This window comes from Brachycentrus maculatus, unplaced genomic scaffold, assembly GCF_059751285.1.
Source record: "Brachycentrus maculatus isolate JH-2025_06_01 unplaced genomic scaffold, ASM5975128v1 h1tg000509l, whole genome shotgun sequence".
Lineage (NCBI taxonomy): Eukaryota > Metazoa > Arthropoda > Insecta > Trichoptera > Brachycentridae > Brachycentrus > Brachycentrus maculatus.
The window spans coordinates 610,501-682,589 of NW_028281255.1; the positions used below are offsets into that span (position 1 = coordinate 610,501).

General features: G+C 33.3%; 4 protein-coding genes across 5 annotated transcripts in view; 1 reads left to right on the forward strand and 3 right to left on the reverse strand.

Annotated features, from left to right (window-relative positions):
• Positions 1-10,333: 10,333 nt before the first annotated feature.
• glu (structural maintenance of chromosomes 4-like protein gluon) lies at positions 10,334-33,033 on the forward strand. 2 transcript variants are annotated; one of them, XM_088272570.1, is made up of 21 exons: positions 10,334-10,507; positions 10,587-10,912; positions 13,026-13,217; positions 14,030-14,209; positions 14,744-14,848; positions 15,995-16,182; positions 17,175-17,315; positions 17,790-17,958; positions 18,898-19,010; positions 19,917-20,129; positions 21,943-22,183; positions 22,934-23,321; positions 24,767-25,035; positions 25,131-25,259; positions 25,711-25,868; positions 27,199-27,337; positions 28,018-28,197; positions 29,864-30,037; positions 30,719-30,966; positions 31,279-31,462; positions 32,283-33,033. In XM_088272570.1, the coding sequence occupies exons 2-21, from the start codon at positions 10,604-10,606 to the stop codon at positions 32,451-32,453; spliced, it is 3,891 nt and encodes a 1,296-aa protein (XP_088128696.1). In that variant the 5' UTR covers positions 10,334-10,507; positions 10,587-10,603; the 3' UTR covers positions 32,454-33,033. The 2 variants fall into 2 exon arrangements, with proteins under 2 accessions (XP_088128696.1, XP_088128697.1); XM_088272571.1 differs by having other exon boundaries at positions 10,593-10,912.
• Positions 33,034-37,776: 4,743 nt separating this feature from the next.
• Positions 37,777-49,443, reverse strand: Gint3 (GDI interacting protein 3). The gene is made up of 9 exons (XM_088272572.1): positions 49,302-49,443; positions 47,260-47,630; positions 45,626-45,753; positions 44,085-44,226; positions 43,015-43,109; positions 41,232-41,385; positions 40,449-40,606; positions 39,515-39,644; positions 37,777-39,216 (listed from the first exon to the last, which is right to left on the reverse strand). Exons 2-9 carry the CDS (start codon positions 47,512-47,514, stop codon positions 38,941-38,943), a joined length of 1,338 nt encoding a protein of 445 aa, XP_088128698.1. The 5' UTR covers positions 47,515-47,630; positions 49,302-49,443; the 3' UTR covers positions 37,777-38,940.
• Positions 49,444-51,276: 1,833 nt separating this feature from the next.
• LOC148301883 (uncharacterized) lies at positions 51,277-56,087 on the reverse strand. Its single transcript, XM_088272561.1, has 3 exons — positions 55,834-56,087; positions 54,914-55,627; positions 51,277-53,794 (listed from the first exon to the last, which is right to left on the reverse strand). Exons 1-3 carry the CDS (start codon positions 55,975-55,977, stop codon positions 53,477-53,479), a joined length of 1,176 nt encoding a protein of 391 aa, XP_088128687.1. The 5' UTR covers positions 55,978-56,087; the 3' UTR covers positions 51,277-53,476.
• Positions 56,088-71,306: 15,219 nt separating this feature from the next.
• Positions 71,307-72,089, reverse strand: part of LOC148301884 (glucose dehydrogenase [FAD, quinone]-like) — a 52,314-nt gene continuing 51,531 nt past the window's right edge. Inside the window, exon 4 of the mRNA XM_088272566.1 lies at positions 71,307-72,089. This exon is cut by the window's right edge and continues 2,904 nt beyond it. The gene's annotated coding sequence lies outside the window, so the exon portion shown is untranslated.

Here is a 72,089-nt window from a genome sequence, read left to right on the forward strand (position 1 = left end):
TTCTCCATTTGAAAAATATTTAGTATATTTAAAAAAAACAATCAAACGATACATTTTCTTCAAAACGCAAAAACAATATTTTCTGCCCTGTAGCGGGTAAATATTAAGTTAAAAATATGCCCCTTTTGCTGGGATCAAAAAACTTGATTTTAAAGTTTAAAAAACATTTTCTGGGCATTTTGAAAACATGCACAACTGAAAATTGAAGATTTTTGATTTATGACGTTCTTGAAAGGAGTGAGCGATATATTAAGCAATGCCTAAGAATCAGGGAATATGAGTTATGTTTAAGGAATGATTATTTTTTTGAGTTCCCTAACCATTTAATAAATAACAATTTTATTATATTTTTTTATTGAAATTATTTTGTTTTACAAAATACATATTTAAATATACAAAATATTTCAAATATATCGTCTACCTCTCTAATAAAGTAGTTACTTGTGTTAAGAGAGGGAGTTCGTTTTACATTTATTAATTTTTATAAACAAAGTAAATAAAAAATAAAACAATATTATTTTGTATGGAGTTTAGGTTGGGGTGAGTCTTATATGTTTTTTTTATTTAGTTTTAAAGGTTAGATATTTTTTTTTAAATTTTAAGTTTTCCGGAAGTTTATTAAAGTTGTTTTCACCCACGTACGTATAATGATTTAACGCTGCTGTTGTTTTACATCTGTGCAGTATTAAATTATTATGAAATCTACATCTAAATTACATAACAACAATAACTAACAAATCCTTAAAATTGTTATTACAAAAAGCCCTAAACTGAAACATCTTGAAACAATATAAATTTATACAAATTAAATAACAATTATCCCAAATTTAACAGTATGATATGACTTAACCCTCCGCCCTATTGTCCATGTTCTACTGATAAAAAATAATAAACTTCAACATTCAACGCCCTAACTCTAAAATTTAGACTTAGTTTCACATATCGCTCACTCCTTTCAACAACGTCGAATATCAAAAATATTCGTCAATTTTCAGCTGTGCGTGTTTTCAGAATGCCCAGAAAATGTACTATATCCCAGAAAAAGCAGCATATTTTTAACTTAATATTCACACGCTACAGGGCTGAAATTAGTTATTTTTTAAAATATACTAAATATTTTTCAAATGGAGAAAAAACCTTCAGGTTTTACCTAAAATATCTGTTGCACAGTAAAAAGTTCAATAAGTGGCTTGGTATTTAATTTCAATATGTTTTATCATATTCTTAAACTTTAAAAACGATCTATTAAAAAATCGAGTTTTTTTTTATTTATGACATTGTTGAAAGGAGTGAGCGACATGTCACGATAGATTTTAAGAATAAGTGGTAAATACCAAGTGACATTGAAAATTAATAAATATTAGCACGAAAGACTGCCGAATCAATTAATGAAAATTGATTGAAGAGTTTTGGAACCTACATTATACCCGTTGTTGAGTTGTCATAGTTTAAAAGTGAGAGTGCGATTCGTTTGATTAGGATTTTTTAAAAAAGATAATAAATTAAAATGTCTTTTGCGAAAATATAATAATAGTAGATATCTAAATAAAACGCCTTTCAGTCACGAAAAAATACAATCGGAATGAAAACTTTACTATGGTAATATTTTAATAACAACAAACCCCGTTTTGAATAACAATGGTTTAAGCTACCGTATAAACAGCTTAACGTTTGACCATAGAAATTGTCATATTTTAGACCGCTCATTTTCATCTTAATGGATATATTTGCATAACTATGAAAATACGCGGGAAACGGATTTAATTCGTAACGTATTTGAAGAATTCTATACATTTTTTAATCTACTTGTCGATGGAGGCCCCCAAAAAATGTCAACTGTCAATTTATCAACAAATTTATATTATATCGACCAAAAAATATAAATTTTACATTATAATATAACAATTATCTTAAATCTTATTAAAATAAACGTTACTTTTGGAGAGAAAATTTATTTTAATACTTTTAACTGAAAATTTAAAAAAAAACTTTTTATTTTGTATTAAATGTAATGCCAATCAATTAATTGCTTACAAATCAAAGTGGTCTTTGAAGACCTAATATAGGATGCTCCTGTTTCTATTTTGGAGTCAGACATATAATATGTATAATATTATTTGTATGTATAAACACAATACTTAAGGGTTGTTATTGCCAAAGAGCCGGCTATTTTTTTTATTTATCTTTTAGTATAATTGTCCTAGTGAGATGTCGGAAAAATGTGGCAACCCTATAGTACAAACATAATATTTTTATTTAAAAAAAATACATTTTTATTTTTACTGTTCTTAGTTATTTTTGTAGTATTATAACGAATCAAAGCTATTTTTAAATGCTAAGATCTTGTCCAATCCCTGTTGTATAATGAGACTTATCTTACGAAAAATATAAAGTCCTTTTCTTTGATTTCTAGGTTTGGTTTCAATGGCTTTTTTTATAATCTGAAAGCAGTCTTTTCTTTCTAAATTTAAAGTATTTTCTACAGCATTTTTTTTCATATCAAGTATATAATTAATTACTATTCATTTCTCATTTTTAAAGTACAATATTGTATTCCGCATCATTAACGAACCCGTATGATAATATCGATAACGACAAAGCCCGGTCACTGGTAAATAAAAGAAACGTGGAAAAAAACGAATAGTTTTTGTCTTATTATTATACATAAAATGCAGTTTCACCAAGAAATGTCAGCACAAAACTGAAAACTGCATTATACGTTTACTAACAATATATAAATTTGACTCATGTATTAACCGTTTCATTAGTATATCAATAATGACACTCTAAAAACCATCACCACCTATTATTAGCATTATCGATAAAATTGAGAAAGCTGTGTTGAGATGGTTTGGACATGTAGAACGAATGAGTGAAGAAAGACCTGTAAAACAAATTTATCAGGCGAATGTAATTGGAAAAAGGAGCAGAAGAAGACCGAGAAAAATATGGCACGATCAGGTATGCCAAATACTTGAAAGTGGCCAGGTTAGGAGTCGTAATAATCGGCTGGTCGTAATAATGAGAAGATGCATTAACGTGGAGGAGGCGAATAATGTTTGCAAAGACAGAGTGATGTGGCATTCTATTCTCTCTGCCTACCCCTGCGGGGAAGCGGCGTGATGGTTAGTTAGTTATCTAAGATTCTCCTCTTAGAGTTAGAGGACTGTTCCTGTACTGCAAAGGTTATCCTGAAATGTTAATATAATAAATTGTTATTCTGATTTATTCATTTAACCTATTGAACCTGGATGATACAGGTTTTTCACTTATTATAAATAAGAGTGAATTCCTGCTCACATATTTTATTCATCAGCCTAGCAAGTGCATTACTCGTGAAATTTGCAAGCCTGCGCGGCGCGCTGTCATAGTCTGTGCGCGCGATGCGTACTTAAGTTTTTAGACAAGATTTTCAATACTACTTCGAATCATAAGTAATCCTTTGAATATATTTTAAAATGCTCTAACATTTTTATAAAATACAATATAATGTTTTATTAGTTTTATAAGGCATCCAATTTGTAAACGTCAATTTCGAAGTGAAATACCTGTACTAAGCCATATCCTTTATTTCGCGTCCTAGATACCCTTTATTTCATAAGACTTCTAGCTTTATTTATATTCAAACCATTATTTTTACTGCTATACATAATATTTATAATCCCCAGGCTACGCTTATACGAGTATAAGAATTTAAAGTTTCCAGGTAGCATAAATGTATTCTCATAATTATGGTATTTTTTCGTACGAATACGGTTTTTTTTGCATAAATTTGATACGGGGATACAGTATTCATGCCGAATAGTAGTATAAAAGGCTTACCCTGATATTCATAAGGCCGGTAATATAAATTACGTGAATCCACTTGGTGCGGAATCTCGGATTTCCCGCGCCATCCCTAAACATTTTATTTTTATTAATGCTTCAATATTTTACCAAAATGGCCGCGCACGTTTTAATTACCAATCTTACATTACAAAATGACGGAGGACTTGATTCCGAAAAAATACAAGGTCCTAATTTTAATCACAATAAAATCAACCTCATTTCCGATATTTTACTAACGTCAGTGCCCTATGCACCATTGAAAAAAGATAAGAGTCACTAGTTATGTGACTCAAAATGAATGTTAATAATTCTGAAGAAAAAAATATATATCATGTAATTTTGAATATTTTTAAAATCATTTCATTAATTGATTCGGCAGTCACTTTGAGGTAATATCTATTCATTTTTAATTTAAGTTTTACCAATTAAATACCACTTTTTCTAAAATCTATTGTGACATGTGTTTCGATGCATTCCGCATCATACAGTGTTTAAAAATGATGCGGAATGCATCGAGATACGGGTCACAATAAAAAATTTTAAAAGTAGTATTTACTAAGTGAAACTTAAATTTTAGTCCGCCTCCGTGGTGTAATGGTTAGCGTGTTTAGCTACCGTGCAGGAGGTCCTGGGTTCGATTCCCAGGGGGGGGAATAAATATTTATAATTTTACAAACTAATATTTATTTAATATCACCCTGGACTGGTCACTTAAGCACAAAAGTGATCACCTTGGCTTCGTGTAAGTAACGATCAAGATAACACTGCGTCGATACAATGCAGTGCCCTATGCACCATTGAGTGCAGATAAGGTTTAAAAATCATTAATTATTTAATTTTTTCTATTTTAAAACTGTTAATAATATAAAAAATCTTTTTATTTTATCGACACATATTGATTAATATATTTACGAATTCCACATTTATTGACCGAAACCAATGAATTACTCAACTAAACTGACCTTAATTATACGTTTTCGGTTGAATTCAATTTAATTTGCATTTACGCAGTGATTGGAGAATTCAATTCTAGCGGGCGTATTTGTTTAAATTTGTATAAAACTGCCAGCGAAGTTTAAAACGAAATTTCGTAATTATTTCCAACGCATAATGAATGTGTGCAAAATACATTAAAGTTTTTTATGCTACTCTGGCGATTCGACACCACACATCCGAGCTAAGCAGAAATGCCGTGTCTGTGTGTAAACAGAGAACAGCTACCCAGAACGCCATTTTGGTTTTAAAATTATTCATTTCTGTTTTTAAATTGTCTACCTTTCGTGAGTCTTAAAGAATTCTCAATTTAAATTTTACTTGGTTATTACACCATTATTTTTTTAAACCCTTATCCGCACCCCAATGATGCATAGGGCACTGCGTCATATAAACGCAGTGTTATCTTGATCGTTTACACATGAAGGAAAGGTGATCAGCCATCCACTTCAGGTACCAGTCCAGGGTAATAATATTGAATAAATATTACAGTGAAAAATTCACTTATATTTATTTTACTCCCCTTGGGAATCGAACCCGGGACCTCCAGAACGGTAGCCGAGCGTGCTGACCATTACACTACGGAGGCGGACACCATTATTTACTAAAGTCTATTGAGACACGCGCTTCGATGCATTCCGTACCAATGAGTGCGGAACGCATCGAAACACGTGTCACAAATGTCACAATACATTTGAAGAAAAAGTGGTAAATTTAAATCAAAAACTTTTTTAGGAACGAAATCCATTAGTTTTCATCATGAAACTCACCTTACTCGGCCGGTTTAAGAAAAATCAACTGTTTGCAAAATTGGTTTATTATCGACTGTCAAATGTGTGTAAAGTTGTCATTTAACCAGCCTATGATAGGTCCTAATCACTATAAATACCAAGTTTTCCATATTCTTCTTCATTTATGTTAAGATATCAAAAAATTATGTATGTTTTTCATTAATTGATTCGGCAGTCACTTTGTGGTAAAATCTATCTATTTTTCGTTGTGAAATGATGCGAAATGCATCGAAACAGGTGTCACAATAGATTTTAAGAAATACATAGTGGTATTCTCTAAGTAAAATTTAAATTAAAAATGAATAAACTTTTAATAAAAAATAAAATACAAAATGATTAGCTTTCCTTGGACGAATCGAGAGGGAAACACAGGGATTGGATTGCTGATCGAAATAAGAAATAAAATAATCGGAATTCTTATGTCGATTATTTTAAATAAAATTTATTTTCTGTCATATGGCAGATTTTTAGTGAAATTCCTACCGAATTCACCGACAAGTAATATAAACGCGATTTCAATTACTGATACAGCCTCCTAGGATAAATTGGGTTCGGAACGCAGCCTGACACCTGACATTCTACCATACTATACTAAAATTTAACCCAAACATCGTTCGGGAACTATCAATGTTTTAAAAAAATCCTCTGCCTTTAAATAAAACGTAAAACGTAAAAATATGCATATTTTTTTTGAGATCTCATCAAAGATGATGAAAAATATGGAAGTCTGGACATTTACGGGGCTGACGACCGTCATATGCTGGTTTAAGTGATCACTTTACACACGTGTAACATTCACCAATTTTACCCATTATTGATAACCACACTACTCAAATTCTTGAAAGTTCTATATATATGAACCAATTTTGAAACATTATACTTGAATCACTAGAACTTCACTTAAGACATCTATTGGTGAGAAGAAAAGAAGATTTTTATTGAGCAGAAACTTTTATATTAAATGTTGTAAAAAATATTGTTGAAAATGTTGTAAAAATATATAAACCAAATGTCATATTTCTTTCTATTGTAAACTGTTATGTACTAAGTGGAAAATGATTAGTTATTAATAACCAGGCTTTTTTAAAACTAAAAAGGTCCTGGAACTCACTTCATGTCAAGCTTTTTACTTTTTATTTTATTCAAATGTCATTTAAATATTCATATTTTATCATTTTGATGAATTATTAAAATATGGATTGGAATTACGTCAGCACAAACATTGTTTCGTCTATTATCATTATTCAATTTTTTTTATCTTATAATATTTTTATTTAAAAAGGAATAACCCGCAAAGCCTCTAGAGGCTTGTCTGTAGGTAGGATAGTAAGGATAGGGAAAGTTAATGTGAAAAATGCATCACAAACACCCAGACCAATTGAAAATTAATGTTTCCTGAATTTATTTTGCTCTTGGCGAGAATTGAACCCGCGACGCCAGTTTCGCAGTCAAGCGAAGCGCAGTCTACCCAACTGCGCCACGGCGCCACATGTAATAAATCACTAAATTAGTTTTATTTTTATTATACATGACTTGATTCGAAAACTTACAAATGTTTTCATCTACGTATGAAAATTAAAACTAACGAGCAAAAACTATTAAGGGGTATATATAGAGGTTGATAGGGTGATAAATATAAAAATATATCGGCCACACTGCGAGGAGCCTTAAAATTAGAATAGGAAAACATCGCCGTGGACAAACAAGTAATTATTTTTCGGAATTTGCAAATCATATCATGGAAACCGCTCATTTGACTCTCATACACTTAAATTATTACTCTCTGTTTTAAACCAAGGTCAAGTCATGAATAATTTAGAAAATTAAGAAATACATAATGATTGAAATTCAGATAAAACGTTTATTAATAATATACTGTTTCAAAATACGTCACCTTTATTATCAATGTTTCCTTTTACAAAAAATCCAGTTCCTAAACCCCCCCCCCCTCCCCTATATTTATTACCCTATCAACCTCTGTATAAACCCCTAAATATTTTTTTGCTCGTTAGATTTAATTTTCACCTACAAATGAAAACATAAAATGTTATTGTCAATCATGGGTAGATTAGGGAATATTGCACGTGTGTAAAGTGATCACTTAACCAACCAATGACAGGTCATAAACCCAGTAAACACCCAGGCTTCCATATTCTTCTTCATCTGTGTTGAGATGTCAAAAAATGTAAGAAAAAACTCCTTAGTGGAGAATCCCAGATTTGTGAACAAATATTTGGACACACTCAAAATGTCGCAAAATGTAATATTTTTAGTAAAATGGCTCATAGTTTTTCAATAAAATATTTTTTTACCAAAAACTTAAACGTTTCAACAGTAACTCAGCTAGCAATATTTTGTACCTATAAATTATATTTTTTCACAAAGAAATATTCGTATAATATATGTACAAGGACTTACGAGAAACTATATTTTGTTTTAGGGGTGTACAGGATAGCACAAAATTAATCACGCTATCGGAAGATGCTATAATATTTGCAAATTGCGTCGTACGTCAATCATATTTATTTATTTATTCACACAAACGCCCCAGAGGGCGTTTGTGTGAATAAATAAATAAATAAATAAATATTTCCAGGTTCAATATTTTGAAAAAATATAGTTGTTTTTGTTATATGACAAGAACATTCAGATACATAAAATAACAATAAAGTATGATCTACATTACAAAAATTACATGAGTAGTCTAGCTGACTTAAAACTATTGCGTAATGCCTGTTTATATGCAGATAGGGAGTTGGAAAAAATGTCTGCAGCTTCACTAAAAGTGTTACCAAGATTCTTGATTCTTGGTAATACATTTGTGAACTAAACACCTCCAATATACAGTCTGATAAAACGGGCATAAATGTGTACCAACACTGACGACAACCACTTGACAGATATTATGTTTAATCTTTTCCACTTAACAGAAAAAAATAAAGGTTCTCAAATAAAGATTTTTATCATTCAAAATCCTTTATTTTTATTTAGTAAAAAAGCTTTTTGAAAAACAATATTCGATTATTAATTTTGTGCCATTATAAATTTGCTTATATACTGCAGCTGTCTACTTCACAAATGTCAAATATGATTGACATAGGTAAGACGCCATTTGCAAAAATTATAAATACATCTTCCGATAGGGTGAATAATTTCGTGTCACCCTGTATAAATATTGTATTAACAATGGTTCAGTATATCCGGAGAATGTTATTTTCGAAATAAACCTTTAAGAAAAGCAATTTTCTTCCTTTACACGCGCCGAGTCATTAATCATCCCTTGACTTTTTCGTAATTTATTGATAGGGTTGTTATGTACGTAGCGCTAAAAATTCGGAATGTATGTAATAAAAATCCTATTGGATAAACACGTGTCGTAATTCCCACGATGTTATTTAATTTGATACACCCGTTGAACGTAATTTACATGAATTTAATGTGAAATTAATTGATTTTACGTGCGTAATTATACCACTTTCAATTATGATCGCAAATAAAATAAGAACGCTTTCCTCAGGTATTTAATATTAGTAACAACAACACCAACAGTGCTTTCTGAATATAAATTATATAAATTAGGCACACTTTACTTACTTTAACTACACTACTTAAAAGTAAGTCTTTCACGTGTTTTTTTGGTGTTGTTTTTTTTAAAGTAAAAACCCACAAAGCTTCTATTTTAGAGGCTTTTCTGCAGGTAGGATAGTAAGGACAGGGAAGGTAGATGTGAAAAGATACATCACAAATACCCAGACCAATCCTTCTTGAATTCATATTCAAATTGAACCCACAACACAAGTTTCGCAGTCTAGCGTCTACCCAACTACGCCACAGCACCTGTAGTTATTATTGTGTTATACTTACAAACAACGAGTATAGGAGGATGTTCCCTTAGTATCAGATTTAAGGGGGAACTCGCAAACATCCAACTCATTAGCGATCGGCCGCGCGAGGGGCTTAACATGTTTCCACGTACATTTAAAAAATATTAATAAATTGAAATTCAATTTTTTTATACGTAGAATGTATATTGTAAAGATATTTTAGAATTTTCTTAACTCCTTACCTTTAAAAAACTCTTATCTTTTCTAAAACATATATGTATGTATTTATGTTGACAAAAACTTCAATACAAAAAGGGTGTTTTAACCAAAAAATTATGTTAAGTGTTACTTGGGTTTAAGGATGCCCTAAAAAAATAATAAAATTTAAAATTCCCTTTAGATTTATCGTATATTGGGCCTTAATGGCGAGGATATGAAATACAATAAAAATTTTGATTTAAAAAGCTTAAAAAATTATTTAATTTTTTTAGGGAGAATTATATATTTTTAATTTAAGTTTTACTAAGCAAATACCGTTATTTCTTAAAATTTATTGTATCACGTGTTCCGATACATTCTCATGCATCATTTTTTCAGAGTGGGCTTGAACCGATAAACTAACCGCCGGACCATAACCCGACACATATTTATGTGTTTTTTTTTTAATTCTTTGTAAATTGGATCATTATTTAAACGGCTTTTAAAACGTATTTAATATAAGTAATAAAAAATTAAAACATGTTGAATGAGTTCCAGATAAGTTTTTGTAGCCAGTTTCGACCAAATATATGGAATATGAATAACGGAATCGGTACTTTTATATGTCATATTCTTGGTATGTATTTATTGTTCATGGTTGATTTTCATCGTTCGGTTTGCTGTAATTTGTCTATGCTTGTAACCGTCAAATTTTGCACAGCGTCAAATTGAAATGTCAAATTTCCTTCTAAAATCCCGCCAAGCCTGTTTACGCGTATATCAACAAACGTATAAACTGTTAGATTTTGGTATTGGCAAATTCCATCGAAGGTGTATATAATTTTTTCGTCAATACGGATCGCGCGACTCCAGGTAATTTGGTTTTGCAGCCTATTATGTGTTTACGTTCCAATATGTCATTTGAAAAGTTCCTGATTTGTTTTGTTGTTAGTTTTAGGGTAATTAAGGATGGAGGAAAGAAATGATACCGAGGAACCTATGGAAGTCGACGTTCCTGTTACGAATGGTGTTGTAAATGACGGGCAAGTGGCAGGTCCATCATCAGCTAACTGCAATGGAGACTTTGAAGACGATGGAATGGACCACATATCAGATGACGAGGAAGGGGGAATTAGGATCGGTGATATTTATATTCCACCAGCACCTAAACCAGCTCTATCCATGAATACCACAGGGCCAAGGCTAATAATTACAGAAATTGTTAATGAAAACTTCAAGAGTTATGCCGGCATTGAAAGACTGGGACCATTTCATAAGGTTTGTAACATTCTAAAGATTAGAGGCGTTTTAGTAATAATCAAAGATTAGCATAAATTAGAACAGTTCTTTATTTATTTCTCAAAAGACATCTTCATTACAAAAGTACACTATAGTAATAACAACCAAACCACATCAACAGATTTCGGATGGGTGTTTTTTATGCCTGTGGACCGCTGGCGACAGGAATTGATAATTACGTACATATAGTTAATACCTTAACAAAGAAATTTGTAGATAATATTCATATTAAAACATTAAACATGTAATTCCTTCTTTTCTGACTTCGAAATGAGGCCGGCGCAGAAGGTGAAAATATCCTTTCCGTCCTTAAGCATCAATCGACTAAACACTCTTTGTTTTTCTATTACCATACCACAAAATTAATAATACTTTTAACATACGAAAAAAAAAAAAAAAACCCTTATCCGCACCCGGATGGTGCATAGGGCACTGTGTCATATAAAAGCAGTGTTATCTTGATCGTTTTTACACATGAAGAAAAGGTGATCAGCCCTCCACTTCAGGTACCAGTCCATGGTAATATTGAATAAATATTACAGTGAAAAAATCACTTATATTTATTTTACTTCCCTTGGGAATCGAACCCGGGACCTCCAGAAAGGTAGCCGAGCGTGCTGACCATTACACTACGTAAGCGGACAGATGAAAAAAGGATTAAATCTCATCAAAAGGTGAAAGTACAATGTTTTTATTTTCACCTGTTGATGAGAACATCTGAAGTTCTCGAAACTAGGCGTGTTTACATTATTTTTATGATTAAATGACCTAACTATTATGTCTCAGTTGTGGCTGTTCTTCTTTCTGTGGTCTCAATCCTGTGGATTGGTCTGCAGCAACAAATGATACCTTCGCCATTCCGGTCTATTCAGCTCCGCACATGTTGAACGGCCAAAATCCTCGTATAAGTCGCAAAGATATTCGCGGAGAGGACGTCCTCTGGCATTTGTTCCCTCGATCGTTCCATCTATTATCATATGTGACAGTAACTGAGAGCAAATTCTAATGGTTTTCCTGTACCCATCATCAAGATGTTTGAGTGATCTGATATATCGTTCACTCCTTTCAACAATGTCGTATATAAAAAAAACTGGATTTTTCAGGAGATCGTTTTTAAAGTATAAAAATATTATAAAATGTATTAAAAATAAATATCAAGCCACTTATTGAACTTTTTACTGTGCAACAGATCTTTTTAGGTAAAACCTGAATGTTTTTTCTCCATTTAAAAAATATTTAAAAATAATTAAAGAATACCTTTTCTTCAAAAAGTCCGCCTCCGTAGTGTAATGGTCAGCACGCTCGGCTACCATTCTGGAGGTCCCGGGTTCGATTCCCAAGGGGGGTAAAATAAATATTAGTGATATTTTCACTGTCATATTTATTCAATATTACCCTGGACTGCTACCTGAAGCGGAGGGCTGATCACCTTTCCTTCATGTGTAAACGATCAAGATAATACTGCGTTTATATGACGCAGTGCCCTATGCACCATTGGGGTGCGGATAAGGATTTTATTATTATATTATTATTTCTTCAAAATGCAAAAAAACACTTTCTGCTCTGTAGCGGGTAAATATTAAGTTTAAAATATGCCGCTTTTGCTGGGATAAAGTACATTTTCTGGACATTCCGAAAATATGTAAAACTGAAAATTGACAATTTTTGATTTATGACGTTCTTGAAAGGAGTGAGCGATATATGACATTTCAAACAACTTAGTGTATTTTGCCAGTTTAAAGAATGTTGAAAACATTACAATACGCATCATTAAATCAAAATAGCATATTTTCGAGTTAACTTTTTTTCCCAGTATACCCATGATATGTACCATATTTATTGGTAAAACAGTAAAAGTTATAACTTTATGAGACAGTTTATTTTTATGACTCGGTTGTATTTGAACGCCTGTGGCACTTGAAAAGTATGAGTCATGTTAAAAATAAAAGTGTAAAAACTATACATACTTATAGTTGTTGTTTTTCAAGCAATTGAAAATTGTAAATTTTTGATATATGACGTTGTTGAAAGGAGTGAGCAATATGTATATGTTAAAACGCTCAATTGAAAATACAATCTTCTTTACTTTCAGAGTTTTACCGCCATCATCGGACCCAACGGAAGCGGGAAAAGTAACGTGATCGATTCCATGTTGTTTGTGTTTGGATATCGAGCTGCTAAAATCAGATCCAAAAAGATATCAGTGTTACTTCACTCTTCGAAGAAATTTCCCAATATTACCAGTGCTACAGTGTCTGTGCATTTTGTTCAAATTATTGACCAGGTAAGATTGAGATATATGATAGATGTCCCAATAGACAAAGTAACTTTTATGAGAAGGGAATATAGAAGTCTGTGAACATAGTTTAGAAGTTCTATATACATATTGTTCTATATACATTGAAAAATATATAAAAAAGACTATTATACCATTTATTATATAAAGCATTAAACCATGAGTGTAAGTCCATCTCCAAGCACAAGAGCTCAGTCTCTTTTTTGGAGAGGCACAGCGAATCTAAAACTAAAAGTTTGCCATATTTATAAATGTTTAGAAAATGTATTATGTTGTACTTAAAAATGTAACTTTATTAAATAAAATAAAATAAATATATAGCTGTATACCTCTGTAATGTTAGTATGTTTAGCTACCGTGCCGGGTTCGATTCCCAGGGGGGTCAAAATAAATAATTATTATTTTGCACTCTAATATTCCTACTTACTATACCTGTTTATTGTATTATTTTATATTTTGCGCTGTGTTAGTTTTGTTTATTTTTTATCTCTTTTTTTTAAATTTTCTTATCCAGAGCATTGCGTCGCAACGTAACGTTGTAAAGTCGCTCGCGGCGAGCGCTCCGACTATGGATGCGACCATAGGCTATGAAACTTATAAAGTTGAAGTCTGAGTAGGGACATGATAAACGGTGTTGCATAAGCTGTAGCTAGACTTCAGAGTCACTTGGACGTTAGGTAATTCAAAAAAAAAATAGTACCAACCATTGGCTCATGAGTAATTTTTGGTTGATCAGTATAGGAAAGGTTTATTGATGTTTCGATGGCATTATCTTTTATGTGTTTTTTTTTTATTTACAGGAAGGTGAAGATAATTTCACCATTGTTCCTAATACAGAACTGGTAGTTTCCCGGACAGCCTTCAAGGACAGTTCGTCCTACTACACCCTAAATGGGAAGAGAGTCCAATTCAAAGAAGTTTCTAGAGTCTTAAAGTCTCACGGAATTGATTTGAATCACAACAGATTCTTGATCCTTCAGGTATTATATTGCTCACTCCTTTCAAGAACGTCATAAATCAAAAATCGTCAATTTTCAGTTGTGCATGTTTTCAAAATGCCCAGAAAATGTACTACTATCCCAGCAAAAGAGGCATATTTTTAACTTAATATTTACCCGCTACAGGGCAGAAAATATTGTTTTTGCGTTTTGAAGAAAAGGTATCGTTTGATTGTTTTTTAAATATACTAAATATTTTTCAAATGGAGAAAAAAACTTCAGGTTTTACCTAAAAAAACCTGTTGCACAGTAAAAATTTGAATAATTGGCTTAGTATTTATTTTTAATACATTGTGTTTTATTTTTAAACTTTAAAAACGTTCTGAAAAATCAAGTTTTTTGGTGTAAGACGTCCTTGAAAGGAGTGAGCGATATATAATATTAAACCTGTTTTTATATTACGGACTTTCGGCTTTAACGGCCACCCCCAATCAGTCCACGATATTGAAGTTTTACCGTATGCATATAACCAGTTTAATGGGAAATTTTTAATAATTTGACGTTCTTCCTTTTCAGGGTGAGGTTGAACAGATAGCCATGATGAAGCCGAAAGGGCCAAACGAACATGAAACGGGGATGTTGGAGTATCTTGAGGATATCATCGGGACTGCAAGATTCAAAGTGAATATTATTTTATACATATCTGTTTTTTTTGTTATTGCTGTACATAGATAAGCATAAATTTGAACTCTAAACACATATAGTAAAAGCTCAATAATTCAGAAATTGAAGATACTAAAATTTTAATAATTTTTCAAATAATAGATTAGCAAATTCAAATCAAATAAAAATATTCTTGGATAATATATCCTAAATAAAACACGTTTTTTGTTGGATTGAATTCTTCATTTATTTATGTATATTTTAATACGTGACGCGTTTCGTCTTCTTAGGACATTATCAAACACTTATTATGTGTTTGACAATGTCCTAAGAAGACGAAACGCATCACATATTAAAATATACATAAATAAATGTAGAATTCAATCCAACAAAAACCGTGTTTTATTTTGGATATATTACCCAACAATTCAATATAGAATTCTACCAACTCTGCAGTTACAATAAACAAATAAAAATACTTTTTAAATTTTCAAAGCAATTTGTATTTTTTGATGACAAATTTACAAAAGCAGCGAGTTCACTGCTTTTGTTAACCTTTTCCACTCTGACCATTTTTTCTCATAACTGATCAGCTACTCTGATCAAAAAAATGTGACATTTTTCTACCATTAAAATAAATATTTTGGTTCCCTTATTTTGGGACACTGGCAATTCGTATGACCATTCGTTTTTATAACTGAACTTGAAAGTGTAACTTTCATCGTTTTCATGGCGGATTAACCATAAAATATTTATTATGAACACATAAAATGCAATTTCTGTTATTTTAACTACCAGCACTAATATCACAAAATTTTGAAATATAATAGCTCCACAAAATGAAAAAATATGTTTACAAAAAACTTTTAGCCTGTATAAAATACCCACTATTAAACTTAAAGTATTTAACACATATTTATGACATTTCAAACTACTTAGTGTATTTTGGCAGTTTATAGAACATTAAAAACATTATTATATGCATCATTCAGTCAAAATTTCATATTTTCGAATTAACGTTTTTTGCCAGTATACCCACAATATGAACTATTCACGGACGGAGTTGTGGCGTAAACCGCGCCTGATATGCGAATGTAAAATATTCTTAGCTGCCAAGATATGGTGGCCGGTATGCCGATGGGTTAAACATGTTTGGTGTTTCAGGAGCCCATTGATAAGTTGGCCGTCCGCGCGGAAGAGTTATCCGACGCCCGTAAGGAGAAATTAAACAGGGTGAGGGTTGTTGAAGCTGAGAAACAAAAATTGGAAGGTCCCATGAAGGAAGCAATCACGCAGATCAATATCCTGAATCTCCTCACTAGAGCCAAGAATAACTTGCTGCAAAAAAACATGTATGTATTTTGAAAAATAGCAATTTATGCAATAGGCGTTTAATTTTATTACTACCACTACGAATCAAAACACAATTTGTAAATTTCAATTTCAAAACTCATTTCAAAGACAGCCGGCGATTCGCTGGTTTATCTTTTCAGCGATTTTTGTTTCCATTAATATTCAATGACAATAACTTTATTCATAAAATGACATAAATATAAAAATAATAATAAAGTATATTTCGGTTACTGATTTCATAATATAATAATAATGAAACCCTTATCCGCACCCCAGTGCTGCATAGGGCACTGCGTCATATAAACGCAGTGTTATCTTGATCGTTTTACACATGAAGGAAAGGTGATCAGCCCTCCGCTTCAAGTACCAGTCCAGGGTAATATGGAATAAATATTACAGTGAAAAAATCACTTATATTTATTTTACCCCACTTGGGAATCGAACCCGGGACCTCCAGAACGGTAGCCCAGCGTGCTGACCATTACACTACAGAGGCGTGATATAATAAGATATAATAATCACAATTAAAAAAAATATATATATGCCTTTATGTTTTACCATTTTTATTTGGTGTGTAAATTTAGTCTTAAGGTGGAGACTGACCGGAGCATTTCGTCGTAACGTGTTACGTTACGATGCGAGCATTCAGGCAGTCAGTACACCGAATTGAGCGCTCCATCCATAGTTTCTGATGCTCGATGATGCTTGCCGCTAGCGATGTTACGACGTTATGTTACGACGAAATGCTCCGGTCAGTCTTCACCTTTAATGTTATTTTAATGAAAAAAAATGTGTCAAAATTAAATAGTGTGTTGTATGAACAAATTATGTCACCTTTATTAGTATGTATGTAGCGCAATGGGTCGACGTATTGTCGGAATTTTTATTTTTAAATTTTTTTAATAATCAACATGTCATTCCACAAAGTTAATGCCCAATCGATAAATATAATATTTTTCAATGTACTAACTGTTTTTATATTTTTTTTTAGGTACGACACTAATCTTAAAGTCACCGGAAGAAAGGAAGAGAGACAGAGGCGTCAAAACTTATTACATGAGCTGGATGAAAAAATATCTGCATTGAAAACGACGAAGGATGAAAAAAATTTACTTCTAGCACAAGGAAATAAGTAAGTGTGAATGAATTTTTTTTTTATTGTTATTTTTTTTAACTGGTTTTCACTTTAGTTCAAAAGTTAAAGCCTAGTATGTACACTGTTGCTCTGGGCCCTTGTAAGATGACATGTTTCACAGCTGTATAAGAAAACAAGAGCAAAGAAAGCAGGCATTGTATAGGTGGCATTTGGTCTTCATAAATCTGATCTCCAGACAGCCTTTATACTGTTAAATGTGGCCCCTGCGAGTCCTAAATGCACTCCCAGTTCCTTCTGAAAGCTGCCATTTTCAGTTATGTACACTCTTACATGTGTTGTAAAAAGGCAAGCTTGATGCCGGCTCTCGGGAGGCATGCGGAGTACATGGCCAAGCCAACTGAATCGCCTTTTCTTGACGACAGTTGTGACCAAAATTTGCTGTGGTAAAATATGATACTCAATTGGAAATCAAGCAGTGAAATATTTCTGTGACTTTTATGAAAATTTTAGGAAATATGAAGCACTTGAGCAGCGTAAAGAGGAGTATTCTGAAATGTTTAAGAATATGAAGAGTCGCGATGTCGCCTTGCAAGCCGAAGTTACTCAGACCAACAAGAGGAAGAAGAACATACAGGGTGTCCTGGAGCAGGAACGGAGTAAACTCATTGACTTTGAGCAGGTAGAGAAATACACACTTAATTTTTTTTTCTTTCTAATAATAAATATTGTAATGAAACATTTGAAAAACTCTGATGAATTTACCCATATTACTGTATATAAATGTCCACCTCCGTAGTGTAATGGTCAGCATACTCGACTACCGTTCTGGAGGTCCCGGGTACGATTCCCGGGGGGGGACGTCAAATAAATATAAACGATTTTTGTGTGAAAGTATCAAGATAATACTGCGTTTGCAGACTTCAATATTATTTTTCATGTATGTTGAGATGTCAGAAAATAATATAAAAAAACCCCTAATTGGAGGTAATTCAGATTTGTGAACAAGTATTTGGACACACTCAAAATTTTGTAAACTTTACTGTAACCAATATGTTAATGATGAAAAAAAAAAGCCAAACGGTATTCTACAAAGGACCCACTTTAATATAAGGGATAAAATGGATGACGAATGAGATTAACATAGAACGGGAAAGGGTTAAAGCACACATCGCTCACTCCTTTCAACAACGTCATGTATAAAAAAAACTGGATTTTTCAGGAGATCGTTTTTAAAGTTTAAAAATATCATAAAATGTATTAAAAATAAATATCAAGCCACTTATTAAACTTTTTACTGTGCAACAGATCTTTTTGAGTAAAACCTGAATGTTTTTTTTCCATTTGAAAAATATTTAGGATATTTAAAAAAATAATTAAAGAATACATTTTCTTCAAAATGCAATAACATCACTTTCTGCTCTATAACGGGTAAATATTAAGTTAAAAATATGCTGCTTTTGCTGGGATATACCACATTTTCTAGGCATTCCTAAAACATGCACAACTGACAATTGACAATTTTTGAAATATGACGTTGTTGAAAGAAGGGAGCGACATGTGAATAATAAATTAAAATTCCGAATACATTTTTACTAATTGTTTATGTATAATTGTTTAGATTCCGGATAAAAGCAAGAGAGACATAAAAGATTGCCAGGATTTGGACATTAAACTATCAAAACAGAAAGAAACTCAAGAAGCCGAATTGCAAAGTGTCATGGCAACCATTGGGTAAGAACTATTTTATCTGCTACAATCCGTCAGTTTTAAGTACTTTTAAGCATTCTGATCACCCCACCCCCGTATCAGCAATGTCTCGCCCTTGGTTATTTGTTCATTTTGAATTTGTAGTAAAGAGTGTACATTGGTGGGATTATTGCCATATAACAATACCTTTCAACTAAAAGGAAATTTTTAATTATTAATTATCTTCAATCTATAGGTCATCGAAAAATTATGCCAACATTTAAAATAACTGTTATAAAAAAACGTTTTAGAGGTAATTCAATGATTTTGATCTTAAAATATGCGGAAAAGGATCATTTTTATGTTTCCTTAGTATGTTTCGATGTGTGTACCGTTCGTCGCTCTGCAGATGTCTAGTCTGTAATCGATATCTCACCATGTACGATAGCGTCAAGATAGGGGCAGAAATTTGCTTCCGCAGGTGATCCAAATCCCGAATCTTTTCTGCATACACAATGTTTTTAATGTACCCCCATGAAAAGAAATCTTATAAGGTAAGTAAGGTCATAACTTCTTGGAGGCCAGGGGCTCCTTTACCACAGCCTTTGGGATAGCTTGCGTTCAATGCACTGCGTACTTCACATGCTCATATGAAGTTCACGCTACCTCCAAAACAAAATTTAAGAATCACCCGTTAAACATTAAGGGTTTCGATGCTATAATTTTTTTAAATGTTGGCATTATTTTTCAATGACCCATATATCTATTGAAAAATGCTACCCGCTCGTGAAAGGCAGAATAACTTTGTTTATAAAATACAATATAACGTCCAATTTGAAGTGAAAAATATTTTAATAAATGGGGAGTTTTTACTTTAGTTTATTGATAAATTAAAAAAATATATATCCTTAAATAAGCTTGACAATATTATTTTCATCTTATTTCTTTCAGAGCTGAAACACGGGAACTACAAGAAATCAAAGACAACGTGCAGATGAGACTGATCGCCTTAAAGAAGGTGGAAGACGACACGAGACAGAAGTCTAAGTTGGCAGAATCGGAGCTGAAGATCTACATCAGCACAGAAGAGAAGGAAAAAGAAAAATTGGAAAACTTGAAGAAATCCGTAGAAAGGGTGTCTCTCGAGTTTCAAGAGAAAAAAGCGTAAGCTGCTTTAAAAATAAAAATTAAACAATTTTATAAAAAATCACTTTATTTACTAACCGAATCCACGCGGCTCGCATAGCCGTATGTGTTTTCATAAAACATGCCCCATACGCAGCTGACATAACCGTATGTGTTTTTACTGTGCTCCAAGTTTCGAACCTCAGTTCAACTTGGAGGGATTTTTTCATGGTGTGGAACTTTGGAAAAAATAATACGTCAATCCTTGGCCTCATGACATCTGTTGAAATATCTGACTAATAATTTGTAACATCACAAGGATAAATAAAAGAACAGATCCCTGATTTTTCTTGCTGTCGGTAATTAGTCCACGCCATAATCATGCCCTATATCTGTCTCACTCTCGACGCTATGCATCGCCAGTGGGTAAGAGTGACACACGATGCGTGCTTTGATTTATTTATGTTACGATCTTATTTGTTTATATTACGATATATTTCAAGAATAATGTGACACAAGTGTATTATAGAGTACCAAAAAGGCACAATGAATCCCATTGAATGTTTTTGTTTAGGAAAATAAATCGTTTCTTAACTAAATACATGATAAAAGTAATCATTTTAAAAACGGTGAAATCCCGCCGCGTACGGGCGTCTCTCAGGAACAAAGTTGAGGCGGTTAAAAGGTTAACCTAGCTGGCTTGAACAAGGGGATCGAAATCCCTCATATATTAATTTTAGTTTGATAACTTTAGTATTATATTATTTCATTCCATTTTCATTCAAACCCTTATCCGCACCCCAATGGCGCATAGGGCACTGCATCATATAAAGGCAGTGTTATCTTGATCATAAACACACGAAGGAAAGGTGATCAGCCCTCCGCTTCAGGTACCAGTCCAGGCAATATTGAATAAATATTACCCTGATCACATTATAGTGAAAAAATCACTTGAACTTATTTTACCCCATTGGGAATCGAACCCGGGACCTCCAGAACGGTAGCCGAGCGTGCTGACCATTACACTACGGAGGCGGACACATTATATTATAAGAGCTACTTACTCTATATTTTTTGAAATCTTCTCCTCCCGGTGTTATGTATTTACGACAACTCAACTTTTATAATGAGAATATCAATATAAAATATACATAATAGATACAGGCTCATAATTTTTGTACTCCTCCGTAATATGATGGGATGATAATAGCTTTCTTGTAAATTGTAGGGAATATATCGTAGTCATACAGGAGAAAGTGACCAAGTGCATTTTTTACAAAAACGTGATTATTGACTATTTGATATCTTACTAGCTTAATATTGCCCTGAAAAAAATTCCAAAGGATTTTAAACTTGGAAGTATAATATATTGACTTGTTGAAAATGACTAACTGCATTGATGTTTATTTTCTTGATCAATGGGAGAGGAAAGAACGATAAAACAAATTTATGAGGCGAATGTAATTGGAAAAAGGAGCAGAGTAAGACCGAGAAAAACTTGGCACGATCAGGTATGCCAAATACTTGAGAGCGATCAGGTTAGGAATCGTAACAATCGGCGGGTATGTATGAGGAGATGCATGAACATAGAAGAGGCGAAGAATGTTTGCAAAAACAGAGTGGTGTGGCGTTCTATTCTTTCTGCCTACCCCTGCGGAGAAGCGGCGTAATGGTTAGTTAGTTAAGTAGTTTTTTTTCTTGCCAAGCAAAAGTGACTTAAATGGCCCTTCTGAACATTTTACGTTTTGTTAGTCAATTTCTCGTGTATGACTACGATATAGTTGTTATTTTATTATATAGTTATCCCTTGTAAAGTCCCTTGGTTTATTTTGTCATACTTTATAATTTCCAGACGACTCCACGAGTTGAATTCGACTTTGCCAAACAAGGAGAAGGCGCTTCTGGCGGCGAGTAAGGAGATCGATGAGCTGAAGGGGGAAGAGAGGGAGATCGGCGCCAAGGTCAGGCTGCTGAGGGGGCAGCTGGAGGAGTCCAAGCAGTCCATGAGCGCCAACCGCTCTAAGGGCAGGGTCCTGGACACCCTGATTGCAGAAAGACGGGCAGGAAGATTGCCTGGAATATTCGGAAGACTTGTAAGTCCATATTATTTCTTCATATTAATAGCATTGATAACTTAGTGGTATGGTAATAAAACACTCTCGTTATCATCCATTGTTTACTTTGTGTAATACCACTTTTATAAATACTTAAATAAATATTATTTATATTCAAAGCATTTACTTTGTGGTCAAACATTTTAATTGATATTAGTAATGTTAGTAAATAACCACTCACCGACTACTTCTGTCTACCGGTTTCGAGACGTACCCGTCTCTTCGTCAGGACATACACTACAATTTAACAATCATGCGAACAACACTACACCACACCCACTTAGTACTATTCACATACACTATCACTACACATGCAAAACATGCAGAGCGAGTTGTTAGTCCCACCATGCTTTTGGGAAACTGGTTAGTCCCACCATGTTTCCCAAAAGCATGGTGGGACTAACAACTCGCTCTGCATGTTTTGCATGTGTAGTGATAGTGTATGTGAATAGTACTAAGTGGGTGTGGTGTAGTGTTGTTCGCATGATTGTTAAATTGTAGTGTATGTCCTGACGAAGAGACGGGTACGTCTCGAAACCGGTAGACAGAAGTAGTCGGTGAGTGGTTATTTACTAACATTACTAATATCAACTTAAATAAATATTTAAATAAATATCAATTGTTTTTGAAGTTTTGTTGAAATGGTTTAGTATTACATTATACTTAAGATATGTAAAATGCAGTTATACCAACTTTATCGTAATTGAACTTAATGATCATTTATTCCAGGGCGATTTGGGAGCTATCGACGAACAATACGACGTAGCTATATCTACTTGCTGCGGGCCGTTAGACAACATAGTCGTAGACACCGTTGAAACCGCCCAGTACTGTATCGAATTCCTCCGCGAACACAACGTCGGCAGGGCCACATTCATAGTACTGGAGAAGCAGGAACACCTTCGGGCCAAGTGTAACTCAAAGATCACTACTCCAGAAAATGCTCCACGGCTCTTCGACCTGATCCGCATCAGCAATGAGAAGGTCCGACCAGCTTTCTACTATGCTCTACGAGACACATTGGTAGCCAGAGATCTAGATCAAGCTTCCAGAATATCCTACGGAAGTACTCGGTACAGAGTCGTCACTTTGGGAGGAGACGTCATTGAGATTGCAGGTATTTATAATTTTATTAATTTATTATCTCATTTTTTGGGATTTATACAGCTTGTACTTAAAAAATAAGTAAAAAAAGTTAGATTGACAACGATAAAAGCCAATTTAATAATTCCATATATTGGTAGTGTAAAGGCAAAGGGGTATATCTGTCTCAGACCAAAATTTACAGGAGAGCAAAAACAAACATGTGAAATTAAATATTTTGTTCGGATGGCATATGTACATATCTTAATAAAACTAAATAAGGATTGCAACTACAGCTATATCCTTTTGCCAAATTATGGAATACACTATTTTAGACATTTTGTGGAACAAACTTAGAAAATGAAAAATCATGAATACTATTGTATATTGGTTTCCATGGGGGCATAGAGGACTACACCTTATCGGTCCGTTGTTATCTCGAATGTTAACCCTTTGCACTCAAAAGTTTTTTCAAACCGCAAACTCAAATTCCAAGATTTAGTGCTATTTAATTGTAATTGTATGATTTTGGTTTAATTATATTGAAAAGTAAAAAAAAGTAGTATATTAACACATCGTTGTAATAATATGGAATTCTGAGAATTTACACAGCTTATGACCTGTCATAGGCTGGTTAACTGTACACACATGAAACATTCACCATTCAACCCATGATTGAGAACCACACTACTTTATTTTTTATTTGTAAAAAGGGCAGGTTTTTAATTTAATTTCTGATAGTGAAATAATGTTTACAACATTTTTAGTGTGTCCATAACTCCCATTAATAACTCCTATTTTTACATATTATTTTATCATTTTAACATTTATAAAAATAACTCCTGATAAAGTAGAGAAACCCAAATTTGTGTACAAGTATTTGAACACGCTCAAAATGTTGTGAACATTATTTCATTATCAGAATAAAAACCTTTTTCCAAATAAAATCAAGCTAAAACTCATCAATCAAAGGGTCAAATTAACATACTTACCGTAGAACGGGGCTACTTGAACTTTGATGTGTTACTTGAGTCCAGTACAAAAAATAAATTAAATCTGTATTTGGTCTACAATAATGAATGTATTGACACGATTCATTGTTTTCCTGATAGGTGACACTTATTGTCATGATACTTCGATCGATACTACGATCTAATTTTTTTTTTTGTACTGGGCTCAAGTTACACATCAAAGTTCAAGTAGCCCCATTCTACGGTACTTATTTACCTACATACTTACTTGCATACCTTCTTCTTGTGTCCAGTATTGAACAATGGTCTCCCTCTTGGACTTACACAGCTCTCTGTTGGACGCGACACTCTTCCGGTGCAGACCCGCCATTTTTTTAATGTCATCGGACCATCTTGTCTGGGGCCTACCCACTCTTATGCGTCCTGTTCTAGGCCTCCAGTCAAGCACATGGACGACAAAGGTGCTCGAAATAAACATACCTGGTGAAATATTCATTGGTTATTTCAGGCACCATGTCTGGCGGTGGAAAGACCGCTTCGAGGGGCCGGATGGGTAGAACCGTGGAGGTGAGGAACGATGTGGACCCAAGAATCATCGCGGGCCAAGAGGAAGAACTTCAAGACCTCCAGGAGAGGATGCAGGAGATACGCAACCGCATGCCCGATCTAGAACTCAAGATTGCATCGCTCACCCGTGAAACATACCAGCTGAAGAACGAAAAATGCAGAGTCGAAGTGGAATACAAAAACTTGGTCGAGCAATCTCCTTTACTGAGGGTACTTATTTATAAATGATTTTATTTTTTAATTCTCTCTAATCTTCCCCAGTACTCAATATGCCTATGAAATATCTATTTTAATATTTTTTTCAGAATCAACTTACTGACCAGACTGCAAAAGTAGCCAAGAGTGCTGTGGATCCCGTAAAAAAGGCAGCATTGGAAAAGATAATGATGGAAGCGGATTTACAGTTTGAAAAAGCTAGACTTGATTCAGAAAAGGTTTTTAATTTTTCCATAATTTAATAATTAAATTTCAAATAGATTGAGAACATTGAAAATGGTAAAAATTACGAACCGTCATTGTACCAATTAATGGACCTTTACCGCAATACTCTTTGCAGTTATCTAATTAACTAACACGCCAATCTCTCATTGAAAACAATCTTTGCCTCATCTTTATTAATCTTTTCGTACATACACGCCGATTATTCTCCTGATCAGACTCCTGACCTGGCCGCTATCAAGTATTTGAAATATTTGATCATGCCAAGTTTTCCTCGTATGACATTATGTTGCTGAAATGGCGGTGTGTATATCAGTTTTATTGACATAATGTGATTTTCCAGATGGAAAAAAAAAGATTCAGGAAATTAATGAGAGATATGACATTATCTAGCTTAAATGTATCTTTATTAATCAGTAGTATTTTCAATAAAATGTTATTTTACAGGTGGAAAAAGAGGTTCAGGAAATTCACGAGAAGATTGTGGCCATTGCTGGTGGTAAAGTCAAAACACTGCACAAGCAAGTGGACGAACTCGTGAAGAAAATTGATAAAGTACATGCCGAAATCACCAGACTCAACGTCGCAATTAAAACCAGCGAAAGGTAAAACGTATTATCAATTTTAATTGAAAAATACTTAAATCTTAAGAAAACTTCATCTTTGAGATACCAGTATGACTTTACAATACCAAAATGCAATACCTAACAATTCCAACAGAACTAAATATTTGGAAACTAAGTACATACTTCAATAACCTTCCTACAGATATGAAAAAAAATTGAGGACATTAAAATTCTGAAAATAAATTAAATAAATACACATGTAAATCCAAGAAAATTTTTTTTATTGCCAACAAATAAATAATAAGTTTAAGTGCCTCTCCAAGCACAAGAGCTTAGCCTCTTTATTGGAGAGAACTGCGTTATTAATTTTAAGATTGTAAAAGTAGAAATGTCTAGAAAATTAATTAAAATCATAAAAAAAAACTTTTGCAACCATATTAAACAAAATCTCTAACCCTTATCCGCACCCCAATGGTGCATAGGGTACTTACTGCATCTTATAAACGCCGTGTTATATTGATCGTTAACACGTGAAGGATAGGTGATCAGCCCTCCGCTTCACGCACCAGTTTAGGGTAATATTGAATAAATAGTGGAGTAAAAAAATCACTTTTATTTATTTGACCCCCCCTGAGAATCAAACCCGGGACCTCCAGAACGGTAGCCGAGCGTGCTGACCATTAAACTACGGAGGTGAACAAAATAAAAAATTAAATTGCAAATGCCCATCTACGCAGAATAGTTGTCAAAGCATTCAAATTATTTGTATGAGGGTCCGGGTTCAATTCCTAGAGAGGTTAACACGTTGTCGTCGGGACATGGCATTTGCCGTTTTTCGCGGACTGTCAGTCAACTGCGGGACACGGCAAATGCCGTTTTTGTCGACTGTCAGTTATCGGCGGGAAACGGCAATATACGGGATTGTTATCAGCGTAAAATAAAACGCGTTGAAGGGTAATTTGCTACCTGGGTGCTAGGCGACAGTCTGTCGACGTTATTTGAGATGCCTTGTCCGGATTGGCTAGTGTGCGTTTGGTATTTTATTATTTGAATATATTAGCATTGTATAGGGAATGATACCTCGGAGGAGAAGATTATTTTTTGAGTTTACAATGCTTCTAAAATTGTGAAATACGGAATACTTAATTAAAAATTATGATGTTATCAAAGCAATTGATGTTACAATTTATTTTTGATGATCAAATGTCATATAAGATTTCTTTGAAAATATTATTTGGTTTAGAAATTGTGTCAAATTTAAGAAAGCAATATATTTTTGCGGTAATCGCGAAAAACATCCACTATAGGCTAGAGTCTATTGTAAGAAGCGCCTGACTACAATGTGTTAATTTGATGCTCTTATTCACAGAAATGCGAAGAAATCGAAGGAAAAGATTTCGCAGATGGAAAAAGAATTGTTGGACCTTGAAAACAAACTCAAGGCTATGAGTGAAGAAAAGAAAACTTTAACAGTGGATGGAGCCAGGATAGAGAAAGAACTAGAACTGGTAAAGCATATGAATTCTCTCCTGTCCAGTTATTCTCCGGTCTACTCCTGGGAGATGGAAGACCAGCTCGGCTGTCCAAACTCAAAACACAGTAAGGGACATTATTTTTGCAGTACGTTTTTTTTTGCATTTTTGGACTAAGTAGAATCTACTTAGTCCAAAAATGCAAAAAAAAACTTACTACAAAAAAAATGTCCCTTACTGTGTTTTGAGTTTGGACAGCCGAGCTTTCTCTCCATCGTTTAGGTGGTCTTCCTGGGAGTATGTTACCTTTTATGCTGCTGTCTGCTGCTATCCTCACCACTCGATCCGAACTTGCTCTTCCCACACGATTTCTCCAGAAACATCTTCTTACTCTTCCCCATCGCGCAACATCTTCGACATCGCAGATTTTTCTTATTTCAGAGTTTCTTACTCTGCTGCGAAGTGTTAGGCCTGCAATGGGTCGTAGAGTCTTCATTTCGGTGGTTCTAAGAAGGCTTTTCGTTCTCATGGTCTCAGCTCTTGTTTCTATGCCGTATGTTGTGATCGGTCTTATGCAGGTCTTATAAATTCTCACCTTACTCTCTTTCAGCATGTGTTTATTTCTCCATACACCATTTTTCAAGCTTTGGCCAATATCCATTCACTGTCTTTATTTTGTTTATTGCCAATTTATTTATTAATCCTTTATTTTATAGGTTACGGAACAATTAACAGAAGGCACCCAGGAATTTTCCGGACTCAAGGCGGAAATATTAAGTTTAGTCAAACAGGAAAATAAATGCAAAACTGATCGTCTCGGAATGGTCAATAATCTCGCCGATATAGATAAGGAAATCCAAGACAAGATAATTAATATACCAATTTGGAGGAGAGAGGTATCTACATTATGTTTATTTTATCTTTGTTTTACATTTTTAATTTAAGTTTTACTTAGTTGATTAATACCACAATTTTCTTAAATCGACATGTGTTTCGATGCATTCGAGTTGTGTCCTTAGGACGTTGAAAGATGAAAAGGGTGAGTTGTTGAAAGGGGGGAAGCTTTACACATTGTCATATTGTTATTGGTTTATTATTATTTATATTTATATGAATTTCTATTGTTTCAAAATGTCGCAATTTATGGCTTTTCGCATTAATAATTTTAAGGATTTCTACATTATCTACATTATACAATCCCTAACATACTGTCCAAAATGTATCTGATACTTTTATAAATCATGATGTCAGATCCGGTGGATTCAGTATTTCTCGTTAGAGTACCGAAAACCGATATATCGGATTTTGGGGTTATAACCAAAGGGTTAAGGAACACATTCAGAATAACGTTTATAAACTAACTTAGGACGGGAATGGTATTTTAACCCGTTCGTTCGATTGTTGCTTAGCGACGGGAAGGGTATTTTTATCTCTGCGCTGGCCTCATTTCAAAGGGAAAAAAGAAGGATTTTTTTATATGAATATTATAAACCAATCTCTTTGTTAACACGTTGACTGCCATAGCAATTCTTTAGAATTTCAGCATTGATTTTTGTTCTCTTCCATCATATCCATATTAGCACTGATATACTAGGAATTTTATCATAGCTGCACAAATATGGCCAGTAAACAAAGTAAGAGATAACTCCTAGTCCGCGTCCAAGCAAAGAATGCAATCTACAAGTTATCTCATAGTTGGCAGTCAACGTATTAAGGTCTTAACTATATGTACATAATTTTATCAAATCCCGTCTGCAGCAGTCCGCAGGCGTAAAAAACACCCATCTGAAATGTTTTAAGATACACATAATGCAGTAAACTCAACTCCAGTAGATATTGTACTTAACCTTTTAACCGCGTTTACTTTGTTCCTGAGAGACGCCCATGCGCGGCGGTATTTCGCCATTTTTTAAATGATTACTTTTATCATGTATTTAGTTAAGAAACGATTTATTTTGTTAAATAAAAACGTTCAATGGGATTCATTGTGCCTCTTTAGTACTCTATAATACACTCGTGTCACATTATTCTTGAAATATATCGTAATATAAACAAATAAGATCGTAACATAAATAAATCAAAGCATGCATCGTGTGTCACTCTTACCCACTGGCGATGCGTAGCGTCAAGAGTGAGACAGATATAGGGTATGATTATGGCGCGAACTAATTACCGACCGCAAGAAAAATCAGGGATCTGTTCTTTTATTTATCCTTGTGATGTTACAAATTATTAGTCAGATATTTCAACAGATGTCATAAGGCCAAGGATTGACGTATTATTTTATCCAAAGTTCCACATCATGAAAAAATCCCTCCAAGTTGAACTGAGGTTCGAAACTTGGAGCAATGTAAAAACACAAACGCTTATGTCAGCCGCGTATGGGGCATGTTTTGTTAGAACACATACGGTTATGCGAGCCGCGTGGATCCGGTTAAGATATATAAAATGCAGTTTTGCCAACTTTATCATAATTGAGCCTAATAATTATTTATTCCAGGGCAATTTGGGAGCTTTCGATGAAGAATACGACGTAGCTATATCTATATTTTTCTTTTTTAGTTATCTAATCTCAAACTTGAAGTGATTCCGATGGATAATCAGGAACCGTTGCCTCCATTGTGCACGTATACTGATGAAGAACTGGAGACTATGAATGTAGATGAAATCCGCAGTAAAGTGGAAGTACAACAAGAGAGATTAGGACCACACTTGCCCAACTTTATGGCTATTCAGGTATTTAGTTATGCATCATTTTTCTGAGGTACTCTACATGAGAGAGTACGGGTATTGGCTCCTTGGCTCTATACGACCGAGTTTCTCCAGGGTATGCTTGGCTACAATAGTTTAGAGACTAGAAAAAATGTGCATTTGATTACGCATTTTTATCGATTACTGTGCGGTATGTTCGATAATCCTGAAATTATCCAAAGCATTCGTCTGTATGTTCCCGATAGTTACCTAAGACAGCGTCAAAATAGATTATTTCACATTCCTATATACAGGACCAACCTGCCGATGATTATGCCTGTAGGAAGGGCTACCGCTATGCTGGAACAATATACACTGTTCCACGTGTCTAAGGTGGTATTCTGAAGCAGGATTCTTCTACAACTTTAACAAGAGTCTTTTTACTTACTTTGTAATTTTTACACTAGTCTACTAGTTCCTTACTTTTAGACTAGTCCCTGAAGCGTAAGAGTGATCGCCTTACCTTCATGTTAGTAAAGATCAAGATAACATTATGTCAATACGATGCAGTGCCCTATGCACCATTGGGTGCAGATAAGGGTTAGAATAAGATACCAATGACAAGTAACTGCAAACCCAATTCTGATCTGTAATTTGTTTTGTTGGCGTCTCTTTTTCTACAATTATATTTATAAATTTCGATTGTATAAATAAATATTTTTCTAGGATTACAAAGCTCAAGAGGAGATTTATTTGAAACGTGCAGAAGAATTAGAAGAGATTACCAAGCGTCGAAATGACGCGCGCAAATTGCACGATGATTTGAGACACAAACGTCACTCGGAGTTCCTTGCTGGATTCCACACTATAACGGCCAAGCTAAAGGAAATGTACCAGATGATCACTCTGGGCGGTGACGCAGAACTGGAGTTGGTGGACTCCTTGGATCCCTTCACCGAAGGAATCATATTCAGGTTTGTGAAATTTGTTCAGTACGGCACGCACACGCATTCACTGGGTAACATTTGTGTATTCTTGATTCAATCCCTGTTTTTTTTTACAAATTATTTATTACCGTCGCTTCAAATGAATAACTACTGTACTTTTATGTTATACATTATATGTTACGGAAGAATACAAAAGTTCTGAGCTCGTATCTATTATATTTTATTTCAATATTCTCATTATTAGAGTCGAATTGTAGTAAATACACATCGCTGGGAAGAAAAGGTTAAAGAACTAATTTTTCTTGTTATTCTTCAATTATCGTTACATTTCTTTTCCAGTGTCCGTCCGCCGAATAAATCTTGGAAGAATATCTCCAACTTGTCTGGGGGAGAGAAGACGCTCAGCTCCCTGGCTCTGGTGTTTGCTCTGCACTACTACAAGCCCACTCCGCTGTATGTTATGGACGAGATAGATGCAGCTTTGGACTTCAAGAACGTGTCCATTGTTGCCAACTACATCAAGGTAAACTGCATGAGTTTTACGTGGTTTCCTCCCAGTAATGAGCCGAGAAGCTGAGAAGTTCCTGATTGGCCCACTCTAGATTATCCCTCCTGTTCCCAACAGAATAACACACTTCGGACGGGAATAATAAATTATAATAATAATTTTGGATAATTTATTTAGCGCCATTTTCGTAAAAAAATATAATATATATCTGTATAAACCTTAAAAGCGTTTATACAGATATCAATTATGATATGAAAATGATAACAGTAGATAAAAAATATTAAAGAAAAATGTTGTCAATCGTCGAAAATCGAAAGGTATTTCTACCCGTTTGGTCGATTGATACTTAAGGACAGGAAGGTTTTTTTTTTTACCTTCTGCGCCAAAAATACCCACTTCAGGCGTAAAAACTACCCATTTAAATGTTTTAATATTGTTAAAAATTGTCATAAAATACAAAAATCCCATATTGAAATGGAGAATGATCTCAAATGGGACAGTTTCAGCTGGCGTATGTGTCTTGCTCAAGCTAAACATTTAATCCTTTGCACTCAAAAGTTTTTTCGATATGTGCGTACCATCGACTCAATCAAATTCCAAGACTTATTACTATTTGATAATATTACTTATATGATTTTATTAATTATTAGTACATATTATTTTATTTGATAATTTTATTACTTATATGATTCTGGTATAACCTGTCTGGGAGTCAGTTTAACTGGTTAATTATTACTTTATACATACTTAGATAAATTTCTAACTTTAAGGTTATATTTTATTGCATTTTTCCTAATGTAAACAGAACTTTAAATACCGTTTGTTTTGTCAACAGGAAAGGACAAAGAATGCCCAGTTTATCATCATCTCTCTCCGCTACAACATGTTTGAACTGGCCAACAAATTGGTCGGGATCTACAAGACGAGCGATTGTACCAAATCTGTGACTATAAGAAACAGCATCGATTTAACTGAATCACGAGAACTTGCTGCTAAAGCCGTTTAAAAACCCATTTTGCTCACCATCAACCACCCATTGAATACACCTATATAAACCTCACTGTAAACTGTTGATTTTTTGCTATCAAAATGCACTAAATCACTCTTTAACATGTTTAACCCTTTGAAGACAGAATAAAAAATATTTTACTCTGCCTCCGTAGTGTAATGGTCAGCACGCTCGGCTACCGTACTGGAGGTCCCGGGTTCGATTCCCAGGGAGGGTCGAATAAATATAAGTGATTTTTTCACTGTAATATTTATTCAATATTACCCTGGACTGGTACCTGAAGCGGAGGGCTGATTACCTTTCCTTCATGTGTTAATGATCAAGATAATACTGCGTTTATATGATGCAGTTCCCTATGCACCATTGGGGTGCGGATAAGGGTTTGAATGAATAATACATTTTTATTTCTGGAAATTATTTACAAATAAGTGTATACAGTAACTGAAAATATACTGAAAATTGTGCACACAGATTGATACAATATTTATGCCTAACAAAATTAAAAATACACATTGTGTGCCTGGTGATTAGCAACAAAGACCATGTTTTATAAAGTATAAATAAAAGCATTTATTCTTGAAAATATGAGGTAATATATAACTCACCTGTCATTTTGTTTATTTTGTTCAATAACCTCACAAAATTGATAAACTAAGATACAGATAACCTATAAATATCCCCACATGTGCACATCGCCACAATAAATAGTCAGAAATAAGCTCCAAGACAATGATACCAACATGAAATCTATACAAGCACTATTTTTGTTACATAAGCAACAAATATTGCACTATGGTTTTAACTTTAAACCTGTAGACACTTAAACAATTTATTTTAAATTTATGGTTAGCAGCGGTAACCAGTTGTCCTCAAAGGGTTGATGCGTAGAAAATAATGTTTTATTCTTTTTCTTCATGAGCCCTCTGTTCTCTACTGCCGGATATAGGCCTCTTCCGTATCCTTCCATTGCCTTTGGTCAGTTGCTTGCAGCCAGTTTCTACCCCCCACAGGGACTATGTCGTCAGACCATCTCTTTTGGGGTCTTCCGACACCTTTTGTTCTCCCAAGGTCTCCATCTTAACTCTTACCACTCTGTAGGCCAGACATTCTGGCCCGTATGATTCTAGTAGGCAGCTCCGTGGGCCACAATGTCTGGCTCGGCGCAGATATAACTTTAATCACTGATTTCTCTATCACCCAAGTATATTCTACCAAAAACTATTTCAGATAAATACAGTTATTATTAATTAACATGGTCATACAAATTGCCAGACAGTGTCCCAAATTAGGGAACCAAAATATTTATTTTGATGGTAGAAAAACATCACATTTTTTGATCAGAGTAGCTGATCAGTTATGAGAAAAAATGGTCAGAGTGGAAAAGGTTAAAAAACTTGGGATCCTTTTTATGGGGTTTTGCAATATATCATACAGAATTTTTTTTGAAAACCTATAACTTCAAAATCAAAATTTACTTACTATTTAAACATCATAAATAAGTGATTCCTTCTTGATTTCCAAAACAAAACTGGATATGAATCCTTATCTTTATTCAACGCGTGGCTGCAATATTTGTATGGACACAGGAGCAGTGTTCTACGCATGGAACGTGTTCAAAAAGTGTCCACATGTATATATGTGGAGTTAAATAAAAATCTCCAAAAAAATATCTCCATTCTTATTACCGTGCCATTTTTATATGCACTAAATATATACATTTATTATTAAGGGTTATTTTTTTTTAATATTTACCTAAATGTGCATTAAATTTTCCACAAAAATCTTAATTTTACCCAGATGCAAAAAGTGTTACATTAATGCGGAGAAATTTTGATCATATGTGTCTGTTACTTTCAAAAACCCCTAAAATAATTTATGTAAAAACATGCAGATTCTAAATGAATATGCTATTAATTTTAGGGGATTTCTGAATTACCCTTTTTTTGTACTTCAAAAAAAAACGCTGGTCGTTTGTAAAGAACAGCTATTTTACCGCAATGACAGCGTCATCTTTTGAACTTAACGCACGCAATACTAAACATTGCTAATGATGGACAGTGTGCTTCTTGACAGCTGCTGTCACATAGCATTTTCAATGTTTTCGATTGCAATATTGTTTCAAAGATTTTAAATATTTGTATTGCTTCATTATGAAATTAAACATATTAGAAGTATGTACTTATTTTTTGTTTCTTTTCTGTTTAACCAGACTGAGCCACGGCCAAGCGTGGCCGGGTACAGCTAGTTACTGAATAAAAATGTTTGGGTTTAAGAGGGTTGAGAAATAACTCCATTATTTTATTTCTGTACATATTTTTATAATTGAATAAATACTTACATATGCAATTTATAAATATATTTTATTTCAACAGCTTCAAATGCTAATATTTGGCTAGTCCAAGGATAATTTGATACACAACAGGCACAATACATGATTATGAGTTAAAAAAGAGTATGTATCTACAGCAGGACCTCTATAATCCGAACGCCGAAAATTTATCTTCGGTTCGGACTAGTGGATTCGTTCGGATTACAGTGCAGAGAATCTGTAGGGTATTTTTATCAAATAAAACAAATATGTATTGTGATATCGCTCACTCCTTTCAAGAACGTCATTAATAAAAAATTGTCAATTTTCAGTTGTGCATGTTTTCAGAATGCCCAGAAAATGTACTATATCCCAGAAAAAGAGGCGTATTTTAAACTTAATATTTACCCGCTACAGGGCAGAAAGTTTTGTTTTTGCATTTTGAAGAAAAGGTATTGTTTAATTATTTTTTTAAATATAGTTGATATTTTTCAAATGGAGAAAAAACCTTCATGTTTTACCTAAAAAGATCTGTTGCACACAAATAAGTTCAACAAATGGCTACATATTTATTTTTAGTACATTGTATTATATTTTTAAACATTAAAAATGTTCTCTTGAAAAATCAAGTTTTCTGATTTATGACATTCTTGAAAGGAGTGAGCGATATTTTAAATGTATCTATTCAACTTTTTTTTAAATCTAATCAATTGTTTTAGTAAGTCAAGATTTATTTTACTACGAGTAAAAAACTGCCTCATAATTTACATATAGGCATTTTCTCTGGCACAGGAATATCCTTTTGGTCAGCCCATTCTATGCCTTCTACATATTTAAGGCAGACACTGCGCTTAAATGGGGAATACTTGCTACTCCTTAGTTCTCAGACATTTCTTCACTTTCGATGTCACATTCTTGTATTATTTGCCTTATTATTTCATCGTCATATCCATATCAATAGTGGGCATTCGGATTACAGAGGTATTTGAACTATAGAGGTCCTGCTGTATTTACATAACGCTTTAAATACATACTGGGAAAATTATCCTTACAAATCGACGGCCCCTACGTAAAGTACTCTATCTGCGAATCTGTTACTTTACAGGAGAGAGCTTAGAAGATTTTTTCAAAGATTTTTTTAATATTAATTAACGGTTTTATCTGAAATTCTAAGCTAGTATTGTACATTCAAAAACACGATAAAATAATGTATTAAATCGTTTTAAAACTTTATGCTTTGTCAAAATTAAGTATGTAGTTAGCGTTTTAGGAGTTCAGTTCATTTTGAAAATTCGATGTAGATCCCGTATTATACGTCTGAAAACTAGGCGTAATTTTTTTTTTATATATTTTTTTGTTTGTACACCAAATATCTCAAAATTGACAAAAATGTAGTTAGAGCACTTTACGTAGGGCACGTCGAAATGAAAGCAGTTGTCTGGTTTCAAAATTGTACAACTCCAAAATAAAATTTTCAACCTTTACTACATATTTGGAATATCAAATAATTCTGAATATGGCATAAGTGCCAAAGGTGGACCTTTATGGGGACCGATTTTTTTTACGAACATTCAACATATACTGTACAATGATCAACGATTAAAAAAAATCCCCTCAGATTGTTTTATCAGTTCATCAGATTTTTTTTAAATGGTGTCTTTAATTTTTAATATAAGTTGTCTTAAGTTGATAATCCACAAGTTTAATTTTACATGCCAAATAACTAACTAGTGTACACCTATACCGCTTGAAAATTTTGACAGAAGTGGACATTTTATTTTATTTTCAAAGGAACAACCCGTAAAGCTTCTACTTTTAGAGGCTTGTCTGCAGGTAGGATAGGGTAGATTAAAGTGAAAAATGCATCACAAACCACCCAGACTAATTGAAAATAAATCTTTTTTAATTTATATTGCAATTAGCGGGAATGGAACTTGTGAAGCCAATTTTGCGGTTGAGCGTTTACCCAACTACGCCACGGCGCCTGCCATCAGTCATTGCAAATCTACAACATAACTTTTAATATTTTTACATGACCTTTACATATATGTATTTACTCATACGTTGGATTCTAGGTCTCAGTAATATGGTAGATAAGTACAGTATTTTTTAAATTGTTTTTGATATAAATATAAATGTTTTTTCCATCTGAACCTAAGAGGCTTGCTTGCACACTTCACCTCAAGGCTCAGAATAAAGTTAAATAAATAAATATCGCTAAAAGTTGAAAAAATTAAGGGGAAAAAGAGTTATTAAATTACAGACCATAATGCAAACAAGTCTTTATTTAAACATCAGTAAAAATGCATCTATTTTTTTTTTAAATATGTGAAAAATTAATAAAACCAGACAACACAAACATGAAAGAAAAAAAATGAGATGATTTGTCTTTTTAGTGGAATAATATTTTGCAAAAGCTAATTTAAAAAAAATATCTTAACATTATTATAAATAGTCAATGAGGAATTTCAGTGAAAATTGCAAAAAAAGGGACAATGCACATATAAAAAATGAGAGATTGTCTGAGCGAGTTTCGATGAAATACAAAATATGGCATAAATTGAAACTTCAGATAATTTTTTTCAAGATTGATGCCGGGGTGGATTGAAGTAGGTAATATATTTGTATTCCTTCACCCCTCTATATGTGACACTCCGCCAATTAGGTTCTATGAATTGATTAAACATATCAGCAGGGGGTGCTAGATTAAAAAAGTTTGAGAATTGTGGGTTAGGTCCTATTTCATGGTAAAACACATACATTAAAACACTGAATTTCCTCATTGTTTCAAACAGGGAAAATTTACAAAACAGTGCTATGGGAACAATAAATTACATGATTAAATATTATGTGCATAAAGCAAATGGATCAAAGTGTAATAAGAACTTTAATCTTAGACTAAAATGCTTATTTTATGAAAAATCGGTATCAACTTTTTATACGTCATAAGTTGGTAGTTGAACCTGTGTTCTGTGTGACAACATGTAAACCACACAGCCTCCATCTGTCATATTTTTTTTTTGGTTTATTATATTATAATATTTAATTAATATAATTTCATTCAACAATCAGTGAATACATATTTTCATAAGACACTAAGCTTTATTTAGGGGATTTTTTTCAGTAAATGAAATAACAATGGAAGACACCAAACAACAAGGAAGAAAAACACTCTCTATCTCCCTCTGTTACTGTCAGTGCCTGAAGGCGATGGAAACACTTAGCAAGTATGCTTCTTTATCATAAAAAAGTAACAGAGCCTTTTTGAAAAATAAATACTTCATTATTATTATTATTAATTTAACATCAAGGGCTATAAAAATAAACCATGTTACAATAAAACTCTTTATGTTAATTTCTTCCTATTTTTAATTTATATTTTACTTGGTAAATATCAATAGATCTAAAAATCCATTGTGACATGTGTTTTGATGTATTCCGAATCATAACCAAACACATACGGTGTTTGGCGATGTGGAATGCATTGAAATACATGTCACAACAGATTTTAAGAAGATATGTCAATTACCAAGTTAGAACAAAGATAAAAATACAACAAAAAAACTTGTTTACTTTCACGTAACCTGTGCTGGCTTACTTTCATATACACCCATTTATTTTCACGTCAATGACGGCATATTATGCATCTTTAATAGTCTCTAATGGCTGGTACACACACATACACAAAAACATGGCTGACCACCCGGTATTTTCAGAATTGCAACCTAGCAACCATGGCTATAGTGAGAATTGCCAACCAAGCAATTTCACAGAGAGACAGACTACTTAACATTGAGCTGCTGTGATAGATTGTAAAGACAGACTGATTTTTGTCATTTTTATGTGTGACTAAAAACCGGCAATGATCGCTGCAAAATGCATGGCTGCCGGAAAACACTATAAACAACAACAAAAAATAGGGACAAAATGGATCATACGTCATATGTGTTTGTGAAAACATTCTCCATATGTAGGAGAGCAAATAGAACAAATTCATGTGGTCATAATTAAAAGTTTTATATCGGCAAATGATTTCTTTTAAAAAAAAATTACAAATTTGCAGCTTCTATAGATGTGCCTACAAATGGCAAACACAATGACGGATTACCATCCTCAATCTGCAAATATATTTTCAAAATTCAATCGGAATATTCCCTAATTTCGGTTTTGCAATGTCTACACTTGCTGCACTAAAACCATCACTTCAGGTTTGAGATAAACATCCTTTTGCACCGATTTTGCGATTTCTTCGGCGACCGACTGATCCCAGCCGAAGATAAGTATCGTGGCGGGAACCAGACGGAAGTCTATTAAATTTTTATCGCACTCTTCTTCCGACGAAAGCCTGAATCCCGTCGGAGAATTGAGGATGAAAGGAAGACCCTCATGTTCCAAGTTTTCCTTCACGAATTTGAATATCTCTGATACTTTGTCGTATATAGAAAATGTGCCCTGAAGAGAAAAAACATTTGTGGTTACAAAAATCAGTGATAAACAAGGTATTATTAGAATGCACTCTAAATTACAAAACAAAATTAATTAGTTGGCATTAAAAATCATGAAATTGAGTGAATTGGTTGCAAAAATACAATTAGCTTCAGCGATATTGTTTGCCTGCATAGTGCAGTAGTTAGCGCATTTGGCTAGCCTGTTTCCCCGGCTTCGATTCCCAGCGGGTCAAAATAAATGTGAGTGATTTTTCATTAGAATATGGGATTTTAAAATGATGAAGAAGAAAAAAAACACTCACCTGTAATAATATACCATCGGGGAAACGTATTCTAATAAGAGCGTATTTATAATTTCTTATTTCTCTTAATTCATCTTTTTCTCTCATAGCTTTGGTTCGTAGCATTGAGTTTTTCTCAGCTAACTCGGCCCTGAAAGAAATATCAGTATTTTACACTTTCCCAGAATTCAATTCACTGTAGGGGGAAGCTTGTTTACGGCAGTTAATTACAGGGTAGGAGCTACTCAATCTATATCTCCTGGATTTCAAGAAATTAAAAAAAAGTGAGTTATGGACCTGGAATAACAGTTAGACTTAGTTAATATAACTTGAAGTTAATTTTCAATAACTATAATTTGTCCCGCTTTTTATTTTATTTTTTTATATTTTGTTCTGCAAAATTGCAACACAAAAAGTGGAACGGGGCAAGTCATGTGACTCAGATGTCTTAGGATAGATGCACAAAAAGGTGCTTGACTGTAGGCCTAGAACAGGATGCAGAAGCATGGGTACGCTCCGGACAAGATGGTTCGATGACATTAAAAAAGTGACAGGCCTGCCCTGGAAGAGTCACGTCCAACAGACAACTGTGGAAGTCCAAGAGGGAGGCCTTTATTCAATAAACTATGATATATCTCCGTCTTAGTCCTCATTGCTGAGGGTTGTGACCCTTGCAGAAGCAATGACTGTTCTCCAGTTATCCCTTGACTGCGCTGCACGTAGCGCTCCAACCACTGATGTGCCTGCTGCTGCCTTGATCGGTCTATCGTGTGGGGGATCTTTCTCTCCCTCTCTTTCCCTCCAGGCTACCGATCACAACTAGTTGTTCCAAGCTATCCTCGTTGCCACGCGCAATGTGTCCAAAGAACTGGAGAATCCGTCGGGTACAGAAATTGGCCAGAGTCAAGCTATCCAAGCGTAGTTCCTGGCGAATGGACTCATTGGTGCTACTAACTTAATTTGTTGTTCTCTCTTGATCTCCTCTGGTGAGACGGAGTAGAAGGCTTGGGGCAGGTCCATTCTCTGGGCGGCCTGAGAAGGAAGCAACACTTGAAGATTCCGGTCCAACTCCAATTGGATTGGTTCAGCCGATCTCAAAGCATCCAAAAGTAACTGCAAAAAAGGCAAATAATTATAGATTGTGATACCATTGTGAATACGAAAAGAATATATTTTTAGCATTTTAACCCTAGGCTACGGGACTTGTTTCAATATACCTTGACAAATTGTTGTCAGACGGTTTTTTCATCAACTCTGACCCTAATTATACTCAGACAGTCTGCCGCCCGACCCTCAGTATACTAATCACAAGTAACCGCAAACCCAATTCCCATCTGTATGTTTTTTGGCGTCCCTCGCGCTCTACCAAAAGTAAGCAAATAGAATGCTTACAAACGTGTCTCGCTCTCTACCAAATAAATGCAAAAGACGATTTTAATCGTTTCCCGCAAACTATGTATTAGTATGGGACTATCGTTAAACGTACGACAGTAATAAAAACTCACATTTTACCAAAAACGTTTTTTAAAGTTTTTTGAGAACTTTACATTAAATACGAACATAAATAATCATTAAAAAATTGTAATACATGCTAGTTGTCACTACATTCATTACATGTATTGCCTCGGTACTCCCCGCAAATTGGATGTTTGTCATTCATTTTACGAATGTCCCGTAATCGAGGGTTAGTGATGCATATGTGATATTTTCAATATTAAATCATTAGATAATAGCCTACCATTAAACTATCAATAGATTCTACATTCTCCATATTGAAAACCAAGAAGTTATCTTCTACACCGGAATCGCTAGTGATTGTTTGTTGTCTAAACCCCGCTGCGTTCAGAACTTCCATGGCTCCTTCCATAGGTTGCACCTTTTCCGAGAACACCCTGGAATAATTTTTATTAAATTTAAAAACTATCAACTTAAGAAACATCAAGACTAAGGCACAGCATTTGTTAAGTCGCATTCATTCTACCTGAGAGGTCACATGTCTCTTCACGCCCGTTTTTTTTAAATAATGTATACTGGATGTGTATACCCTCAGACGAATGTGTGGCAAAACGATGTTTGATAGATGTTCGAATGATGAAATAAGGAAAGAATGTAAGGCTGAGATAAGCATTATCGATAAAATTAAGAAAGGTGTGTTGAGATGGTTTGGACATGTGGAGCGTATGAGTGAAGAAAGAACGGTTAAACAAATTTATGGAGCGAATGTAGTTGGAAAAAGAAGCAGAGGACGACCGAGGAAAACTTGGCACAATCAGGTATGTCAAATACTTGAAAGCGGCCGGGTCAGGAGTCGTAATAATCGTCGGGTATGTATGAGGAGATGCATGAATGTAGAAGAGGCAAAGAATGTTTGCAAAGACAGAGTGGTGTGGCGTTCGATTCTCTCTGCCTACCCCTGCGGGGAAGCGGCGTGATGGTTAGTTAGTTAGTTAGTTATGTATACTGGATATATTATTATTTTTTATAATATATTTGAAATAATATTATTTAACTCCTTACATTTCAATAACTCTTTTATTTTGAAAACCATATAATTATTTTGAAGAAAAACTCATTTCTTCAAAACGATTAAAGAAAAAAATTAATAATGTAAATGTTACCTTGATTTAGAGAAAATTAATTATTACTACTTTAACCTGTTAACCGGGGAGTTCACTTTTTAACTACGCAACATACAACGGGCGCCAACTCTTTCACTAGGACGTGTCAGTATGTCACGCCCGGTGGACGTAAGTTCATATATTTTATTTATACTTAAAATATATGAAAAGACTAAGAAATATTTTTTTTTCATTTATTTATATTTAAATCACAAAGAAAAATACAAAATTACAAACAAATGGAAAAAAAAATTATATCGAAACATGCATGGGTGACTAATTACCTTGGTTGTTCGAAAATATGGGTCCTGCCCGCTCCAGGGGGCAACATATATTTACAGGACATATTCATATGTCCTACCCGTTGCCGATATTGTTTACGTTCGACGTATTTATACGTCCCGCCCGGTTAGCAGGTTAAGAAAGACCTCAAACTCACATACCCCTTATTGCAGGATTGATAAATAAAAAATGAAAAAAAAATTGCGGAGTTTTGGCAAGAAAATACATCACTTCAAAAATTTCCTACACTGAAAATTCAGTATAAGAAATACCCACAAGTCGAAACAAGAGTGTCCGAACACCGCTATGATTTTCAATAAAAACAAACGGATCACTATTTGACTTGGGCAAAGCAATACTAACAAGTCGGACTCGTCAAATGCAATACAAACCCCTTGCCTGAGTCACGTTTGGGCTAGTCGGAGAACTGGTTAAATATTTATTACCATCAAAACACAGTTCTCATGACGGTAAAATCAGTTTAATATACAAATATCACATGCGAGATTGTCGCATGTACTTCTAGAAACACTTTCCCATACTCTTGGTAGTTAGCATTGGGTCCACTAATTTTGAAACAATGGTGTAAAACATATCAACAGAAAAAAGTTTAATTCATACTTATTCGACATCCGAATTTTATGGTATTTTTCTTCATCGGGATGCGCAACAATATTTTCCAAATATTTGCAAAGTGTATCTACGCAGGCATCAACCTAAAAAAAAACATTTATTAAATTTCATAAATTCGCAATAAAAAAAAATGTTTTTTTTAGGTCAAGGATCTTGCATCCCTTTTGTCACTGCGACCATATTAGATCTATTGTGACATCCCTTTGTATCACAGCTCACTCCCAAGACCTACGTGAGTCATGTAACTTACGACGTGTCTTGGTGGTAGGAGCTTCACCTTCTCGGAGTCCAGTAGAGGTCCTCCAAGGATATGAATTTGTTTGCGAGCGAGTGCGTCACAATTATAGAGAATGTGGATTGGCTTGGAAGCATGTCGTTAGATAAACATAGAGAACCGAATGATATTACATATTACACATGGATTTCAACTTTTACCACAAAGTAAATTCTAAAAATATTCAAAATATTAATAATGACATACATTTCTTTAAAAACGAATAACCCACAAAGCCCCTACTTTAAGAGGCTTGTCTACAGGTAGAATAGTAAAGATAGGAAAGGTAAATGTGAAAAATACATGACAAACACCCACAACAATTGAAAATAATTTTTCTTGAATTCATTTTGCAATTGGCGGGAATCGAACCAGCAATGCCAGTTTTGCAGTCGAGCATCTAACTAACTACACCAAGGCGCCTGTCACATGTAACTCATTAAATAATTAGACCATCCCATGGTATTAACAAGCCAGTAGGATGATAAAACCCTTATCCGCACCCCAATGGTGCATAGGGCACTGCGTCATATAAACGCAGTATCATCTTGATGGTTTACACATGAAGGAAAGGTGATCAGCCCTCCGCTTCAGGTACCAGTCCAGGGTAATATTGAATAAATATGACAGTGAAAAAATCACTTATATTTATTTTACCTCCCTTGGGAATCGAGCCCGGGACCTCCAGAACGGTAGCCGAGCGTGCTGACCATTACACTACGGAGGCGGACACGTAACCCAGTAGGATAGGTAGCCAAAACCTTATTGACCAATATAGACGCACCTTTTCTTTGCTCCGATTACAAGATTGTATAATAAGGCAAGCCGTCAGGCCCGGCTCTTCGTTCAGCTGTTCATATAAGAATGTCTTGATAGAATCCTTCCATTCTTCTTTGGATAGCACCTCATTTCCAATTATCGGGCATCTGAAATATTGATAATCCACATTTCGATATCTGAACATAAATTAAGAAGAATATGGTCTGGGTATTCACAGCGCTGTCATAGGCTGGTTTAAGTGATCACATAAACCAACCTTTTTTATATTAGAAATACAGTGAAACCCCTATTTTACATTTTTCAAGTGACCGAAAAAAAAAACTTAAATGGAGGGAAAATGTAAACGGGGGGGTATTGAAAAAAAAAACCTTTTAAATTTCATTTTTTATTGAAAAAATTGTAAAAACTTAATTGGAGGGAAAATGCTAATAGTATTGAAAAAAAATTTAACATTAAAATTTTATTTTTTATTAATAATATCATGTCATATACATTTAATTTTTTCAAAATCTCTTCCGAGTTTATCGTACTTGGATGTGGATATGTACATGCGTTTTATCACCATTGGACCACATTCCATTGCACTTTTTTTAATCGAAACCCGATTTTTAATTATTGTAGCCAAAGTAGTGATTTGTAGCCCCGAATCACGCGCCGGCGAAACGCGTGAACCAACGTGTTTATCAACGTTTTCGAGAATGTTCATTTTCTCTCGCACTGATGACAAAGCTTTTCTTTGTTGGGACATTACTTGAGAAAATAATGTTAAAAGATTGTAATAAACTAATAAAAGAAATTTAAAAATGTAAAAACTGTGTGTAAATGATGATCGCGAATGTTGTCAAAAAGAAAGAAGCATCACAAACCGAGTCAAAAACCGAATGACAGAACAAACGTCATAACATTCTAACGGTTAAAATTGAAAGATATCGACCAATCACAACGTCGCTCGCCGACCAATCACGGCGGAAGTAATGTATCTACTGCGCAGACTCATTGTCAAGCGCGCGTAACTCGGATATTTGAAATATTTACGACGTAAATTGGGGGAAAAAAACGTAAAAGCGGGGAATAAATGTATTGAAATATATCGGGACTGAAATAATAACACGCAATTGGCGGGAAAACTTTAAATCCGGGCACGTAAAATCCGGGTTTCACTGTATTTAAAATGTTTTACTGATTTATATGATGTATGTTACGTGTGCGGAATATGCCCGTGTCACTCATTAACATTGGCTCAACCAGCCCCTCATGAGATGGGTTAATTATTACGATAGTTCGGGACATTCTAAAAATACATTCTTTAATAAAAATTATTTTTAAACTATTAATATTTGTGTTATTGTATTTAGAAAAATATTTCAATTTCATATTATTTATGTGAGCCTAAGCAGCTCATTATTAAAAATAGATATCAAATTGTAGTAGAGTGGGTTCGTATCCGGAAACTCTGATTCAAGAGTCCACGACACTAACCACTGGACCACAACCCGACACAAATAAAGAAAGTAAATTAAAGGTTTCGTGAAGTCAATAACTCACTTGAAATATACTCCACTGACAGCTAAGTGCGGTGAAGCGTCCAAATTGACCTCTTGAACCGGTAGCGGTGTAGGAATTTGCGTTTGTGATGATTTCTTTTCATTTTCTAATTCTCGCTTCACTTGGGCCTAAAATGAATTTTAAAAAAATATATAAATTAACTATTGTCAGCCGAAAGGATATGAGGGACAAATGGTTACTTTTTAGAAGAGGCATCAGAAGCGTTTCGCCTTTCCAGTTCGGAGAGCTTTTCCAGTGCTCACATACGGATTTGAGACATTTATCCTAACAAAACAAATCACATAAACTCCGGGTAACACAAAGAGAAATAGAGAGAAGGATGCTAAACATATCCCTTAGAAATCTAAAAACGAATGTTTGGATAAGGGAAAAGACCAAGGTAACAGATGTGGCTCAAAGAATCGCGAAACTAAAGTTGAACTGGGCAGGTCATGAAGCACGTATGTCTGAGGAAAGACGGATGAAAATGGTGCTTTACTGGAGGCCTAGAACAGGACGCAGGAGCGTGGGTAGGCCCCAGACAAGATGGTCCGATCACATTAAAAAAGTGGCGGGCCTGCACTGGAAGAGAGTCGTGTCCAACAGACAACTGTGGAAGTCCAACAGGGAGGCCTTTATTCAATACTAGACACAAGAATAAGGCTGAAGTAAGTAAGCTTTGCTAAATATCAATTGATGTTTCTATAGTACTTTATATTTATTAACCTGTTATCCGGGGAGTTCACTTTTTAATAACGCAACATACAACGGGTGCGAACTCTTTGATTAGGACGTGTCAGTATGTTACGCCTGGTGGACGTGATTTCATATATTTTATTTATGCTTATATGAAAAGACTATTTAATATATATTTTTCGTTTATTTATATTTAAATCACAAAGGAAAATACAAAATTACAAACAAATAGAAAAGAATTCATGTCGAAACATGTATGGATGACTAAAGAACTTTGTTGTTCGAAAATATAGGTTCTGCCCATTCCAGGGCGCAACATATATTTACAGGACGTATTAATATGTCCTACCCGTACTTGATATTTATTTATTTATTTATTGAACGGCTAATGCCTTTAACATAATACATATAAACAGTATCTAATATAAAAATACACTAATGAATACACTAATAGAGAAACAAAAAGTCTTAAACATAAAATAATAATAAAATAACAAATAGTAAGCACTGGTAAATACACGTCTCTTTCACACACTATCAGCGAGCAGCGAGAGAGAGTGAAACACAATGCTTAAATTTATCCATTATAACATGGAGAAGAAATGCTGAGAAAGTACAGACTTCAAGGTGGATAACAATATATTAAATAAATCTATACTTTCAAAAGCATCGGCTAACATGTGAAGCCGCGGAATAGGAGAGAACATGGCATAGTTTGCATATGTACAAATACTGAGAATGTAGATTTTTGACTAGTACCTCTTCGACGCACGCTAAGCTTTATTTGATTTAGGAGATCAGGGCTGTCCAAAATATTGTAAATAATTGACATGATATGGATTTGGTTAACGTTTGACGTATTTATATGTCCCGCCCGGTTAACAGGTTAATTAGATATAGTAGTCTTCGAAGTATGTTAATATCCATAAGTATGATACCTGAATAGCCGATAGCGAGGTATTGAAAGACGGATTCTCCCTCTTCTGACCTTGGATCCTCAGCAGCGCAGCTTCCGCGGCCAGCTTACTTTCCTCCGTCAGGTTCCTCCGCTTCACCGGCGTGGAGCTGCTGCCGGCCGAGGGCGGCTTGGCAGCCTTGGAAGTGTCTTCCGTCAGCTTGTGACCCGGCCCTGCGAGCTTGAACTTGGCATCCGTCTTCTTCTTGGCAAAGAATCTCTTGATTTTTTCCGCCATGACTCTTGTTTGTTTGCTCTTAATACATTAATGTGATTAAATCCTCGGTGTGTGTTCTTTGGGAAGCTTCAGCTTAGAAACACTGTCCTTGAGTTCTTGGATGGCCTTGGAAGTGGCTAAAAAAATATATATAATTATTTTTTTGAGATCTCAACATATAATAGATGAAGAAGAATAAAGGAGTCTGGGCATTTACAGCGCTTACGACCATCATAGGCTGGTTTAAGTAATCACTTTACTTTATTTTATTTTTATTTATTTTATTTGTTCGGGAATTGTACAGCTTTACATTAAAAAGTATAAAGTAAAAAATAGTTACATTAATAATAATAAAGCCAACTAAACAATTCCACATTTATGTTATAATTACTATTAAAACATTAAGAGATAAAAAAAGGGAGGAATGGGAGTGTGTGTGTGTGAGGAAGGGAGTAAAAGGGTAAGGGTATAGTATAAAAAATGGAATATGCAGGAAGGAAAAGGAAAGGAGAGGAATTAATGAGAATGGTTAAATGATTTTTTTCTACGTAACAAGATTAAAATAAACAAAGCACACAAGTGTAACATTCACCAATTCTACCCATAATTGACAACCACACTAGTCAGATTCTTGAAACATCTAGATATACTGATCAAACGCAGTAAATGTAAAAAATAACTAATTGGAGATAATCCAGATTTGTGAACAAGTATTTGACTAAGTATTTATCACACTCAAAATGTTGCAAATCACAAAATAATTGGCACTTTTATTAAGAACTGTAAAAAAAAATGAGCGAGGCATAAAGGGTTAAACTCTAGAACTCTAGACATTTGAATCGACGCTAAGACTAATAATTCGTAAAGTGGAATTTGCATTCAATATAATTCTAGCACATAGATAGAAATCCATGTTCCAAATATGCGATATTTGAAAATACATACACTGTAAAGCTAATAGAAACATAAATGAATACCGTATTTTATAGACCACAAGACTTTACATACTATTAAACGCACCTAAGTATTTTTTTTAAACAAAATGATATTTTATACCATTTTTACCAATTGTTGTGTTTGTGTTCTACAAATGCATGCGTGGTGTTGTATGGTGGACTATATTTCTTATTGTACAATTCCCATGATTACAATGTTGCCAGATAGAGATAGGTTTCTCGTGGAATCAAATATATATATTTTTTAAGACTGGTGGCAATTTTAAGTATAAAATGTACTTGAATTTGGGAATGCATTATAAATAAATATTTTTCCCTACAAAATATAGTCTCAGATGAACATTCCAGACATTGGACATCGTATAAAATAGCTAACTCACGGGAGCTCACTTGGCTAATGGCAAAAATTAACGGGTAGAAAGTAGCAAAAACAATTGAATCTCAAAGACTAAATAGAAAATCAAAACATTCATATCCAGTTTTGACATAGGACATTTACCCAACTGCGCCATTAAAAACAGTGGTAATCCTTCGCATTCTGACAGAAAATATCAAAAAAAGTTTTCATCTGTACAGTAAAATTTGGTGAAATTACGGAAAATTTATACCACACAAGTATTTTATAGTAATTCTGTATCGGTGAATTCGTTATCGTTATCACTCAGATTAAACATATGTATTATACTTCACATATTTAAAGGAAAATATGTTCATTTCTCAAAACCATGTGATTTATTGTTTCTGTTTTAATAATATAATCCTGACATTATAAAATCATAGCACTTTGAATTGTGTAAACAATACGGATTAGAAATAAATGCCGCATTTTGCGCAACTGTTTAAATGACTCACCTGGTTTCATAAAACGCTCAGAAATCCGTTTCCCGTATACCTTCCAACACACGAAAATCAGAAACAATGTAGATATTTGCATAAACAGAAAACTCTTCAATAAAATGATCTGAAATTCGTCAAAAGAGAATAATTGCGACAATTGGTCGTAAAATGTAGCAGCTGACACAACGACTTTAGTATTGTCTTCGAAACGTATCAGTGACAAAGCCGACTCGAACAATTTATAAACAAGGGTTGAACATTCAGAAATATGACGAACTAATTCGCCGTATATCGTCGTGTTGAATAATGAATCAATCGACAAGGCTGTCATTACACAATATTAGACTCGGACCGAAAACCGTAACGAAATGGGAATGAAAAATGAATGACATTTAAAAAATACTCGGTCCCCGACCACAGACTATTCCCTCGGTCACCGAAGAATGGCTTCTTTTTTAAAACTATGCGTACTACGTATGACACTCAAGATAGCCAACATAATAATAATTATATAACTTTAGATCCTACCGTGTTATGTCATAATCGGGGTAGGATGTAACAAAATTTTCTTTGATCACGCCGTTTCTCCGCAGGGGTAGGGAGAAAGGATGGAACGCCACCCTCTTCTGTCCTAATATACACTCCTCGCCTCCTTCACATCCATACATCTAGACATACATGCCCTCCAATTACGTAGACTTTTGACAATGCCAGAATTTAGGTTCTGATTGATCTGATCGTGCCAAGTCTTATTCCGTCGTCCTCGTTCTGTTTTCCCTCTCACATTCGCTACATATATTATCTTAGTCATTCTTTCGCTATCCATTCGCTCCACATGTCCATACCACCGTAAAGAACTCTTCCTAATCTTTTCAATTATATCTTGGTCAGCCTTACATTCCTTTCTTATATAATATCTTCGTTTTTAATTCTGTCATACAATGATTTTTCCACACATTCGTCTGAGGGAGCGTATTTCAACAGCGTTCACTCTGCTTTTATCTTCAGCTAAATATACATTGGTAAATTAAGCCAATAATTACAGTATGTTTTTTTATTATTTCTCGATGAACTCAATTTATCATCATTCTTTAGTGATATTTATACCAGAATAATGCGGATTCCGGCGCCCCGGAAGGCCGCTGACGACCATTCACCGACTATACTCAGCGGAACTTCGAGACGCCGGACTGACCTGGGAGGAAGCCAAGGAGATGGCGCGTGACAGAGTGACTTGGAGACGACTCGTGTTGGCCATATGCTCCACCTAGGGAGCGAACATGGAAAAAGAAGAAAAAGAAGAATGCTTTTAAGCAGAAACAATGTAACATGTTTAATTTATATAAGAAGCACTAACTTTGTGATTTTCCATTTTATAATTAAAATGTAACTTTGTTTTAAAATTACTATATAATATATATATATATAAAATATTTTATTATAATTTAATTATAATGTCTACTGACTTCGAAGCTAACCGTTTCTTTGTCAAGACTGATTAATACTAATCAGTCTTGATAAAGAAGCGGTTAGCTTCGAAACCGGTAGACATTATAATTAAGTTATAATAAAATGTTTTTAGTGATTTTAAAACAAAGTTACATTTTAATTATACATATTATGTATACATGTAGTAAGAATAAAAAAATACAATCACTCATTTTTACAGAGTTCCCAACACATTTGGTAAACACTGAAAATGTACGAGATGTAATGAGCCTTACATTAGCTATGTCTGTCAAATGTTTAACTCCACCAATAATTTTCCAATATCAATTTCTTTTAACTGGGAATGACCATTGACCAAATAAGCTAAATGTGTTTACTCCTACACATCAGGGGCAGATATATCAATTACGAATCAAAAATAATAGAAAACTAGTACATGGTTTGTTCTCTTAATTTTTAAATAACTGAAACATTATTGATTTCATTCCAAGCATAAAAAAATTGAGTTCAAACATGGTTTGATGCAAAATCAAACAAAACATTTATGCATATATTAAATTTATTATATATTTTAGATTTATTATTTACAAAACTTATTTACAGAAATAGATAACCTCAAATATTAACATAATTAATTCTACTTATAATAAATGCAATACTGAGAGATACATTCATATGAGAACACACGGCTATGTTATTCAAAATAACAGTCCAAAAATTTGAAAATCATTTTGCAATAGCACAAAACAACACATTGTGATATGTATGTACCTGATCATATTAGTACATTTTGCATTACAAATATGGTAATATCTCGGCTACTAAATTCAAAATCTTCCAGGTGAAATTATTCATTACCCAAATCCAAAGAGTACTTAGTAAAGTCGAGAATTGCAATTCTCTATTATTTTTAAAAGACAGCTTGAGAACCACAAATGAAATAAAAATTTCGTTAATTGATTTGGCAGTCATTTTGTGGCAAAATCTTTCCATTTTTAATTTAATTATTATTTGGTAAATTTTTATCACTTTTTCTTAAAATCTGTAGTAAAATGTGTTTCGATGCATTCCACATAATTTTCAAACACCGTGTTTGAAAATGATGCGAATGAATCAAAACACATGTTGTCACAATAGATTTTAAGAAAATGTGGTAAAATAAAAGTTCTACAAAATATAAATGTAATTTTTGTAATACTTCAAAGAAGTGTCCAATGTCGAATTTAAGCTTGCTTATCAGTCATCGCTGATAACAAATATCTGCCAAAGTAGGCAGAGAGGATATAATGCCAACCCACTCTATTGTTATTGCAAAGTATGTTATCCAATTTTTTTACCTAATTTGAGATTTTCACCATTTAATTTGAAAATAAATAAAATTACTACAATCTTAGTTTCAGAAATATGTATATAGTTAATCTTTGTTCATAAAATAAAACATTTGTCAAGATTCGTCAACAATTTTTTTTCTTGTGTATATTATACAACATACAATTGATAGCAGCTAAATACATAATTCAATCTTACTATTTTTCAGTTAATAACTATCCACAGCGTATTTTTATTTCCTTAGACCATAAAAATAAGATATCGACCATTAATAATAATATATAAAAAATGAATATTTAATGTGATTGTGAAATTGACTGCCACGGCAATTTTCAGAATTCCGGTCTAAAAAGCCAATTTTATTTAATCATATTATATTATTAAATAGTACATAATTATACTTTCTGTTCATTTATTATTAAATATTTTGTTCATGTAAGCCAGCATTGATTTTTTGTTCTCTTCCCAGAAGTCATCTATCCATATTAGCACTCATATACTTTGAATTTCATTGCAGCTTCACGAATATGGCTAGTAAACACAGTACGAGATAACTCATAGTCGGCATCCTAGCAAAGATTGTAATCTATGGGTTATCTCGTAGTTGGCAGTCAATGTGTTAATGGGCAATGATATAATATATATAGCAACAATGAAAACTTATATTGCGGCATTATGAAAGTTTAAAGATTCTGTTAACTTAACACATATTGTTCTCTTTTCAATAGAAAGTCTACCGACACCTGAGCTAGAGTAATAAATGGAGAGTTGACTTGGAACAAAATAATAGATTTATTTGAGCGGTAACACCGACAGTGCCGCCAACCTGGATGGAGCGAAATAAGTAGATGCTGAATGTGCCAGGTGACGAAAACACCAAGTTGGCTCGCCTTCAATACTGTCATTAAATCTACAGGGTGGCGCAAAATTAATCACCCTATCGGAAAATGTTATAACTTTTGCAAATGGCGTTGTACATCAATCATATTTGACATTTGTAAACCAGATAGCTGCAGCATACAAAAAAATTTAGGATGGCAAAAAATTAATCATCCAATTTTGTTTTTAAATAACATTTTTACTAAACAAAAAAAATGTATTTTGAGCAATGGAAATCTTTATTTGGAATTTTACCATTTTTTTCTGTTAGGTGGAAAAGATCATATCCGTCAAGTGACTGCCGCCAGTGTTGATAAACATTTGTGCCCGTTTTATCAATTTGTTTGTATACTGCACCTGTCTAGTTCGCAAATGTCAAATATGATTGACGTACGACACCATTTGCAAAAATTATAACATCTTCCGATAGGGTGATCAATTTTGCGCCATCCTGTACATTCTCAGTTTGGTTTCACATTATCTTTGAATTTAAGTTTTTTCTATGAGACTCGTGGGATGCGATGCATTGGCGTTCAGATAGGTAATTCTTCCATACCAAACTTGAGTTCAACTCCTTTATGATTATTTCTGAAATGGCTTTTCATATTCGATTTCTGGGTAAACCCTTTTGAGCAGACGGGGCACATATAAGGGGTTTCTCCTGTATGTAGTCTTTCGTGTTCTTTTATTGTTTTGAGGGCGGCAAATTTAGAATCGCAGAACTTGCAAGCGTACGGTTTCTCACCAGTGTGACAGCGCATGTGAACGAGGAGGCTGCATTTGAATGCAAATTTCTTGTTGCATACGTCGCATTCAAATGTCCTCTCCCCAGTATGGACTTTCATATGACACTGAAAAGAGAAAAAAAATATGTTTTTAAAATATACATGCAGAGGTAGTGATATACACTGAACTTCCTTTTTATTTGATTGTAGAATAACACAGGGCAGGCAGAAAAGCCTGGAGACAGTTTGTGGACTCCGTATGCTCCACATAGGGAGCAAATATGGTTTAAGTAAAGTATGTAAATACCATATTTTACGGACAATTATAGATATTCAAATGGTGAAATAAGGAAAAATTTAAGGTTGAGGTAAGCATTATCAATAAAATTAACACATTGTTTGAGGGAAAAGCTTAAAAGCGTCTTTGACATACTGTTAGTAGAGAGCGGGAGACGCTTTTAAGCGTTCTATTAACTTAATTTTGGCAGAGCGCGAGAGACGCCAAAAAACATTGTACGGATTGGAACTGGGTTTACTTGTGATTAGTATACTGAGGGTCGGGCGGCAGACTGGCAGAGTATAATTAGGGTCGGGGTTGATGAAAAAACTGCCTAGCAACAATGTGCTAATATTCATTTAACAGTGTGTTACAATGATTTGAAATTTCCTACATCCTTCACCTGTACTTACTATGTACTCGGTACTATGCGCAGAAAGGTATGCAGAAGGGGGCTAGGATAGTGATTGGCAACCTATTGTACCAAAAGAGCCAAATGTGAGTAGCAAAATGGTTTAAAAATTTGGGAGGAGCCAATTTTTTACTGTTGCCAATTATTTTATTGAGTTTATTAAATGTTTAAAAGATGCATGAGAATGGTCTTCTTTAGTATAAATAGGTATATTTGCTATCAAACGAGCCTTTTATTGGCATATTTAACATGAAAGTGGTTTGAAAATAGTGTGATTTTTCAAATGTTGTTTTCTTTTCAATGTTTACATTTTTAACAAGAACAAGGTTTTATGTTGGTGCATAGTGCTTAAACGGAACCATTTCTTACCCAACTGAACTAAAAATAAATATGCAAAGAATAATTTTTCAAAAAAATCTAAATTTCTGTTAAAAATGTCATTATGAATTTGATAAAGAGAGAGCTACACATATTGTGCTTTAAGAACCAAATGTGGCTAACGAGTCACAATTTGCCGACCTCTGGGCTAGGACAAAGAGATTATAATGGTACCTACCCTTAGACTGTTCATGTGCGCCAGTTTTTTATTGCAGATTTTACAGAAGACGATTTGCGATTTGAGATGCACCCTTTCCAAATGCTTTTTGGCACAACTCTTGGTGCCGAAAAGTTTACCGCAAACTTCGCAAGAGTACTCCCTGATGTTAAGATGGGTCCGTTCGTGATCCTTTAATCTCTTGAGTTCCTTGAAAGTCTTGGAACATTTGCGGCACGTGAATATTTCCGTTAACGTGTGTTTTCTAACATGGGTATTGAACGACGCCATCTTTGTGAACACTTTTCCACAGAACGGGCACAGACTGCCAGACTCGGAAAAACCCTTTCGACTGGAAGACGTCGGTTTTGCGTCAATTTCATTCTCAATTATCATTTTCCTCTCTTTCATCTTTCTGTGTCTTTTCATCTTGATCTCTCCGAGCGTTTTTTTCCGCTTCTTCCCGGATTTAAACTTGTGTTTTTTAGATAATCTTCGCTTCGGGCTTTCCTCTTTTATTTTTTCTACGATTTCCGGAAAATTTTCATAGTTATCGAAACAGTCGTATTCGTCTTTGACGTCTAATTCGTCCTTTATTTGAGTTTTTAGTAAATAGAGATTATTGCGCAAAATTTTATCATTCTCATCGCACTGTTTTCTGAAGGTTATCGAAACATCAATCGTATTAATGCAATTTTTGCAAATATTCTCTGGCAACCCGTCATTTTGGAATATCTGAAACACATTATATTAGATACAGTTGACTACAAGATAATTGAAGGTAAAGTGTGTCACTTTTTTGTGAATTAAAGATTTCTTATGATTACAATCAAAGCAACGTAAATATTTATTTTATTATCAATTTGTGAGAAAATAAACATTATAAATATGACAAGATGATGATAAATGATGATAAACATGTTAGATATTTAATTTATTACCTCCACAGAGCAGCACTGTTGTAATTTCGACATTATCATTTGATCATTATTAAAAATATTTAATGAAGCTTCGTTTCCTAGACATAACCTGCAAAGCTTCCCAGGATCTTCCATTGCACTTAGAATTCTAGGATCTGAATCCATTATTGCAGTTTATTTTTTGCACATAATAAAAACCCGAATTCACCAAAATATTATATTAACAAAACATTTCAATCCAATCTGACAGATGCACAGATTACACATATTAAACTTCTATTTTTAAATTGTTTTCTTTGGATTTGAAGTCATAGACAACTCTATTTTACACTCTATTATATATATTATAAAGTACCTACCGACTTAAACATGTCTGTATATGGTTGAATAAATCACTTCTGAGACTTAAATTTCTAACATTAATGCTTTTATTGCTTGCGTGTGAGGCTATGTTACGTTGAGTAGGTTGACTAATTTAAGGGTACGGTGATACGATAACTAGAGATACAGTGTTTGAAAATGATGCAGAATGCATCGAAATACGTGTCACAGTAGATGATACAAAATATTAGTATTTACTAAATAAAACTTTAATTTAAAATTCAGATATTTGGCAATGCCAACAATGGAAAAATATTTTTGTCTGGCCATAAATTGATTTACAGTCACGCTCTTTTCTGTTTTATTCTTCTAAAACAAATTTTAATGCATGATTATGATAGTGTCATAGTGTCATGATTTAAATGCATCAAGAAAATAAAAATTACATATTATCTTAACACCTACCATTTACTTATATAAATATTGCCCTATTTACTATAAAAAGATTTGTAAATAAGCGAAAAATAGTTTTTCCATATTTTTCACTATTCTTCTCCTTCTAGCCCTTATCAGCAACCAATGGTGCAAAGAGGACGACGTTGTATTTACGCAGTGTTATATTGATCTTTAATTACATAAATGCAACACCGGAGTATAATTGATTTCACATTAGTTTTGCTACAAAATGTCAAATATTTGGAATAGTCAATACATATACGAGTATAGAAGCAGAATATGAGTTAAAATATAGCTATATTTATTATGACTCCCCTGTTAATCGAGCCTGGGACTTTGAGGGCGGTGGTCAAACGCGTTTACTACTACGCCTACTGTGTATTCATCCACTCACTATTTTATTTAACCAAATAGTTTCGGCAACAATCTGTTGCCCTCTTCAGGGTCTAATTTATGACTATAAACCCTGAAGAAGACAACATGTTGTTGCCGAAACTAGTTGGTTAAATAAAAATGTGAGTGGATCAAAACACAAAGTCTTTTTATTTCTCAAAATAATATATCAATATGATCCACAAAGTTAATGCTTTCAATATTCAAAACTTGATTTGAGCTATTCTATAAAATTCCCTAGTTAAAAAAATATATTACAATGCAAATGTTTGAAATGTGCCTATAAAGCTGAAAGCTTAAAGAGGAAATAGGAGTGACAGAGTACAAAAGTATTAGTGTTATGGAAGTAAAATAACACTGCAGTGTTATGACTGTGCCATTAGTCGTGGATAAAGGACAAAGAATATAAATGAAACGTGCAGTGGTGGAGTATGTTTTACAGTGGAATTCGTCTACTTCTCTACTCGGACCACTCGGCGTCGATTAAAATGACGCGACCACCCTTGTGTGTCCATATATCTACAATAAATTTACAATCTTCTCAGTCCTGCGACGTACTAATATATGTACTACAGGGTTTCACTCCGAATTAAACGTTTTATAAACTAATTTGGATTTTTTTTAAAGTGAAATATTTGTGTTTTAATCATTCACACAAATATTTAAATTTCATACTATTTCTGTGAGCCTAAGCGGCTCATTATTAGAAATAGGTATCAAATTGTGGTAGAGTGGGTACGAACCGAGAAACTCTGACTTAAGAGTCTGCGATACTAACCACGGGACCACAACCCGACGTTGTACAAATCAAATAGGAAATTGGATGTTATATTGTATTTTACAAAAAAGGTAGAATTTAAAAAAAATACATTCAAAGTAGTACTCATGATTCAAAACAGTATTGAAAATCTTGACCGAAAACTTCAGTACACATCGCGCGCACAGACTATGACAGCGCGCCGCGCAGGCATGCCAACTTGACGACTAACGCACTTGCTAGGATATTTTAAATATATAAACGCATATGCATATTTACTTTACCCGTTTATTGTTTTATATTTTGCCCTGTGTTAGTTTTGTTAAATTTTTAATCTTTATTGTAACTTTCTTCTTTGTGTTTCAGTTGGGTTAATTTTAATCCCATGTCCCAAAATAAGAAATGGAAATTACTCATCGGGAATATTATATATATGATTTATGTTTGTGATATGTTTTGAAAAAAAAAAGTCTTAAGAATAAAATATGCGGGAGATATTTACACTGATGGCATATGAAGTACTAATATTAATATATACAATTAAAAAAAATCTATCTTTTATAAAATGCAATGTAACGTCCAATTTATTTTGTAAAACGTCCAATTTGAGTTGTATGGAGTCTGATTTGGTTGGTAAAACGTCTAATTTGAATTGAAAAACCTGTGTCTTCTTCTTTATACAAGTATCTACCGGTTATCTTTGTCATTTTTCGTATAAAGTGTTTAGTTTTTCATCCCTCTATTGGACGATTTTTATCTCTGGGCAGCATTGAGAAATGTAAGATTTACTCCTTCTATTTATACAATAAGTATTTTTGCTGTATGCATAGGTCAATAATACGACAAAACAACACCCCAGAATCAAATGTATTATAAAAAATTGTAATAGAATAATAGCAAAGGGGAAATATGGATAATATATTTAAAAAAATATTTTATGGATTAAAATTATTGGTTATTGGTAAAACCCGCATTTTTAAAAACATTCCTGGAAGAATTTCGTACGAATATCAAACCTCCACCGTATTTACCTACATTAATTTGTAAGTCTCGTTTACTGTAGTTTATAAAATAAAGTATAACGATCCCATTACTCTAAGCTGTAAATGACACAAAGTAAAATGAAAACCGAGAAAAAGTTGGGCCATATTATTTGCGTTACATTTTTGGTTGTCCTGTGACATTAATTAGTTTAACGACCGAAGTACACATTATATTTGTGCGGTAATTTCGATACTGGTCGAAATTTATTGGACAATTATTGCCACTTTAATGGTTCGGATCTGGAAAATATTCCCAGGTTCCGCGGACCGCTTTAAATCCGATTCCCATATTTTCTCGTGAATCTCTGTTTTTTATACACACCCGCCTTACCAAGTGCATAAATTAACATTACAGAACTCGCGGGTATTTTTTTTGCATAACTAAAATGGCAACTTTACGTATTTCGCGGGGGGATTTTAAAGATTTAAATTAATTTCTGTCCTCAACAAATTCCCGGGATTAAAAGATTGGAAAATTTTCAACTATGACCCAACTCTCCAAGGACATATATGTATAATAAGTATGATATAATATAATATTCAACCGTAAAAAAATATAACCCTTATCCACACCCAATGGTGCATAGGGCACTGCATCGCATTGACGCAGTGTTATCTTGATCTTTACTTACATGAAGGCAAAGTGATCACTCCAGATCAGTCCAGGGCAATATTAAATAAATATTAAAGTGTATAACCAACAATATTTATTTTCACCCCCCCCCCCTGAGAATCGAACCCCCCCTGAGAATCGAACCCAGAACCTCCAGAACGATAGCTAAATACAAAAAAATATGCTTTTCTGTAATGCCACCATTTCGGCAATTTTCACTCTATACATAGTTTCAAGGTTGCAATTATGAATCTAACGGGTGGTCAGCCTTGCACATTCGTGACATCATTCATGCCTTAGTACCAGCTTTGATTATTTTCTTTACAACGTCTATCACTTCGATTTCTTTTTCTTTTAATTCAATTTTATTAAATTTAGGAAATAATAAATTTGTACATGACAAACATTTAAGGCGGATATATTTTTAATTTAAATTAAGAAGTTAGTAAAAAAAACTCTTGTAAAAGTTGTAGAAGAGTCAACAATCGGAACCCCCTCAGACATTTGGAACAGATTAATATCCAGCGTGATATTGTTTAGTATAGCGGTGGCTCTTCCTACAGGCATAAGCATCGGCAGGTTGGCCCTGTATATGGAAGTGTGAAACAATCTGTCTTAGATAACTATCGGGAACATACAGACCAAAGTTCCACGCAATTTCAGGATTATCGATCACACTACGCAAAAATCGATAAAAATGCGTAGTCAAAAACACATTCCTTCTAGTAGGTACCTTGCGTCATAAAACGTCATCGTTCAGATCTCTCTCAATATACTTTTAATGTTCTGTATCGGCTATCAAGCGCAGGTCTAATCATTTTGCCATATAATTGACTATCAGTGTGACAATGCAGTGCCCTATGCATAATTTTTGAGCGGAAAAGTGTTGAGAAGAAATATCACCCATTAAATTAAACTGTTCATGGAAAACCAATTGTACGCATAACAGTGTATTTACTGTCAATTGTGTCAAAGTTGAAGATATTCCCAACACGTATTGGCAACCCTTTAGTGGAGTTAGCGATAATGTTGTGTTTAGCAGGAAGTCTGGGTGGAGATTGTGCGAAGGGATTAACACCCCCTGGTATAAATTAATGCAAAATACATTTAATAAGGGATGACACTACAGTGCTCTAGTACAAAAGGTTAAACCTATGAACATAGAAAAGCGATTATCGACCCTAATTTTGCGGAATAGCTGGGGTTTGTATTATTAAGCAACTCAGGTAAATCAGCTTACGGGCATGTAGGTGATCGTACATCAGGAATTAATTTACGAAATCTATTTTCGATATATATACACACACGATATATATATATATATATATATATATATATATATATATATATATATATATATATATATATATATATATATATATATATATATATATATATATATATATATATATATATATATATATATATATATATATATATATATATATATATATATATATATATATATATATATATATATATATATATATATATATATATATATATATATATATATATATATATATATATATATATATATATATATATATATATATATATATATATATATATATATATATATATATATATATATATATATATATATATATATATATATATATATATATATATATATATATATATATATATATATATATATATATATATATATATATATATATATATATATATATATATATATATATATATATATAAATATATATATATATATATATATATATATATATATATATATATATATATATATATATATATATATATATATATATATATATATATATATATATATATATATATATATATATATATATATACATATACAGGGTGGGGCGTGGTCACTTCCTTATTTTAAAAAATATTAATATATCTACCAGTCTGATGATGTCGGTAACGACAAATACGTTTCTAATAGATTTTTATTATCCCCTGGCACTTCGTGATGGAATTGCATTTTAATATATTTTTAGATTAAAATCAATATTTTTAGCTTTTCCACTTTATTTTTATTTGACCAGCGACCGGGTTTCGTCGTTACCGACATCATCAGTACATCGACATCGACAGTACCAGTCTGATGATGTCGGTAACGGTAATAAAATGTCGGTAACCCGGTCGCTGGTCAAATAAAAATAAAGTGGAAAAGCTAAAAATATTGGTTTTAATCTAATAATATATTAAAAATGCAATTCCATCGCGGCACATTTTATTTTATTTAGTTTTTAAAAAGGACATCTTGAAGTCTGCTACAATACTCAATGCGCTAAGATAGGCGATTTTTGACGTTTCTGCCAAGTTTTTCCAGCATGTCCGCATTATCAGCAAGAATATTGCTCTTCAGCTAACCAAGAGTCTTTGGATTGATGTACATCAATGTTTTAAGGAAACCGCGCAGAAAATAGTCGCAGGGAGCTAAATCTGGAGATCAATGCAATGAAGATCGCCCCTAAGAGAGATGCGCCATTCGGGATGGTGTTCCCGTAAAAAAATAATATCCGTCTCGAGAAAAATATAATATCCGTCAAGAGGCTGCCGCCGTGTTGATAAATATGTGTGCCTGTTTTATCAATTTTACTCGTATACTGCAGCTATCTAGTTCACAAATACCAAATATGGTTGACATACGACTCCATTTGCACGAAATATAACATCTTCCGATGAGGTTATTAATTTTGTGCCACCTGTATTAATTAAGTGTCTCAATTGAGATGAAGCATCTTTTGTTTTTTTTTTTACACGAAATAAGATAAAAGTATCCCAGGGCTGGCATGCTCAGGGTGACTATATTTTCCGATAGGGTGATTGATTTTGCGTCACCTTGTATCAGTAAGGGCACAATATTATAATTTGTAATTATTTTATGATATAATAAATAATTATTAGAGTGTTAAACCTAATAAATTATAAAAAAACACTTGTTTTTAGCCACTTGTTACAGGTTTGAATATAAACTTTTACAGTTTATATCATATATTTATATACGTGATCGAATTTTCGCGCAACGTGTTCACGCACCGATCCGAAAAGATATGGACAAAAGCACATGCCAATCCAAGCCAATCGTAGTTTTAAAATGCTTACTGACGTGCCGGACGGAAACATTCCGAGTAATTCCGTGTAGTGGACAAACGCCCTAAGGGACATTTAAAAAAAAAAAAATTATGCATTTTTGGACTAAGTAGATTCTACTTAGTCCAAAAATGTCCCTTACTTTGTTTTAAGTTTGAACAGCCGAAAAGCTTCCGAAACTAGTCAATACTCAACTAGTTAAATTCTCAAGTGGTAAAAAAGAATAGTTTTATTTATAATTTCATCATGTATTACCACAAAGTGAACGCCGAAACAGTAAAAAATTAAACCTAATTAATATGTATAATTTCTCTGGAATATTATATTAAATTCCATTGTACCAAAATACCTCGTTTATGTGGCTTTTCGATCATGGTCACTTCTCAGGAGACACCTTCCATTTCACAGATATCGTTCTTCATCAGTTTAATTTCAGGTAAAGCTGCCAGAATATGGGATGAATTACACCTTCTCTAACGTCCTTGTAACATTACTATGTATCCTTGGAACCCTTTCCTTGAATCCTCTCCCTCCTCGACTCCTCATCAGACCCTTCTTCCCGTACCTTCCTTGTTCTCACCAATTCACAGTATCAACAATACACAATTCAGTAATTATTTCATCATTGTCTGCGTATGTATCAGTATGAACGATTGTATGGAGTATTGTGGATGAAATACAATGACTATTACATCATGAATTTCATAGCGCGTGAAAATGTCCCTTTGTATGTAATTCGAGATTTCCATATTTCAAACGCGTAGAAGATATTAATTTAGCGTCGTTTATGTGTATATATGTATTATATATATATATATATATATATATACATATATATATATATATATATATATATATATATATATATATATATATATATATATATATATATATATATATATATATATATATATATATATATATATATATATATATATATATATATATATATATATATATATATATATATATATATATATATATATATATACATACCTACTCTAATTAATTTCCTGTGCACGACACTGTGTATACGAATCATTGCCCCAAGGAACTTACACAATTTAATAAATAACTTATACAGAATAGCAGTAGTTTAGGTTCTCCAACTTGCACAAGCTTTTATTTATTTATTAAGAATGGTATGCAACCATAAGTGCCCTGGCAATTACCATATATGTTGGTCGTGACCCATCTTATGACCTAAATACAAAATTACTTTCATTTTTTTTATTTATATATTTAGATAATACGTGCGTAATACGTCATGATCATTTTTCAAAAGAAAAAACGAAGGAAAATGTGCTGTAATAATGTTTAAACATATTGTTTTTTTTCTGTTCATGTTTTACGGAAATTCACCTCAAGGCGGTAGCGAGAGAAACATATCGGAAAAAGTAAGATGTGATTTCGGTGCTATTATTCGAATTATAGAAACCTCGTAATAATATTTTGCGCAAAATGCGAGAATATCTTGGGTAGGACTTAACCTTTTTGATCACCTCCTAGGTACGGCTTTGATCTGAATTACAAAGAATGAGTATTGTTTGATAAATAAAAATACTGAATGTTTATACTCTGTCAAAAATGGCTTCCTTGAGGTTATTGAAAATTTCGTATAATATTCAAATAAATAAAGCATTAAAACAAAACGACAATTTCATAAAAGCACCTCGGCGGATTATTTTTATTTCGTCTTTCGACCAAAAAGCTCCCCTTTCGAGAGTTATTGTTTTTTTATTTTATTTTATTATTCTTTAGCTGTTGGAAATCTCTCCGTCTAATCTCAGGAAGCGAGTCAAAAGACTGAGGTTATAAAATATTTTATCACTAGGATTACACTCTAAAATCCAGGTGCAAGGTAGCTTTTAATAAATGAAATTCGCAAAATAAAATCAACTGCCAAACATAAAATAAATACTCCGCCGAAATAAACGTAAATCTTTTTAGTTTTTAGGTTGGAATCGTGAAATCCCACCTTTTAGTGGAGTTGGTGTCGCATTTCCGGTGTTATAAGTAGGGCTTCCTATCCCGGATATTTTATAAACTTTAAATACGGTGTTGTCGAATATCAATTCCGGGATTCTGGGATACTTATATATTTTTCAAATATTTGTATTTATTCACTATTTATACTTCACCTATAGAAAAGAAATATATACATTGGTGTGCTCACAGCTAAGAAACAATATAATCCTACCAACCAAAAACAGACTAGTGATATTGGTAAAAATGTTTGATACCTTATAATGCTGTTTGCAATCAGATGGTAGATAGTGCTTAAACATAAAAATAAACATTAATTATAAATTACTCCTGTAATAATGGGTGCTTTTTAGACGTTTAGTTCTTAAACTGGCAACATTCTTTCTACAGACTGTCAATTTGACAGTTGGCAGTTGATTTGTAGTTAAAACATTTTGCCATTTAATCATAAATAGACCCAATGACCACTATGCGCGTCGTAGGTTCGGTGAATGGGCCGAAAATAATATTCAGCTTGATCCTCTTTACTAACCCAAAATTTGTTCACAGATAAAACACATTTTTTGTTAGATGGCTATGTCAATAACCAGAATTGCCGAGTTTGGAGTAGAGAAAACCCAGAAGCCTTTGTGGAGACGCCCTTACATGCATTAAAAGTTACTGTTTGGTGTGCTATATGGGCAGTTGGAATCATTGGCCCATATTTTTTAAAAATACGATGCCGACAAGAATGTTACGGTCAATGGAGAGCGCTACAGAACCATGATTACTGACTTCTTTGTACTTCAGTTGAATGGCATTGATGTGACAGTCAGAATAGTCCTCCTCCATAGTGTAATAGTTAGCACGCTCGGCTACCGTTCTGGAGGTCCCGGGTTCGATTGCCAGGGGGTGGGGGTGAAATAAATAGAAGTGATTTTTTCACTCTAATATTTATTTAATATTACCCTGGACTGGTACCTAAAGTGGAGGGCTGATCACCTTTTCTTCATGTGTTAACGATCGAGACAACACTGCGTTTGTACGATACAACGCCCTTTGCACCATTGGGGTATGGATAAGTGTTTGAAGAAGAAGAAGAAGGAATTATTGGCCCATATTTTTTTAAAGACGATGTCGGCCAGAATGTTACGGTCAATGAATAGCGCTACAGAATCATGATTACTAACTTCTTCGTACCTCAGCTGTATGGCATTGATGTGACAGTGCTGTGCTTTCGACAAAATGGCATAGCATGCCACACGCCGAGTGCCACTATAAATATATTGCGGGAAATTTGAATTTGTATACCTCTAGCGAGTGTTTTTGCCTAGAATTTTCACTCATGAATTACGTGAAATCATAGTAACTTTAAACATAAAGAATAATTCCACTCACGAGTAGGCATAGGCTATGAAACTAAAAAAAGCTGAAGCATGAGTCATGATAAGCGGTATTGTATAAGCCGTAGCTAGATTTCAGAGTCACTTAGACGTTAGGTAATTCAAAATTTCGTATACCTCTAGTAAAACATCCTATACTTTCCTAGTAAGTAATGTACCGTTAGGTACCTATCTACACTTTACCAAATGGAATGGCACCTACCAACGTGTTATTAAACACAAACATTAAAGGTGAGAAATGTCACGTGGTAGAAGGGATGATGAAGGTAATGTAATTTATACATTTCCTTAAAAGTTAACCAAATGTTCGTATTTGTATATAGAGAGTAGCACTCTATATCCTTATTCGCGAGTATTTTTCCATTCGTAATTTATTCTAGCCATAAATCGCGCGGAACGTGAAACGTTTTATTTATTTATGTTTTTCACGATAAAATCTGACAGAATCCATGTTAATATAACATCATATATAAAATATATACTTATATTCGCGGTTAAATAAGGTCCACATATTGAAATGTGAATGCGGACACAAATGCTGTAAAATCATATCTATGTTACATATATCGCTCACTCTTTTCAAGAACGTCATAAATAAAAAAAAAAGATTTTTCAGGAGAACGTTTTTAAAGTTTAAAAATATAATACAATGTATCAAAAATAAATATCAAGCCACTTATCGAACTTTTTACTGTGCAACAGATTTTTTTAAAACCTGAAGGTATTTTCTCCATTTAAAAAATATTTAGTATATTCAAACAAATAATTAAACGCTTTTCTTCTCAACCTTTTCTTCAAAATGCAAAAAAAAAACACTTTCTGCCCTGTAGCGGGTAAATATTCAGTCAAAAATATACTTCTTTTGCTGTGATATAGTACATTTTCAGGACATTCCTAAAACATGCACAACTGAAAATTGACGATTTTTTTATTTATGACGTTGTTGAAAGGAGTGAGCGATATGTCCGCCGATTATTCCTACTTCTGACCTGACCACGCCCTAGTATTTGAAACACGTGATCATGCTAAATTATCCTCGGTCTATAATATAAATAATAAATAAAAAATATCTCTTGACCTTACCGCTTTTAAGTTTAACGAAGCTTTAATGCTTAAATGATAAATGGAAAAACAAGGGAAAACTCGAAAGGTGTGAGCGATATATATTTCGTATATTAAAAATATTTTTAACTTTGTGGTATGGTATTATTGCACTCTATCGTTAATCGTTCAATTTGTGTAATATAACTTAAAAACGAATATTTGAAAAATAATACTTTTGAATTTCGACCTATATTTTGACCTATAATTTTTACAATTTGTTTTGATGTGATTGATAACTAAAAACCATACAAATAATAATAAAAATAACGAGTTTCTTCGATACTCTTAAAGGGACTTTAAGAGAGGATACCTCTAAAAGAGTTCATTAAAATTCACCTCTTTCTTTTGTTTATTTTTTTATGGTACGACTTTTTAACCTAATAATAAAAATAATACTCAAAAATACTACTTAATGACTGCTGGTTTCGGAATATCCATTCCATCATCAGGTCAACTGAAGACTAAAGTGAACTTGATACGGTCTCCTATTCATATAAAATAAATAAAAATATATATAAACAAATTGAAAGAAAGAGAAAGATCTTCTCAAGTCCGCTTTTGAAAATATACCCATTGTAATTCCTCTATCTTCTTTTTCTCACTTTCAAATAATAACAGTAATAATTTAAAATTTTGTTAAATATAAATAGGAGACTAAAGCAATTTCACTTAAGTCTACAATTGACCCGATGATGGAACGGTCATTCCAAAACCGATCGTCACGAAAAAGTGTTTTTAAGTGGTATTACACAAAGTGAACGATGAGAGATAAAGAGTAAATAAATTCGATTCTCACTCTCATCACCCTAATATAATATAAGAAGCACAGGACTGATAACCTTGCCTTTATGTAATTACCGATCGATATGAGATGTAGTGCCCTATGCACCATAGAGTGCGTATAAGAGTTTAATGAAGAAGTATTAAAAACCTCGAAGTGCCAACGACACACGGCATTATAACCAAAAATAGTAGAATTGCCATCTGAACAGTTACTCCCCTCTTAAACTCGAAGCCTTGATATTTGATTATCGCCGAACAAGGATTCTGGTAATTTATTACCCTTTTCAGAAGATTTATACAAATATTAATATTGCCTTTATTTAGGTTAACAAAATACATACCAGCTTATTAAAGTTGTTTCATATATTTAGTTGCCAAACCTCAAGATATAGGGCAAAGATTGGAACAGTAAATCACATTTGTAAAAATGGCACTGAACTGATAAACCTAAATTAGCGAGAACGCAATAAAAACTAACCAACCATTTTCCCATCCAATGGTGCATGTGACACTACTTCGACGCTATATTATCTTGATCGATAAGCACAAGGGATAATCATAGGTGGTACATCACTATTTTTCATTTAAATCCTAACTGTCCATCAAACCTCCTCTCTTAGTTTTTCCCTCTACCTCCTTCCCTAAACTTCCTTTTACATTTGCCTTCCTTATTATCATGAATTTGTTATTTATATTTTTTAAATGTTCAAGTACTATCTACCCTCTGATTGCAAACAGCTACTGGTATATATGGTACCAAACATTTTGATCAATGTCACTAGTCTATTTTTGGTTGGTTGTAAGATATTGCTTTTAAGCAATAAGACCGCCAATGTACTTATTTCTATTCTGTACATGAAGTTTAAATAAATAAAAAAATAAATATTATCATACAGTAAAATATACAAAACTTGTGTGCGACCCATCATGCCATATGGGCTCGAAAGCATGGCGGACACCGTAGTCACAAAAATGTGCTAAGAGTATTAGAAATGAAGACTCTATGAAGCATATCTGGCAAGAGTCTACGAGACAGAATAAAGAACACCGGGATAAGGAAAATATGCAAAATCGAAGATGTCGTTAGGATGGGAAGGCAGTGAAGGAGACAATGGTATACGCATTTGAGGAGAATGGAACCGTCCAGACTCCTCCACATTGTATGCACGGCCAACTCCAAAGTAGATGACTCCCGGGGAGACCACGAAAGATATGGATTGACAGCTGGGAATCGACATCGCAGGCGGCTAATCCCTCTTAAAAACAGGCCACATGGCCTTGGAAGTTTTTTTTAGTTTTTAGAATAAAAAAAATGCACATATATATTTTTACCTTACCTAGGGAATAAAAGCCAAATCAATTAATTAGTCTTAGGGAAGAAGTTGCTTAACTCAAAAACTATTATGCCATAATTCAGATATATATGCATACTCGTATACGGTAGTAATTTTCAACTAAGCTATTAAAATTTGTAAGTTAAAAATTGAGAGTTCTAATGTTACTGCTTCGAATGTTGACTATAGTAATTCAGTTAGGTACTAAAAACTATGATCGTTCATAAAGTTGGCGAGTATAGCTCTATGGCTCTATTACTACCAACATAATAATAAAATTCTTGCATGATTGAACAGAAAAATTCAATTCTTTCTTGGTTAAAATAAAGGTGAAAATCTTATTTGTTGAAAGAGCTTTTCTTTTTTAAAATTAAAATATTTCGAAATAAGTATATATTATAAAAAAAATTCTTTTATAATTTCTTTAAACAATTCTCATGGTGTTTAAAAATGATGCTAAATGAATCGAAACACGTGCTACAATAGAAGTTAAGAAATAGTGGTATTTAACAAGTGATTTGAAATAAATTTTTTGCTTTTTATTTAATTGGCACTTGCGCCATGCAAAATAATAAAATATATGAAAGGATTAGTAAGTTCTTATTAGTAAATCAAAAGATTTTTAGAAAACAGGAGAGTTGTTAGCACTCTCCCAGTTATTAGCAGTATAAATATATTTATTTTAAGAGTAAAATTATTAATATTTTTTTGTTACTTAAATGCGAAACTATGCAAGGATAGGATTAGAATGTGATAATAGAATTGGCAGGTAGATTATCTCGTTGCTTAAAATGGTCCACAGATAATTGAGTGCGGATTAGTGTCAAAGGAAGAAGATTACTCACAAGTGGTATATTTTTCTGCTCATATATTTGAAATTAGATATTTTTTCTTCACACTATATTTTTAATCTGTTTAAGTATACATGAAATAGGATAAATAAAACAAAATGTGTTTTACGAAAATGTTGTTTTATTAAATGAAATGTTATTAAAATAAAACATTTGTTTATGTATAATATGATATAAATATGATATAAATTATGATATAATATGATATAAATATCTCGTTACTTTCATCAAAAATATATGGCGAAAAGTAAACTAACGCTAAATTAAACATAGCTATATTATCTATCAAATATTTACTAGCGAAACACGGAAAACACAACATGTTAACTTTTACTGGTACAAAATCTACGCTTTAAATTAATATGCTGGTATGTATATTCTAAAGTAAGAGCAAGGAAATGTTATTCTAATACTGAGAAATATATAGTAATTAAATTAGATTAAGGATATATAATAATGTTATACGATGGTATTCTGATTAAAAGATATTAGTTTTTAAATTTACATAAAAAATAAACAAAGAACTCTTTCGCTTTGTATGACAGTATTCCAAATGAACGATATTAGTTTAATTGTTTTTTATAAATAAATTAAATTAAAATAGATATGGGACTCCATCGTTATTTTATTAAATATGTTACATTCAGAAGATGCAATATTAAAATATTAATAGTGAATATAATACAAGTAAACAGAGTTAAAAGTAATGATAAGGAAAATATTTTAAACATCAAATAACTGAATTTTTTATTTGAAAATGTAAAGCTTTTTATATGTAAATAAATATATTAAATAGAAAAAAGATTCATCAATAGGTACAATGAAAAATATTGCTCGGTATTTGACCACTTATATCATCTAATGACAGGTAAATGTCAGTAAAAATACTTTATTTATAAATTATTAATTGATCGATAACTTAATAATTTCCTCTTCTATCTTAAATTAAGGTCGAATGTGACAATCACAAAAAAATATTATACTTCATTTATTATATTAACTACACACAAAAAATAAAATAAAATAATCGAAACTGCAAAACACTTAAAATAATAAATATGAATTCAAATGTCCTCACGAAGAAAGTGGTACCGTAAAGTGGGTATACTTTGCACCATGGGTGATACTTTGCACCACCTTCTGTAAAGAAATTGTGGAGCTGATCATCTCTGATACATGTCATTTTTCATTCTTTTTTCTATTGTTTCTGATAGATGGCACTTCAATCTACTTTTTAGTTTAAAGAAGTAACATTCGGTCGCTATTGCTTCAATGCGTATTTCCTGTCCGAACGTAAAGAAAGTTTTCTGTCTGAAAATTGTGTCCGAAAAAATCCAATGTAATCAGTATACTGAAACAAGTTACAACAAGTGAGTGGTCTCTAAATCGTAGGTAGGTAAGCCCTGCTTTTCTCAAATGTTGTATTTTTTGGTTACGTTGTCAAGTTTATGTAAAAATTATATTTTTTTAAGAACTTACTTGTATTGACTACATTTGGGGTAACATTGCACCTGGTGCAAAGTATCCACAAAGGGCCATAGTTAATCAATTTGATCAAAAGTCTTAAAACGGCTAATACAACTTGACATTTTTGCTAAATATCTATAGGTTTAGTGTACTTACTTAATTCCTGATGGTATATTTTTTTCAAAAATGTCAAGAACACACAAGCAGCGGCCTTATGCCAGACGATACTGCGATTTTACACCGAAGAGAGTGGAGCAGTGTTTGGAGGCTATTTGAAATGGTACAGTCAAAGAAAGGCTGAAAAAATTTTCTAAATCCCCAGAAGGACGATTAACTATAAACTCAAAGGTCAGCATACAAAACCTGTGGGAAAACCTCCGATATGTGACAAGGGCGAAGAGCAATCTTTCGTAAACTGCATAGTAGACATGAGTGAGTACGATTTCCCAGTGAGTGTTTTTAACATTTGCTACATTCTAATAGCCTATTTGGATAGATTTGGCAGAAGAGTACGAATATTAAAGAACATCGTACCAGGCTCTGAATGGATAACATCATTTTTGCAAAGACATAAAACCTTGACTGTTGCTAAAACTAGTCAGTTGCTTAATCGGTTGCCATTAAAAGCGTATGACGATGACGTGCGCCAGAGTTTTCAACAGTTTTTGGAAGAAAACAGATTCAACCTAAAGAATTCAGT

Bases quoted from the DNA above. Each gene is read 5' to 3' on its own strand.
- glu (XM_088272570.1), top strand. From the start codon at position 10,604: ATGGAGGAAAGAAATGATACCGAGGAACCTATGGAAGTCGACGTTCCT. The intron at 23,322-24,766 runs GTATTTATAATT...TGGTTATTTCAG, and splicing joins AGACGTCATTGAGATTGCAG to GCACCATGTCTGGCGGTGGA. The intron at 27,338-28,017 runs GTAAAGCATATG...TTTATTTTATAG, and splicing joins TAGAGAAAGAACTAGAACTG to GTTACGGAACAATTAACAGA.
- Gint3 (XM_088272572.1), bottom strand. From the start codon at position 47,514: ATGGCGGAAAAAATCAAGAGATTCTTTGCCAAGAAGAAGACGGATGCC. The intron at 45,754-47,259 runs GTATCATACTTA...AATTCATTTTAG, and splicing joins CCTCGCTATCGGCTATTCAG to GCCCAAGTGAAGCGAGAATT. The intron at 39,645-40,448 runs GTTAGTAGCACC...TATTTCTTTCAG, and splicing joins AAGAGAGAACAACAAATTAA to GGCCGAGTTAGCTGAGAAAA.
- LOC148301883 (XM_088272561.1), bottom strand. From the start codon at position 55,977: ATGGATTCAGATCCTAGAATTCTAAGTGCAATGGAAGATCCTGGGAAG. The intron at 55,628-55,833 runs GTAATAAATTAA...AATGTGTTTCAG, and splicing joins AACAGTGCTGCTCTGTGGAG to ATATTCCAAAATGACGGGTT. The intron at 53,795-54,913 runs GTAGGTACCATT...TTCTCTTTTCAG, and splicing joins CGCACATGAACAGTCTAAGG to TGTCATATGAAAGTCCATAC.